The sequence below is a fragment of the Contarinia nasturtii genome, unplaced genomic scaffold (genome assembly GCF_009176525.2).
Source record: "Contarinia nasturtii isolate CC-2019 unplaced genomic scaffold, AAFC_CNas_1.1 Cnas_scaffold_695, whole genome shotgun sequence".
NCBI classification, from domain to species: Eukaryota; Metazoa; Arthropoda; class Insecta; order Diptera; family Cecidomyiidae; genus Contarinia; species Contarinia nasturtii.
The window spans coordinates 1,626,581-1,698,669 of record NW_022198046.1 but is presented as its reverse complement, the minus strand read 5'-3'; the positions used below and the strand labels follow the sequence as shown (position 1 = coordinate 1,698,669).

Here is a 72,089-nt window from a genome sequence, read left to right as displayed (position 1 = left end):
ACAAGTTATTATTAGCGAAACTATAAATTAAATGCTATATAACGAATTTAAATGGTTTTAGAATGACATGGTATTTCAACAAATTCGTGCATTGCAAATTCATGATACAGCTATAGCTCGACAAAAAGGTTTTCCACAGCGTGTTTGCTTCCAGGAATTTATGAGAAGGTAATTTTAATTTTTATCTATTTTACATTTTGTTTTCTCATAATTACATATACTATTAATCCTTTAACAATTCTTACGCTTCACAATAATATTTAGATACAAGTTCTTGGCATTTGAATTTGACGAAAATGTTGATATGACAAAAGATAACTGCAGATTGCTGTTGATTCGATTGAAAATGGAAGGCTGGGCGATTGGAAAGACAAAAGTTTTCTTGAAATACTATAACGTTGAATATCTATCACGGTGATAAGAATAACATTACATTCTCTAGTCCTAATTTCTCCATTATTCAATTGTACTTCAGTTAAATTTAATGGACAATCTAATCGTCATTTTACGTTGAGTTATTGAGTTTTTGGCATAAAGTTAGACAAACTAGTATTATTGTGTCACAATTTGTGTGGCTTGAAACTGCCGGTTTACTTGAAATGAAGATACATTCGGTCATTAAATATTTCTGAAACTTCAAGAAAAAAAAACTAATTTCAATTGAAAAATTATCTTCATTTATTGATGAATAATCTTTCAAAGTTTGATCTTTAAATGAATAACTCAAGTAATAATTGTTATTATAATAAAAAGGTTATACGAAACTCAAGTAAAAAAGATCATCAAGGTGCAATCAATGATGCGTGCATTTTTGGCAAAACGAAATGTGGCGAGCAAATTGAAGACATTCCGTCAAGAATCGAGTGAGTATTTAGGCTTGTTAATACGCACCCCACATATGAGACTTTATTTTTGGTATTTTCAGTTCAAAAAGAGGCAAAAGTTAGTGATCATCATTTATCCGACGCTGACGCAGCACTTGCTATACAAAAAGGTATTTCGGATTCTGAAAGTGATTCCAACTTTTAATCAAATATATCGGATATGGTGAAAGTGATGTGTCTATTTTAATCATATAACGCAATTATAGTGTACTGTTAAATAATAAATAACCCAATAAAAGCAGATTTTAAGCTGTATGTGACATATCTTCGCGCGTATTGCTTTAAACGGAAACCGTCTGAGAGGTTATTAGTATAGGGTTTTAATATGTTGATGATGCACCGTTTTTGAACACGCTTAATTGAATTATTCGTTTGTTGTGGTATCTAATGCGAAATCGATATAATCCATTTTTTCATGTTTTCGAAGCTTATCGAGGCTATAGAGTACGTCAGACATATGGTCCTCTATTGAATGCGCGCACCGGTAAAATCGATTTTGAAACATCCAAATTCATTCGACCTTTTGCAAAGCGTTGGAAAGTCAAATCAATATTCCAAATACTTTTACTTTATCGTTCGGCACGTTATCAGGATTTAGTAAATCTAACGCAACAGGTTCGATTTTTTTCTTTCAATCGTTAATGATCGAAAACTGATTATTTTATTTTATTTAGATTCATTTGTATAATCAAGCTGCTGTGGCAAACATAAGGCAATATAATGAATGCATGGAATTGGAAAAAGTTGACCCAAGAGAGTCAAATCCAGCTTTATTGGGAACAGTACGTCAACCTGTTCGAAAACTACCATTTCGCTTGGATGAGATACCATTTTATGATACAAATTACATGTGCGATCCGACAACCGGTCAATCATTAGATCTGGGCGATGAGTCAGACCAAGAAGATTGGGATGCTCCATTGCGGCGCACTGTTAACATCTCAAGTCATATTATCAATGCATCTAGTATATCACCTGGCCACAGTGCAAACAAATACCAAAGGTAAAACGTTAAAGGTTGCCGTTTTTTGTCTCTAATTTTGTATTATATTCATTCTGAAAATAGAATTATTCCCGGAGATGAAGTGTCTCGTCATTTTTCATCTCCCATGCGTCCAGCTGTATACAAAAGCCGTGCAACATCGCCAACTCCACGAAACCCAATCATACGTTATGAAGCCCCCGAACGTTCAGCAATTAATGCAGATTTGAGTGCCGTTAAAGGAAAATTGAATCCAGTCAAAGAATTACAATTGTTGGCCCGGCAGAATTCAGCAAATGATGAGGTATATAATTCAATTCATTTTATTGCTTTTTTCACAGATTTTCGATTAATTTATTTCCATAAAACATTTGTAAATGAGAAAAAAACTATTGAAAATATCTTCTATTTGTTCATTCAAAGAATAATGAGGACGCACCGCCGTTCAATTTCCAAGGGATGTTACGAAAAACACAACACCAACGCGCATCGATGAAACGAAATAAAGAGAATGGAAATGACGGCGACAATTCACCTACCAATGGAAATATTGTTTATTCATCCGCTTCGTCCGCAAAGGTAAACTTTGACTTTGATGAAAATGATAATATACCACCACCGGTGGCGCCACGTGTGAAAGCTCCAGTTCCATCCGAACGAAAATTATGTTTTGGTGAAAGCACTCTTCTCGGCGGCGACGATGCTCTTCATAACATTGGAACGTACGTTAGTGAAGAAATTCATCCTGGAATCATGCTTGAAGGATACGCGATCGAATTTTAAATTATTTTATCTTCTTCATGTCTTATACATGATAATTTATACCTATTGTTTATGTATTGTTTAAATAAATGTGCTATATTGAGTACACACACAAAAATACTACAATTTTAAGTTTTTTTTTTCTCAACTCGACTACCGTTTAATTATTACTACTATTATCGAAGAGTAAAACTGAAATATGAATTTAAATCCTAACAAAATGGACAACATTTTAGGTATCTAAATTAACATTTTGACATGGACGTATGACATTTGGCACGGTTTTAAGATAAAAGGATGAAATAGGAATCTATTGAATCGAAGGGTATGATTAGAGGGATTTGTTTTTATTGTAAAATCTATATTGGTTGATTGTTTTTATTTGCAAGTGCTAATCCATTCATCGTATATACATGTTTCGCATTTAACATGACAACACCATTGAAATTTACAGGCGCATTTCTCGACGCGATGTTCTTTGACTAAATTATAACCACGACCGCAGCACATTGACGAACAGCTTCCAACACCAGTTGAGTTGAGATTGCATCTGCGACCACTTGTTCCATGGATGTCAGCCAATGGATCACGATCACAAAATGTTGGCGAACGCTGGTAATAAAATAATGTATTTTCATTTGCTTTTTCACTGGAACGCATCGACGAGTGTTTATTGAAAATTTTTCGAGGGGATCGAATCGCATTTCGACTGCGATGTTTACCACCAAATCGATTTGATGGTATTAATGCCTCACCATTTCCCATATTCGATTGATTCACTAAAATTGCATTGCGAAACATGTGCTTCAACACTTTGCCAACTATTCGAAATTCAGGAGCTGACTTCCAACACGTTTTTAATTGACAAGATCCACTCAAGCCATGACACTTACACCGAATCTGCATATTATTCGCCACTGCCTAGAAATTTCCAAATGTGTTAGAAATGTGTTTACTAATAATCGAAATTTTGATTATATACCATGCGTCCAACGTGGTTATTATGTAAGTTGATTTTTGACTGAATGTCTCCGGCCTTTTCGAGTGAATCCAAAAATAATTCAGAAAATTCAATGCCAAAGTTCATATCAGCCTATATTATTTTTAAATGAAAGAAAAATGAGTTTAAAAGTTATGTTCACTAGAATAGTAACAAAAAAAAATTATATTATTATACCGAACACCCGCCCCATTTCCATTGATTGGACGCTTTCAATCTGAAAACAAATCACAGTACAAAACATGAGTTTATGATGAACTAAATTATTGGAATATTACCTAGGTGTGGGCGCTGCGTTAATAATACGGTTGTCAATTGTTTGAAAGAAATGCTGTTTATCCAGCTCCAAATATTTGCGTAACGATTTGGTAAGTCCTTTTCGATTAACGGACGGATCACATCCGCATGAAATTAATCGACCTTGGCTACAGCTTCTGGCGATGCTTTGTACAGTTCCAGCCGCTGAAATGGCGTATGCAAATGCACTCTCCTTGTAGCCTATTATTTTTTTTTGTTTTTGTTTAGGGGGAATGAAAGAAACAAACAAGCTTTCAATGAAAATAATGTCAATGAATGTAACGAAGACGTTCTGAGTGGAGAAGATAAATCTTCAACACGTCTTCATTGCCCTCTTCATGGGCATTGCATGTGAAAAGTGTGCGAAAAACCAAAAATGCAAAATAAGTCGAAATAAACAAGATGAAATGACAAAAAAAAAACGGTACATACACACAAACGATGATTTTTTTTCAATTGTTTATCGCTCTTGTTATGTGGCCTTTGTTCGACGTTGACACATCGGAATGTATTGTTTTTTTTTGCATTTACATTTTATTTGAATTTTCTGCTCTGCCTTTGACATTCAGCCCATTTCGATTTGAAAATGTGTGAAACTAGTAAACCGAAAAGAAATGGCTTCTTCCAATGAAATTGCACTCAAACCGCGACAACCGCAAACGATAATTTACATAATTGCAAAGCGCAATCAAAAAATGACATTTACGTGCGGTTTTGAACATAAAACTACTGAAGAAGATCTACGTAAATCCTTTCGTACCTTTAGAGCTACTGTGTTCGTTTAAAATGTAAATGAAATTTAAAAAATAATCTTTCCTTCATACTTTTCCATCCTAATGTGTCTGTATATTTCCGCTCTATCCAAAAATATCCTTTATTTTGACTTAAAAACACATTGCAGGCTTGCTTCTATATATTTCATTGATAGTTTCGTTATGTATTTATAAAAAAATAAAATAAAATTTACAATTAAATAAGTAAGGAATTTGCGGCCAAAGAAAAACAAAATCTGTTCCGCTAGCCTTATTCCATTTAATTCCTTGAAAATTATGTACATTTTATTGATATTTAAATGAAATGCGCTCAATTGAATTTATTGCCTGTGGCCAATAAGCAAAATCAAACCAAATTTATGCAAAACCCGTCACAGCCAGTTAAGCAATACAATGCAAGAACAGTGTATGCCATTCATTTGAATATTTATCGAATGCATTTCACCATAAATATTATCCAAAACCAATGGAATCGTAAGTAGCAGGCACGTTGCAATTCATTCGACAGATTGACATTTTGTCGTCGTATTTCAATGTGATTTCTTTCGGGTGCGGATGCAAATGTTTATATGTGTCTGAGAGATAGAGAGAGAAATCCAAGTCTTGGAGAGATTAGTGTATTCGTTTTGGCTTGCGCGCATTTATTTTGTCGATGCTGTAAATTTATGGATTTATCACTAGGCAAATATCGAACATTCAACATTGATGGTGCATACTGCATAATCGGCAAACATTTATATAACTTGTTAAACAAGTGAAGTACCTTTTTCCGATGCTTAAATCACTATGATTTTATTATGGGCCAAGAAAACGCGCATTTATCGCAAGGAAAATGGTGAAGGAGACGCTCTCATTCGAAGGCATAATATAACCACGTCATTGATTTCGATCAAAAGACGATTTAATGATATGAATTGGTTTTTCTTGAATATGTGCACAAGGAATTTTCCAATTCGCTTTGATGCGGTTCGCCGTTCACGGTTCGCTGTGCAGTGTTTCGATGAATTGTCATTGAAGTTTCTTCTTAGAAAACAACCAATAGCAATTTCGTAGTGTCACATTACTTTGCGGTCAACAACACATTTCGGCTTCATTTACTTTGTGAGAGGTTTTTTGCATTTGTGGCAATGCAATTTTCATAAAATTTAACTGAAATACATTTTGACAATAGATTCAGATATGTATCTCAACCGACTTTGATACGAGAGAGAAATCATTAAATCGGAAGTATGTTACGTATACTTTGTTTCCACTTTGTGGAATACTGTTTGGGAGTAGATTGAGCTTAATGCTATTACATATCAGTTAAGTAATGCCGATTTTTTGGATCCAATCCAAAAAATATTAAATACGATGTTTCAGTATGTAAAATGCCATTATCACTATAAGCATCAAGCAAAGTTTTCCAGGTGTTTTTTATGCATTTGCAGAGCCGGAGGAGCACTGAAGAGCAAAAAGTCAGTTGCGAAATATTGTTAAATTATTTAACATTTATTTATTTTTTTGCTTCTCTGACTAGAACTTATGCCATCGTCGTTAGTTCAGTCTCTTAGCTCATTTCGTCGTGTTTGTAAATAATGTAATAATTATGTATTTTTCGATACGATCAAATTTTATGAATGGAATGCATGACTAATTTGCTTTGAGTTTAAGTATAAAACGATTTTCATTTTTTTGTCGTTATTTTGTGGCGTGTGTGTCTTTTTTTTATATAAATTGAAATTTATATGCATGATTTGGTGCAATGTGCATTCAAAATCAGAAAGGTCAAACCTCCAACAAATCTTATGAGTTTAGCTCGCGCACTTTACGCCATTCAATACAAGTGTGACCAATTGCATTCGATCGACTTTTCTTTCACGTTTGTTCAGGAAAGTAATCAAATTTAAATTAAGTGATTAAATTCCAAGTGATTTCGTTTTTCTTTCACTTTTTCTATCCAATTATAACCACACACATACATACAACTACTATTAAAATCGATGATTTTTCAATTTTTCCGTTTGTTGTACCCAACGAACAAATAGTTTAACCAATCAACGTGGCTAACCTTTTTTGAATAGATTCGATGTGAATGGATTGCGTTTCTTTATATTTAGTGATGAACAATTCCAACGATGCCACTGAAACTGAAGATATCGAATTTGAGTTAGATGCATTCGTGTGGGGACGAATAGGTATACAAATGCATGCACATACCTGTAATTGACACTCACGCCTGGCCAAATCCAAACCGTCTAATGCAGCGATGGTAACATCATTTGCCTTATAGCACAAATCTAGCTGCTCACGTGTTAGACCCATAATTCGACAATTTGATCGAATATCCGATGAACTGTACATAATTCTGAATGTCGAGAAAATGAAGAACAAATAAACAAATTTGAATAAAAGGTTGAACAAACGATACAAAAATCGATGGGCGACAACCAATGTTTTGATGTAATTTCCTTTTACTTCTTTCTTTTTCAACAGACATAATTCTTTAATTAATACAAGCAATCAATTTGTTATGTAAATAACAACATCACTTGCTCAGGTCATAGACAGATACTTGGATGCATTCCACGCAACCAACATCAAACAAAATAAAAAGTATAATAATGCAACACTTCAACTGGATTCACGCATAATCCACTTGTAGGACCAAAAACGATACGCCCCGACTATATTTGCATATCAAACGATGATACTCGCCTGGTTTTTTTGCAATTAGGTGCAATATTCTTCCGTTTTAAGTGCGAGTTGGTGTGTGGAAGCATTCTCTTAAACAAAACCAAATTGAGAGTACTGCTTTTCACAAAGCGAGTGCAAAAATGTTCTGCTGGAATTTATTGCATACGTAACATGGAGATCTCTTTTTTTATCATTCTTGTCGCAATTTGACTTGTGAATATCCAATTTCCCACGTCCTATGATTCTTTTTCTTATTTGGATCATCGTCGGTCGTATGCGAACACACATAAAATCGAAAGAAAAAAAAATCCACCACAATGCAAAAAATGCATTATGATTATTTAGAATGTTCAAAGTTGTTGAAGTTATTTCTTCTTTTTTTTACTCAGTTGTTTTTTTTCTCTTTCAAATGTTCCATAAAATTCATGGAATTCAGCAGAATGTTCACAAATCGTTGCAATGCGATAATCTCTTGTGGAACAAAATACACACAAAAAATCAAGAACCAAAGCAAAGGGATCAAGCAAAATCTCAACTCATCTCTTGCAGTTAATTAGCTTTGTGACTTCAAAGATCTACAACGAATTCATCGCATGAAACTTTTTCAATAATTGTAACTTCGCTCGCTTGAAAATCGTGTAACTTCGCTTGCTCTTATGCCACCGTAAAAAAAAACAACGTTTCGACATCAAATTCAACACAGAATATACAACAACAACAAGAAAAAACTACTCTTTGTGTAAATTGTTTTATTTTATCAATTTAAATGTCTGGTAAATTAACAAAAAATTCTTTTACAAAAGTCTATAAGTCTAAGGCGAGTTTCATATCTTGCATTTTCCTTTCATCTTTCTCCCTCCAAGCATTCGTGCATTCTTCGATGAAGTTTCTTCTTTGTAATATTAAATTTTCAGTTCTTCGACTTTTCGAACTGCGATTCAATAAGATAAACGCTTCCATTTTACTTTTAATATTCATATTTGAGACCTGGCTCTCAAAAAAAAATACATCGGAATAGGTTTTGGAAAAAAAAATTCGGTTGCGCGATTTCAAGGGACGATGATCTCAATTCTTACACGAATGAAACTACTACTAAATCAGAAGCTATCGAGAATCAAGCGCCAGCGATTCAAACAATAAATTTTAAATTTTTGCAATATTGCAGAAAATGTCAGTTTCAAACCACAAATCGAAAGAATTTCGACGACAAATTTCGATGAGAACCAAGTTTTCACTAATTCTCACATGTTGTGTGATTCACAACTACCGCATTGACCTTTCGAAGAGACGAACTATTCGGAATCACAAATAATTTATTGATCATACCCAAATATCGGCTACTTTTTTTTTGTTAAATCGACTTCGTTTTTTATTAAAATCATACAAAAACATCAAACTTTTTACGTCATGATTCCGAATTTTGTCGGTCTCGCTCTTTACATAATGCAAAGCAGCATTTTCAATAAAAATAAAATTCAAATTTGTGCAATCGCAATGGAATTGAATGCTTCGATTTTAATTATCGGCATAATGTTTATTTACCTCAATTGATAAGTGTATTTCTTTTACTTATTGGACGATTTTTATTTATTCCCTTTTCTCAATTTTGGCAACACATGCTCTTACATTCTCACGATTGTTATCACTTAAAAACACAACCTAAATATTGATACTCGTATTCAATTTATTTGTAGATAATTTCATCTCTTCTATTGCATGTGATTCGGCTTCATTGAATGAGCTCCTCGTTTTTTTTTTATCATATATAAAATAGATTCCATTAATTAAATGTTTTCCAATTAGAATATTCATCGAATCGAAGTTTATCGTTGCAAATGTAGATAAGAATAAAAGAAGTGCGTGTTGCTTTTGGTTTCGAATGTAAAGTGTGTTGTTCCAATTAAGGCAGGATAAAACTTATTATGAAATAAAGGCTAAATGCAAATGAAATGCACTGATAACGAATTGATTTTTTCAACACAAAATTTAACACATTTTAAATGTACTGAAATATTTGCTTGTGTTCAATTTTGAATGTGTCTGTGTGTTTGTTGAAATGAACGAAAAGTAGAAATTTAAAACGTGTTTGAAGAAGAAATGTTTTGTTTCGATTACCTTTGAAATAGAACTAAAAGGAACGTAGCAATTACTGGTTCAGTCCACCGTGCCATATCTCAAGCTGCGCCAAATTATGTTATGCTCATTTTAAATATAATGACTCAATTTTCGAAAGCAAATGTAAAACTAATTTTAAATTCGGTCCTTTTATTTAGATATTCTTTAGATAAAGTTCACTTTCTTATTCATTTTATTTGATTATTTTTGGTTTATTCACACATAGAAAATTATAGAATCTCAACAAGAAATAAAAGGCAATTTATCATTGTTTATTTTATTTTTCTTATTTTGGCAATTATTCAGCACAGAAAATTTCCCACACTTCCTTTTATCGAATTTCTCATGATTCACAATGAATTCAAAGGAATTGCACAACGACTGAAACTTATCACAAAACAAACGAATTGAAAACAATGCGCGCTGGGTACGACGATGTCTACACACCAAATGGATGGTTTATTAGCTCTATTGTTGTTTATTGCTACGTTTTGGTTTTTGTTGGAAATTTCCCCGATCACATCATTTTCATTCATCAACCACGCGCGAGATTGATGCTGCTGTGTGTGATACATGTGCTGTGTGATGCGTTTTCTCTGGACTCTGTTCATTTATGTGCTACGAAAATATTGTAAACGAAAGCACCATAAGTTCGGCAGCCGATGGAAACAAGATGCACGTTAATTTTTGTGATTCGTTGATGCTTTGCATGGTTTTGTTATTGTTGTTTTTGTTTTTAGATATTTTCACGCGCATCAAGTCGATTCGGTAAGAATTTTTTTTTTTTTTTTTGGTTTGAAATTGCAAGCAGAACAATATAGAAACACACATTAAAGCATCATCACATTTATTGAATACATTCAATATACACCAATATATACAAAACTGCGGAATGCATTGATTCGATGTGTGGTATTCTTCTGTTGGTTGTGTATTTGTTTGTTGCCGACAGTTTTCGGTCGAATTAATAGCACGTTGTTCAGTTATTCTGTGTTTTGCAGTGAAAAACTTTTTTCACGTCTTGCCATACAACGAACGCCTTAAGATCAATAATCATCATCATCGCTTGTTCAAGTGTTTATGCGTTGTTAAATGTATTTGCGGTTTTGCCGCATCGCAGTATCGCGCAAAATAATAGAGGTAGAGTTCGCGGTCGGAACTGGTATTGAACGATAGTGAATTTTGGCCGCTGGGTGGGAATCTATTCAGAGCGCTTTGATTGGTAGTATATATACACTTTATTCATAATATCAACATTCTCACTTAAATCAACAATAATAAACTCGTTTTTGATTCGCTTCAGCAAAACAAGCTCACACACTCGCTTCCTTTTAACACTAATTTCAATTTAATATTTCGCTTGATATGCACCAACGATTCGATCTTGTTTTGTCAACAGTCGAAACACAACTGAATTGAATATTTTGATTCTACGATTGCACAAACATTTTGTTTTGTAGTCAAATTGCTATCACGTAAATTTCTGACATCACTGAATATTTTCTGTATCCTAACCGTCTCCATGTTTATGCTTACTCAATTTACCAATGGAAAAACTGTAATTTATTTCATCAACCAAAAAATAAACAGGATCTATCTGTAGCACTAACTTTTCCGCACTTTGGACCATATCCATATATGCATTCCATGCATCCAATACGATAATTAGGGAAATTCTCATTTTTGAACAAGAGTTCTATATCATAATCTCAAGGTAACTAGACAGTACATTTTAAATGTAGCTGAATCATGAAACGCAATGTTCTTTGGGCGATAACAATATTTTTACCGTATGTGTGTGCGGGAAAGCAACAAGGCAATATTACAATTTTATTTTTATACCTCCACTTAGTATCTCTTATACGTACTTAAAAACATGACATAGACAACTGACACTAGAATAACAACAAAAGTAACAACAATAAAAAAATGTGTATCATGACAAATGCACCCCTTTTATCTTGATGAAAACGAAATTTATTCAACGATTAAAATCAATGGGAATGCAGTGGTTGTTTTATGTACGGATGAGAATTATTATGACGCCGTTTTGGTAGCGTTCTTCTCTTTTAATTTGGGAAATAAAATTGAGAGTTCGTAAAAAATATACACAACTGTAATACAACATTTTTGTATGATGCAATTGTTAAACGAAAAAGTATGTCATATGTTCTATATGCGATCAGATGGAATAAGCCTGATTTATCCTTTGTAAATAGGGTGGACATTTTGGTTCAACACATGTGAAAAGGTATTATGCTCTACATTTACTGAGATTAAATTGTAATTACAAAGCACAAATGGCTAATAATATAAAATGCATATCAAGATTGAACAATGCGTTAAGGTAATCGTTCACAAGATTTATTTCAATTTCATACCATGTTTTTGTGAATTTTATGAACCCACGAATCCAATGTCAAATCGACGTACATTTGGAGTGATATGTCAATCGGAACTCACATAATCTTAATCAACAGTAACGCAATTTACTGAAATCAAATGCAATTCAGTGAATAAATTAGCATGGCTTCCCTTTAGGCGCAAAGTCTTATTTCGCAACACATGTACTAGTTACTTGATCTGATATCCAAATGTGAACCTGAATAAATCATTTAGAAACGCTCAAACTTTATTGCATGCATAAAATATTTAGAAAAAGGTCAAAAATGGCGTCATAATTAAATTATGCATTTATTTCCAATACGTTTTTTCTTCGTTTTAGTTAATAAGAAATTAGATGAATTAAAATGTTGCATTTTTTTGCTCCAAGCAAATGGACTTTGTAATACAAAGTTTGTATTTGTGGTTACAACTGAAAAATTGCATTGGACAGAATTTTTTATCTATTCATAACAATCAAATCAAACTAATGTTAAATGTAAGCCTTCGGGCCAAAAATGGAGTCGTTGAGTCGAATCATTTACAAGTGCATTTACTTTATTAAGATTTAGTTCTATTTACATTTCAATATGTCTAACTACTTAAAAGCAGTCATAACACATGACACAGTGTCATTATAACCACTGAGTCATGTAAATTTGAAAAAAATGTCAGTCAATCATCGTCAAAGGATTGAAATGGCACAGCAAAAAACAAGTAACAATATCAAACATTTAGTTGGTATGAACGAAGACTTTCGACCACATCCAGCTATGTTATTTCATAAGAAAATATTTCAGGTAAAATTTGATATATATTTGATACCATTAAAAAGAGATGAAGATTGAGAATCATCAATATCTGGTTCCCCTTAAGGCAAATATGTTCCATATTATGCTCCAAGCTCCGCCTATATTCTTTCCGCTATTTTTTTATATTAATTTGAAATATGAGTTGAAGTATTAACGCCCACCTACACACAACGCGTCGTGTAAACAACGCATGAGTTGACAATGTAACGATGCATGCACATAATATACACATCATTCTGTGTTTGGATGAATTCTTATCTGTGATTACATTCGGTAAAATAATAATTAGTCTTCATAATTAACAGTTAGTCATCGGTAGGTTTTTTTGGTTGAATTCAATTAAGAAATCCCCAAGTGAAATCAACACAACCGAAAATACTCATTGTGAGAAGACATTAAACCAATTTACACCTCTTTTGTTTCGATAAACTCGACAAAAGGTTTTCTCTGAATTTTTTTTTAGTCATAACAAAAAGGCGAACTGAGAAAATGTGCAAGTAATCATCTAATAATAGCTGTATTGGTCATGATCTTTCTACATTTTTTTTCATATTCTTTCATTGTAATGGATGTGCTGTCGCGCCATAATGTAGGTACATGAATGAGGTAACGTTTCCCTTTTATAAAAATGAAGAGGAAAAATGTTATCACCAAATCTAAATCTTGAAATAATAACAAAATTATGAGTTTTACATCCTGGCTAGACTCGCAAAATTGCGTTTAACACTTAATGAATGGGATAGAAAAAAGTAAAAATAAATCGGATCATGAATTACCAGAATTTAGTGTTAAATTAGGTACAAAATAAAGACTAAAAAAGTCGAATATGAGATCATTCATAAGCATTTTCAACATTTTATTTATTTTATGTGTTAATTTGTGTCATTCCGTTTGGAGATGGGTGCTGAGAGAGAGGAAGAAAGACACTGAATTATGAGCATGCACAAAACGTCGAACATTTTTCGTGTGAAAACAAAAGAATGATTCATACGATTGAATGAACAAAATTGGCATGCGATTCCATGAAAGAAATAAAGAGAGAACAAACAGTTACAGGAGTTATGGTCAATTTATTAAGCAATTTAGGTAAATAGATAATCTGGTATAGAGCATTCATTAGACAGACATTAGCCGACTTAAACCCAACTCGTGGTGTTATTATAATTATATACTTTTCGATGCTTGAGAATCTTTTCGTTGGATGTCTCATGCAAATGTTCACACAATAGACGATCACCAATGGATAAATTTCTTGTGAATTCAAGTTAATTCCATACCATCCAACTCATACAATGATATATATACGTATCATTTCTGCATGGAACATCATCTTCGATGTTCTCCAAATTATTTTGCTTGTGGTGAAAATTCCAATTTTAGGCACATTTAAAATGTTTCTATTCACAAGATCTCTGCTGTCTCTTTTTTCTTTCTGCATGCTGATCATCGTGACATGACGAATATATATTCGATCGTGCTGCTCAAGCATTTTGATAGTGTGCAAAATCTGAATATGCATACATATAATTTGTGTGTAGCATTGTGTGAGGTCTAACACTTTTTAAACTGTTTGCCGTAAATAAAAATCGGCGATCGATATTAAACTGTTTTACGAATGAATTCAAAATGCTGAACACACAAGAAAATGTGATTCACTGGAATCAGTAGAGTGTTATTGTGTCTATAGATCTCACAAATGATAGCCTATGAAATTGATTTCAAAATAAATGTTAATGTTTTCAATAATCTTTGCACAAATGTGCAGTCTATCAAAATAATAATTTCATAAATACAGAGTGGGTCAAAATTCCATACACCAAAAATTCTGGTCCAAGAGAGTGAAAAATAGAAATCATGTTTTAACTATTCTTGCAAAAACCGTTGATAATGTTGTTTCGTTCTGAAAAAAAAAAAAAAAAAAAAAAAAAAAATGTTCACAGAAGTGTGTAGACGTTTTCATTTTTCAACAGCTCCACATGCCACATCTCTATTGACTTGTATGCATCGTTGTGCACACTACATATGTGCTCTTGTTCATTTTCATCCTGTATTTGCTACACGCGTAGGCGCAATATTCAAAGAACATTCGTAAATAATAGTTTGGCACAGCAGGTGTTAATGAGCGAATCTTCATTTGAGTACACCGCAAAATCGGCAACTGAATTGCATTTTATAAATGTTACGTACAGATGCTGTATGAGGATGGGAAGAGAAAGATAGAATGTGCCTTTCTATTGGACAATTGGCAATTTTTGCATCCATGTAGGTCTCTCTCCTTTCAGAGCAAACATGAAATCAATTGTCTTTTTGCTCTTTTTTTCTCATTCTTTCTTCATTTCATTTTAATTCTACCTAGGTTTTTTTCTTTCTGAACAGAGTCTTTTCGGGCACATTCATTTCTATTATAAAAGTGTGGTAGAAATACAGTAGAATAGAAAAAAAAGGAAGAACACACATTTCGATTGAAATTCTTGTCCAAAACGAAATGAACCGATATCTTTTGATCTCGAATTGATTAATTGCTATTGTCGGTCAATTAAATGAGCGACGAGTTGTTCTCACCTCAACTAGCACCGCAGTGTCGGTGTTTTGTAAAGTCTTTTTTTCATTGATATATTGAATGTTGACTTTTGACTAGTTTTTCGCACATAATACAAGTAGTAAGTGAATATGAATGACACATTCGCAGAATTTACTTCAAAGAAGCAAATACTTTCAGTAGCAGTTCAAATTTGAAAAAATATATATCAGTCCAATCAGTTCTGTTTGTCTGATGTGATTCACTAATAAAGCGTTTTAATTGTTTTAAGAAACTCAACATCATAAAAAAAAGAGAATCACATAAAAAAGAAGCTAAAAACGAAACATTCTAATTTAATTAACCAATAAAAACGAATGTATGTGTCAAACTATTATCCAAATTTGTTAGGTAGCACTCGACCTGAAACGCTCGTAAAATTCATAGTGCGACAACAAATAAAATGGTCTGACACAAACACACACACACACACGACGCTTTTAATCGATGGAAACATGTTGCTTTTTTTTCTAACCAAAGAGAAAAATTCGAATGAATAAAGAAATCGATCGGTGTTGAGGCGGTTTTGGTCACATTCTTTTATTTCGTTCAGCACATTTTTAATGCTTTCAGCAGCAGATGTAAAAAAAAATTTGCGAATTAATGTCGTAGCCGCTTCTCTTTTGCTGTCATTTCGATGGATTTTAATTTTTTTGTGTTTGCATTTGCGTTTGCTTTATCAAGATGTAAAGAATCCGCAGTGGTCGCCCACCATGAAACTGTTAAGCCGAGAAAGAATTAAAATATATTTATACATATACATACACACGGAAAACGATCAAATTAATGCATTCTCATTAACTGCTTTCAAATGAACATTCACATAAACTATTTTTTGCCTCTTCTTCGCGCTTGCTCTCTACATCTTTTTCTCTTCGTTGCTGAATTCCTTTTCTGGCCTTTGTTTTTCACTTTTTATCTCATCATTTTGTGCAATTTTTTTTAAAACAGTTTCCTCTCGACTCCCTTTGCCAAATTGTGAGTTCATTTCACTCTCAAAGATTTTGTGGTCTTTGGTGTCTGAACTTATGAATTGGCTTGAATCTGGTGAGACCATTTTGTGTCAATGTTAAAAGTTTTAAATATTCGAACAGGTTGAGATCACTGCAAATACAAATTTCTTTCTTTGGCGGATTCGAATAATTTTTGTCCATTTCGGTTGTGTTTTTTTTTTCTTCTTTTAATTTCTTTATGATCACCAGTTGATGGCTCTTTTCACATTCCTTTGGCCATTAGAATTCGACTCTTGTGAATGTTTCACAAACGCCACAGTGATTGTGTGTGTTCTCTCACCTGCTTTAGCTCATTTTTCATACCACACGTAAATATTTAATTAGATGGTAGCTATGGTAGCCAGAATAAGAGAAATCATAATCAAAATGTTTGACCATCGAAAAAGATATATAAATAAAATATTTATTTTTATGATGAAAAATTAGTTTCAAAGATTCAAATCAACAGGAACTGACAGGTTTGGCTGTATTTTAATCGATTTATTCTCAGGTAAATGTTTTTGTATTAGGCAATTTTGAATTGGTTATCACTTCAGTCAGTTCCAGAAGATCGAATGAAATCATTTAATAAATTTATTTCGTTTCATAGCTTTGGTATTAATTTGAATAAATTATATCATATTCAACCAAAAAAAAATCGTGTTGATGACATACTGTTCTTGACATTCAATACTCGAAAGAAAAACACCACGTTTTTATGGATCGAAGGTAAAAACAAAAGGCATAAGCACAAAAACTGTGCCTGTTAAATACACAAACAGAGAACGAAACTAATTTTATGAGAATATCAAATGGTTAAATAGTCTTTTTTCTTGTCTTTTAAGATTGGCCCCATCTTTCACTGGTCGCTTTTACAGTTGACAAATTATTGTTCAACGTTTTTTGGCCAGTTTAAAGAAATTCTCGTATTTTTTACCAAATCAATTATTCCAGATATGATTATTTTTCATTTAATCTGTTTCTTAATTTCTCATAATATCCCGTCATTATAAAAAATAAAAGTTTTTTTTTGAATATCTCAACTATTATCAACTTGAAAAAAATTTCAATCAATTTATTTAAACAAAAACAAAGTAAGCCCATTTTTGTCTTTTTCTTTTGTTTAAATAAATACTCCTATTTTGTTCTTTTATCTTATCGTCGTTTGAATATACAAAGGTAAGTAAATGTCAACAGAAATCTAGACAGAAATGCATGCATAGTGAATGCAAATAGATTTGCCCTTTAAATCTGTTTCCAAGCTATTTTCATATATACGCATGATCAATGATCATACTGAGTTCAGTTAATTAACTTGAATTTTTCCAAATAATTAAATTGTAATATTTTGGTTTCTACACAATTATATTCTTCCACATATAACCAAACTTGAAAATCAACGTATTACAACACTCTTCCAAAATACCGCGAGCAATTGTCTGCGTTTTTTTCAACTTCCCAACACACGGTCAGAAACCGTCTACGGTATGTGCGTGTATACATATGTCGTATGCACGTGAGATAAACTCTTTTCGAGTTTCGTTATGGGCCGCATCTTATCAGTCTGTGTTGTGCGTTTCAAAAACTAAGCCCATACAATTTTCATACTCTTTTATTCCTTTAACGAATGTGTTTTTATTTGCGATAGTAATTTTTTTTTTAACGTTCGGTGTAATGATCACGATAAAGCGGTTGATTCTTGAATAAATGAGAGATTTCGTTTGGGATGAATGTTGTTATTTCATGATCACACATAGCAACGTAATTGGTGTGCATGTGTCGTGGTAAATAGTGTGAGTCAGCTAGAAAAAATGATCATTCTTTTGTGTGACTTACTAAGATTATCTTTGCTTATCGTTTCATAGTCGAAATCTCAATTGCTTTAGAAAACAGCCAAAACAAAATGCATCAATCGTCCGGTTAAATGCATTCGCTGTATTTGACGGTGAGGATTGAGGAGTGCGGGTGTTTTTTTGTTGTTGTATAAAAGTTAGAAAAAGGTAGCACAAAGAATCCTCGAAGAATTTTTAATCGGTTTTGAGTGACCAAGGCGACAACTTAACGAGGATTCTCTTCTTTGGTTTCGTCGATCGCGTTTTTTTGCGCCCTCAAAACGAGAAAAGAGAAAAGAATAACATACACCGAAGAAAAAACAACAGCACGACGAAAATGTTTATGGATTGTTTCGATTTAACCGCCGTCGCGCAACGTATTCGGTCTACCGGCCTCATTCCGCATATCGTTTTTTAAGTGAGTTGATCAGTTTTTACCATCAAAAAAAGATGTAAACGCATCGTACGGCGGTCGCTGAACGGTTTGTTTTCTTTTTTGTGTGTGCATTTTTTGATGGACAAACAATTTTTATCAACACAAGATTTCCAAATAACAACAGAACACAATCATTATTTAGTACATTGCAGCACCGAAAATATAAAAAAAAACGCTAAAAATACAATAATATTTTGTGGATAATTGACTGAAATACGCGCTCAGTTTGGTTGATGAAATAGTGATTCAATTAATGTGACGATTTTCGATAACAAAATATTGTCCTTCATTTTTTAAGAATCTGAAATATTTGTGAGATTCGTGTTTTTTTCGGGTTTTCTTTTGTTTGATGGACCTTTAAATCAAGAGAAAAAGAAATAAGTGAATTAATGATAGAAAATGAGGGATCAAGAAATCTTATAATAAATAAATTCATGAGCACCTTTAGCAAAAGAATCAAATGCATTTAGTCATTGAAAACGCTCTAAAAAACGATCGTGTTTTGTGTGTGACATTTTTGTGATTTTTTTGTTCGTTTTTTTTTTCTTCTTCAATTATTAAGTTTGTGAAAAAAAGAGCTGAGACCGAAAAAATTCAACAACGCTTTGCTATAGCTATATTTATCAAAATTATCATTCGTATTCGGATTGATGTTGTGTGCGTACGAGTGAAGCCAATATTATATGCGCTCAACTGCTATTTTAGGTAGCAGGCATTCTTTCATTTTCATTCGTGTATTACTTGTTGTTTGTTGCGAACAATATCAGAAAAAATAGCCATACATACACATATGCATTAGCTATGCATCCCGTAATACCCGTATCGATTGCGGCCGTTTGGTGTGTGCTGGTGTTTGCTATGCCGATCACTGCTGGTTTTGGATGGTAATATATTCTTTTATTTTATTGAAACCGTCATTCATGTTTCGTTTTGCATTTTTTTTTTCCTTCACAATTTGTAGGAATATATTTCAATTTCATTTGGCATTTGTTTTTCTTTAATTCACAACATTTCCAAATTGTTTATTTTGGCTGTATGGTTAAATATCGATGCGGAGTGTAGAAAACAAAAATATAAATCAGATCTAAAGACTTCTGTTATTGAAATAAAGTGCAATAAAATTCGAGAGGCGCTCAAAATAGACAATTCCAAGAATGTTCAATAAACCATTTCTTATCAGTTTTAAATAAATATTGGTTCAGTCACATATTCATACTCACACACTTGTTTCTCTTTGTTTAACACTTGAGGTGCAAGAATTACTGATACCGACACCAGATTTTAAGAAATATAAGATAGTGAACCTGTGAATTGCGTTAGCAACACAAATTCTGAGCAAAAGCCGTAGATATGTCAAACTTCTGCAAAGGAAATAGAATATTTGTATTCAAAGCGGGTTAATTTTTTATTTTATTTTTGTTTTTCTTTTAGTTTTTACGATTTACGCACCCATCGTCATTTTTTCCCATTTTTTTTGAAACCTTTTTCCTTTGGTTGTGTACCTTCTTTTTTATTCTTCGACACTTGTTTTCTGTTACTGTTTTCGTATTTGTTTTTTTTGTTTCTATTTAGCTCTTTAGTTTTGAATGAGTGCGTGTCTGTGTGTACGTTTGACGGATTGGCTCAATTTCATTTGAAGCTGTAAAAATTAACCATGATTTCGACGAAACATCATATTACGTGTTATTTTGAAAAAAATGGTCTGTTATTTTATATGCTTTTTATGGGCTTTTAATCGTTTATCAAATATCAAACATTGAAAGAAACATAGTGCAGGTCAACATCTATTTTACAACCAAACTCGGTTTATTTATGTTTTCTTTTAACAGCTGAAATTGAGTTATTATATAAAATTTAATTTTAACAAATTGAGAATACCAATGAAATAGTCATAAATTGAAACACTTTGCTACTGATACAGCAACAAAAAGAAAACCTTTGATAATAAAATGCAAGATTCAACTTGAAAAAATTGAAAGAGATTTTGATATTTGAAATGACCTTAAAAAAAATAACGATGCATCTATTTATCAGGGGCGAAGGCAGCAATTTTTTATTAGATCCATATTTGGTGTGTAAGAAGTCGCGCCGATTACGTGGCAAATATTATGAATTATGTAAAAATGAAACGTCTATGATGCGAGAGATTAGCCGAGGAATCAACATGGGATTTAGAGAGTGTGAGCATCAATTTAAACATAATCGTTGGAACTGTTCTTCAAATATGCGTAGCATGAGAAAAATGTTATTTAAAGGTGAGTAAGATTTAGTATTCTTAGTGGAAAACCTCTAAAAAAATTCGCCATTTATTGCGTGCAGAATGGGAGAGTAGACCATGTAACTTTTATCAAATACAGTTTCACACTTGGTTGTATCGTTATTGACCATTTTTGACTGTGATAAATACCAAGAGAATTGACTGTTACGAAATAGAATGGAAATGAAAATTGAACATGTGACAGACCTAAATGATCATCAATGAACTATTTGAAATCTTTACCATTGTTATAGAAATAAGAGAATGGCGTTTTTTTGCGTGTCAACTATTTAAACGGTGTTTTATCAAACGGATAAACAATACGAACGAAACAATAATCCAACATGGACTGCTCATTTTGTTTATGTGCGCATAACAACGTGTGTTTTTGCTGATCTTGTTAACTTTCTCATTGATTCAATTAGATAATAATATATAGGAAAAAAAACACCAAGTTGAAAATTGGCGTGTGTTGATGTTGTTGTTGCAGCTGCTGCTTCTTATGTCGCTAGTTTAAAACCACAAGCATTAAAACGTTTATTTAATTTCAATTGCATCGATTGTGGCTTGGCGACCACAATCATAAGATTCATATGGCTTTTACGGTTTTATAAACAATCGATTGCATTGCGGTAAGCGTATAATTCCATTTCAATTGATATTAAAATAAAAGAATTGAACATTTGCCATATATATGAAGGTGTGTGAAGAAAATAAAATAACGATAAAGTCAAGACGATTTGAACGGCGATTTAATTAGAAACTTAATTTATAAAAACGATTTTGATTTATGTGTGTGTGTGTCTTTTTATCTCAAAAAGATCATCATTCACGTGGTAAATAAGTTGATGATTTATTGTAAAATGCACGGTATTTGAATAATGTGCAATTGTTCAACGATTAATTACTGATTTTATATAAACTCAACATCCAATCGAAATGAAAGTGATTTTTCTTTGGAATCCTATGAAAAACGAATAGAAGGAATTTACCTTCCCAAAAGTTTTGCTGAAATCCAAATTTTTAAAGCCTTGTACAAAGTGGCTTGACATGAACATTTGCTTCACGTCAAGCGAAATGAAGATCTCTTGCAGTTCATCAGATATACATGCCAAAATAGATTAAAATGATGAATGCATCGTACGCAAATGATATGTACAGCATGCGCGACACGAAACTTCAAGCTCTCAATCAATCAATCGATCAAAATGATGAAGCGATTTTAAAGTTAAACATGATGGTGATTCGACACATTGCGGACATAATGTTTTCAGTGAAGCTCATCAAAAACATCGTTGTGCAATCAATAGAGTCAGTCAAACATAATATGTTGAACAAGCACAAATGTTGCATTTAAATCTCGCAATATTATTGTACGACACACGATGCGACATTTCGACCGACAGTGTATTTTGTACCATTGTCTCTAAACAATCCAATGATAATTTTCCGTCCTTCGATTAGAATTCACGACATATTCTATCACTGACATGATTAAAGAGAATTTTTTTTTACTCGTATTGTATCAGTTGTGCTTGCATTATCAAGCAAAGAATAAAAAAAAATCGATCGACAGCAAGCCAATGACAACGTTCTGAATGCGGATAATTGTGCGCTTTGCAAGGAATTCTGCAATTGCATAAATTGTGTTCTCCCTTTCATGCATTCAAATGTATTTTATATGGCTTCGTTATAAAATTTCCAACGAAGCGTACACTGTAGCGCGCGATAGCTACTGTCAATTGTCATGCCATTTCTCTTGAGCTGTCACCAGCAAGGTTTATGTTCACACAACAATCACCATGCGTCACACACAAACACACAAACATATAAGCCAGTTCTGTTCTCTATTTTTGAGAATTGGCAGTTGTATTGTGCCAGTGCACCGAAAAAATAATGAACAAGCCAAGACTAAACAATCACAATTACCTCACTAGCAGTTAAAATGAGAAGTACCACGATTGACATCATATGAGAAAAAAAAGAAGAAGAAGACCAGAACTTCAAAGAATCCAAGCAGCCAAACAAAGAACCGAGAAGCTCACATATGAAAATTCTATATCAATTGTATTCGGTCTGGGTATGGTCAATCTCTTTTATTCTGCATTTGACATGAAGCGTGCAATACAATTACATGGTCAACAAAAGCCACCATTTCAAAAGATGCAATTCGAGAGCGCATACATAATCACTATGTGATTTTTTTTTATCGCTCTCGCGCTTTAATTCTAGATAAATTTTCAACGAATTTTTGATTTGATTGCGCGCAAAAGCCAATGTGTCCTTTCAGCATAAATCCCTCTATAAATAAATAATTATGGTGTGTTCTGTCGACAATTGGAATATGTGAACGCATTGAAATACGCCATGTGTCTTGTTATATGGAAATTGGATGGACACAGAAGTTGAATGAAGAACAAAAACAACAGCCAACAAATGGCAAATATAAATCAGATAGGATGTGACAATGCACACAAGCGCATATCACATGAGATGCATGGAGGGGAAAAAGGGAGCCATCCAAAGCATCGAAAGAATCAATGTTCACAAACACTGAGCAAATGCACAGCACATTCTCTTGTGTTATTAATTCACATTCATGTAATAAATAAATGGAAAATTTATAATGACAGCCAGGTATTGACGATCGAATTCGAATTGTGGATCATTGTGTTCGTACGAAAAAAAAATAAAACGAAATAACACACAGCGAACAGAAGATCGAAAGACGAAAATTTGTGACACATACGCGATTCACATCGCCAGTCGCGTTTCCCATTTCATATTGTCAAGAGTAGCTGAGATCTTGATGCGTAAAAGCAGAGAAAATGCGATTTGAACAAGACGGCATCCGAACAGAACGAATTCTGAAGTTATTTTTTTTACAAAAGATGTAGTTGAATTCAACGTGAAACTTTTTGCATACAAAATCCAATTTAAGTGGTGGCTCCAACAGTTACAATATCAAAAACCAAATAAACTAAACATTAAATGGATTAAAATCTGATGCGAAACAATCATCAATTTAAAATTCGTATTGGCAGTTCGTTTCGTATTGTTGCATTTCAATACGAAGCAATCGCGAAACAACAAATAAACAGTTGACATTGAATTATATATATATATAAATGTATAAATGTGTGCAGAAGTACGAAGAGAACGCAGAAAATCGACAATCTGAATTCAATACAAAGGTAAATAAAGAAAATCAGAGAAACCAGAATCAAATCGAATGAATGTAAATGCGCGCATGATTGCATTTCATCTAGTAGCATTCGTATGGTATGTTTTGCTGTGGTTTTGTGTGTGTATGTTTAGTTGGTTGTTTGTTAGTTAAATGTTTTGTTGACTGTCAATCGGTTGATCATCAATTTGATTGGACACATGGACAAGTGTTTTCGAAATTCATCCATTGCTTTTATTGATTTGTATTCATATTCAGATTTATTTGATGCAATACAAAGCACTTGCAACAGAATTCAATCGAAATTCCTGAACTATACGGAAATGAACACGTAAACAACATACGAGTAAAATTGAATTGATGACAAGACGCCAATCAATTCGTTTACTCACAGAGGGAGAGAGACAAACACCGATCGTTGATGTTTGGCTGTCTTAAAGCTGTCTCGATGAGCCGGCAATAGAATCGATCATTTGGTTGCCATTGGTTTTGAATATGCTGTGAGTGATGGTGTTGAGTCAATGCAAAAAAAATGTCGTTCGCTGTTCATTCAAAAGTGGCATGAGTCCAACGAATCAATTTTCGTATGCCAATTACCGTAGTCGAGTGCACAAATTCGTTGACAAATTGACTCAATTGATTTGCCTGTTGCTTCTGCATCCAATGCTGACGGATTAACTGAAAGACTGATGACATGAAATATAAGTTTTCCACTTGTCAACGATATTTTGTTTGTGTTCGCTTGATTGTTGCATTGTGTACAGACATTGTGATTTTGGTAACTTATTGAATTATTTTATAATATAATGTATAACATTTTCTTACACATACATTTCACATTGAAGAGAAATCCATATTTAAAGAGACTTAAACGATACAATATGCAAATTTCGATCATTCAACGTATATCATCATAAATGGATGTGAAATAATGACAGTAATAGCTGTATAAGTATACACTGTTCTCATTATTATGCAAATTAAAATGGGAATTTATGCAAACTGTATGCCTTAAGAGAAAAACGACATAATTCTGATCGTTTTCTTGTACACACACACATTGTACGCATGTCTTATTTGTTTTTATTCTACTGCACAGTTGTTGTTGTTGTTGTTGTTTTGGTTGTTGCTGTTCGCTCTCTTCAGTTAAAAATAATAGCCTGTTAAAGGATGCAAAATGCCGTATATTAAAGATTTGTATGTGTGAATATGATTGATCGGTTTAGCTCATAAACCGTTTGAATAAAACGTGCCATCATCGTTTTAATAAATTTAATTAGAATAATTATGAAAACAAGCGTGTAAAAAACCATTCGACGTAGAATTACGGAAACTGTAAAACAAAGTGGCAGCAAAGCAAGTAGATCGACTCTCTTCGACTGCTTGTGATACATATTAAAAAAAAAATTAGCATAATTTGTGCGAACAATTTGTTTATCTATGCAAACCTCTTACAAATAAAGTTGTCAGATACACTCAACGCTGAGTGAAAAAAATCTGTTGATTGCTTAGTCGATATAGGCGCAATGGCAAACAAAAGATTCAAATATACGATGAGCATAATGTTACAGCGTAAATCGCCTTAATAAAACATTCATTCTGTAAATTTATTCCTTTTTTTTTATTTTATTGCATGGTTTTGTTTTGATGCTTCTATTTGGGAATTGGATTTATCGAAGATACAAGGGAAACTAGCTTTGTTAGTGCCATAACAGCAGCTGGCGTTGTGTTTACGGTTACTCGAGCTTGCACGATGGGTGATCTTATTGAATGCTCGTGTGATAAGAATCACATACTTCAATATGCCACACAAAAAAAATACGACAACAGCAATGGATATGATATTGATGTAGTAGATACCACACCATTGACCAGATTCACAAAGCACAAACGTCGTCGTCACAACTCATATCTACGCAATCGCAACATTTACCGTAATATAATATTACCGGAAGGTGACTGGCAATGGGGTGGCTGCATGGACAATGTCATGTTTGGATTTCGCAAATCAAAAGACTTTCTAGATACACGATATCAACGACTCAGCGATATTCGAACATTAGTCAAATTACATAATAACAATGTTGGACGATTGGTAATATTAAACCAAACTGCTAAGAAAGATCACATTTTATTATTATTTTTTTTTTTTTTTCATTTGCTCGTATTTTATAGGCCGTCAAAAGTTTGATGCGAATTGAATGGTATACCAATTAATGCTTATTTGTTTTTTTTGAGAGAAAAACAGTTTATTTTTCAAATTTTCAATACAGTAAATGTCACGGTCTGTCGGGTTCCTGTACGATGAAAACATGTTGGATGAAAATGGCACCATTTCGTGTGATCGGAGAGAAATTAAAGGAGAAATTTGATGGTGCTGCAAAGGTGATAGCTGGAAATGATGGACACAGTTTTATGACGGAGATTCAATCGATTAAGCAACCAACTCGCCATGATCTTATTTACACAGACGATTCACCTGATTTCTGCAAATTCAATCCGAAAACTGGTTCACTTGGAACATGTAAAATAATAATAATTACAAATAGTAATTTGATACAATTATTATTAATTTATTTACAACTATTTTAGTTGGACGTGAGTGCAACAAAACATCTGTTGGTCTTGATGGTTGTGATCTGCTTTGTTGTAATCGAGGATATGATTACAAAATAATACGCGAAAAAATCAATTGTCGCTGCATGTTTAAATGGTGTTGTGAGGTGAAAACTCAATATTTTTTTAAAGCTTCTTTAACAAGATTTTGTGTCGGAGACTTTGTATTTCTCTTCTTTTATTAATACCTGCATAATATAGGTTACCTGCAGCACTTGCATTGAGAGGCGTGAAGTTAACACGTGTAAATGACTTTGTCTAAAATGCAATTACATGACAACTATAAAATGGACAATTCATTGGAGCAAACATTTGAATTTATTATGTAAATAAATTTTCCTTCTCCGTTTAATTGTTTCTTTTTCTTTTTTCAAATATCTCAGCTGTTTTTTGTATTTGTTTTTGTACTGAAAATAATGTTATTTGCAAAAAATAATAATAGAATAATAAAAAATGAATTGCATGATCTCGAAAATGAAATTGTGTTTACCGTGCGCAAAAATGCGAAAGTGAGACATTGAATGGTGAACAACACTGATGAAAAGGTATAAAAAAGGAAATGTATTTATTTATTATGGCTGGAAGGCAAAAGACCACACTTCATCACAGAGAATACAAAATGTAAACGCGTTCCATTCTGCACACACGAAGAAATGCTATGAATCTTTCAATGTGAAATTAATAAAGCCACCCGAACCTTAGAATACCCCGATAAAACCGGTGCACACACACACACATACATTTAAAAATCGATGCACAATGCATCATCACAAGCCACAGCGCGATTTAATGATCATTACTTAAAGAACTGTTTAATAGTCACGAAACATCTTTATTTTCAGTGCGCACATTCATAACGCGAACGTTAAAAAAAAACGAACAACAATAACAAAAACAAAGGCAAAATCAAAATCATCGAAAAATAACAGAATTAAAAACGAAAAGCGTGCAGGAAAAAAACATACGGCTTCGTACACAAGATGAGAATGGACAGAAGAGAACACAACGCGCAGCGAACATGATTATCATCAAATTCGATGGACCTCCGGCAAAATACAAACGCTTTAACATATTTAATCGTTGTGTGTGCGTTGCATATGCTATAATATACTGTTTAATATGCCGCACATAATTCATTACCACCAAGAATGTGAGGCCTCATCGCCATTTAAGTTCGCATATTGGTTTTCTTTGCGTTTTTGTTTTCGCCAATCATATGGCCCAGAATTCGTATTTTTCTGCAATAAGTGTCGTAATATTTCTTTTATCTCATTCTCCCACAATAATAATAATAATAATAACTTTAACCGAGAAGGAAACACACACAACGTACTCTCTTTCTCTCATTTTTTCAATTCCGATCACCAAACAGATCGAAATAAATTTTGCTTTACTTATTAATTTTCTTTATGATGAAGACATTTATATATGTATTCCAGCTAGTGCAATTATTATGCAACAAATATAAGACATTTTCAGCATTTCAATTTGTATTAAATTGAAAAAAATGATAGATGAAATTGAACATTGATCAATTTTGACTTTCCTAGACATTTCTCATTCTACAGAAATGCAAAAGACGATGACACAAATTGAATTCTATGCGCATTTGGTTTTTATTTGCAATGTGGTAAAAAACTCAAATCAAATGTTATTTGTGGTACTATAACTAATTATAAAATTAATTCTTCGAAAATATTCCCTGCTAACAAACATTTCCGGAATATATCCAAATACCTGAAAGATGGTGAAAAAAAATGGAATGATTCAAACAATTTTCAAGCCAACATTTTTCTAAGTTCAAAATAGTTGTAGAAAAAAATGTTTATCGATTTGTTTCCAAAATTTTGAAAAACATGATGTAAATAATTTGTCAGTAGGGTAAATTTCTTGCCGCTTGATCTTTGTCGATTCTGTTATTTTGTTAATTTATATCGAAATTAATATGTAACAATTAAATAACACTAAAAAAGTGAGATTGGGAGCGCCTCATTTTTACAGCTCACAACTAATACATCTCAATTAGTTTGAGAACAAATTTTCGACTATATACAGCATCACATCAATCGATGAACAACACACACGAAGTGTTTAAAAGAAAGGGAAAGAGGGATAGAGAGAGAAAGAGGCGCAAAGAAAACGACCAAATAAATACAGAAGAAGAGAAAACACCTAATAATAATACCATAACAATGACCGCTCCTTAATTTTCATTTAGGTGATTCGATGTGTGGTGCAAGAGTGAATATACACGGCTATATTCGTAAATGGACTTTTTACCTTAGTTTTGTTGGTTGATTGGCTTTTATGTCGGGACTTTTATGTATATCAAGTGTAGTTCTTTCATTTAAAGTTAGCGCAGCATGTTTTTACACGTTTTTCTAAATTGCCTATAATCGATGAACGAAAGAGTGAGATCGAAAGAGAGAAAAGAACAACAAATATTTCCCAAATACAGATGGCTGAGGCGCGATACATTCATCGACCGTAATTTTGAACTGTTGATTTTCGGCACTTTTTGTGTATTGCAAACAAAATGCACTACTGTCGACAACAACGATGAACTCACCACACGTAACTGTAGAACTGAGATCATCAAGCCAAAAAGATTCAAAAACACTTCCATGCATCAAAACAGATACACAAATACACACACACTTACACGCACAACCCAAAGAGAATCAAGATAAAAAAAAGGAACATCTAATAAAATGAAACAGAAAAGGTTAAAACATTTATTGAATGAACCTGGGAACGAATTTTTGTATTGTCTCAGCATAGTCTCAATAAATATACAAAGATATACATAAGAAGATAATGGTCCATTCGGAAAATTTACGTACGTTACTATGAATATTATGCAGAACAAAAAAATTTCGGCGAATAATTTATTTCGAAGCGCTAACATATTTGCATATTGCTTTTTTTCTCTAATGTACGACAAACATAGTCTCTCTAATATAAGCAAACAAACGCCATGAAATCGGACAGATTTCTACAATCAGGTTGGTCTTAATATAAACAAGGTATAAACAACAATCGATTGACAGAAAATATTTGCACTCTCTCAAGATTACTTGAACCACTCTTGTCTATGTACATTGTACAATGTGATGCGGTATACTCTTTTCTCGCCAAACAAGAAATATTGAATGAAGTCATTTTGAGTGCAACAATGTTATATTTTATTCAATATTCATCATAATAATTGTATTTTCAAACGCAATCATTATCATAAGGCTTTTTCTTTAATTTGAAATATTCCAAAATGAAATTCATTGTACGAGGGTTGCTCCATAATTTTTTTTAAAAACATATATAACACAGTTGTTTTTTGTCGAAAATGGTTTTATTGTTTTTCAAAATATTCCCCGAGATGATCGATACACTTTTGCATTCGATGAAACCATTTGTCATAGCATTCGTGCCACTCCGAAACTGATATCTCCAAAACGTGTGTTTTGAACGCTTCAACTGCTTCTTCTGGTGTCGAAAATCGTTGACCACGTAGTTTTTTCTTCACGCTTGGGAACAAAAAAAAGTCATTGGGTGCCAGGTCAGGACTGTACGGTGGATGACCCATCAGTTCGATGTTTTGACCGGTCAAAAATCGAGTAGTTTGAAAAGATGTGTGAGAGCTCGCATTATCGTGATGAAGAATTATTTTGCGACGGTGGTTGTTTTTTCTTATTTCACCAAACACATCGGGCAAACAAATGGTGGTATACCAATCAGAATTGACGGTCTTACGATCCTCTAGTGGAACGGTTGCCACATGACCACTTCTCCCGAAAAAACCGGCGACCATTCGCTTCGAAGTGCTTCTTGCTCGAACAACTTTCGTTGGGTTATCTTCATTTTGGAAGACCCATACAGTCGACTGCTGTTTCGTTTCGGGCTCATAGGCATATATCCACGATTCGTCACCAGTGACGATTTTATTAACGTCTTTTGAAGCACCACGATTGAATTTCTTGAGCATTTCTTTACACCAACTCACACGAGCCATTTTTTGTTCATCGGTCAATTTATGTGGGATCCAACGAGAGCAAATCTTTTTTACGGCTAAATGTTCATGCAAAATTGTATGTATGCTGTGGGATGAAATGCCCAAAGATGCCTCAATCTCACGGTAGGTCACATGACGATCTTCCATAATCAGTTTTCTGACAGCATCGATGTTTTGTGGCACAACAGCCGATTTTGGACGACCTGTATGAAACTCGTCTTTGAGCGAACTACGACCGCAACGGAATTCTCGGTACCAGTTATAAATTGTCTGAAGGGTTGGTGCTTCATTGCCAAAGGCCAAATGAAGTCGATCGAAACACTGTTGTTGAGATAATTTACTTCGAAAATCGTAGTAAATCATTTTACGAAAATCTTCACGTGTAAAATTCATTTTTTTGTTGAGTCGCAGTTTACCAGTCACTGTAAACAATACAAATAGCGTTCGTACGACAAAAGGTTCAGGGCACGAATACATACCAAAACATCAAACTTTACGAATATGACAATGGTTTACATCGGGCAACACTATAAGTACCATTTTAAAAAAAATTATGGAGCAACCTACGTAAGGAATTCCAGTGCTTTTTTTATTCGAATGTGTATGTGGCTTGAATCGGTGTTAAAATAAAAAGGACCGAATTTTGTCTTTTTCTCATGGATATTCTGGAATCAGAAACGCAAGGACAATGCGTTCGTATGAAATGAGAAAATTAAAATGCCTTCCTTTATTTCTTTGCTGCTTCACATATACTATTCACGATGCACAGATTTCTTTTTTGTTACTCATCTCACACGGAAACCGCGCGACCAAAAAAGTATGTGAAGGTTTGTTACGTTTGGGTTCTTCTTTCCTCTTTGGCTTATGGCGTTTTAACTTTGATGTGATTCAGGCGAGTGGTAATTTATACATATTACAATAATTAATATTAGCCGTATCCATTAGTGTAAGTTTTCTTTTGATCTTTTCCTTTCTGTACCGGTACGGCCTGGGTGCGCTTTAAATTCGATTTTTTCTTCTTCACTTTCGACTTTTCCCTATTGTTGTTACTGTAGTAACGCATTGGTTCGGTTGTTGTTACTGGTGCTGCTGCTGCTGTTGGCGGTATGGTGTTTTATTTTCTTTCTTCTGCTTTTATATTATTATTATATTTCGTGAAAGATGCGCGAGCCAAAAAATAGGTATTTATGTCTTTCTTATGAACCGTTGGCAAGCATGCAGAGTAGAAGTGGCAGCAACAGGTAGAATCGAAATCGACTATGTGTTGTGGCATGTGCAGCAAATCGATGAACCAACCAACTGTGTGCGGTCCATACAGGAGAAAGGGGACACACATTTTTGGTAGATCTTTCCTCTCATTCTCTTTCTCATTCGTTTCTTTTTTCTTCGTTGGGCAATTTCATTTTTGACTCATCGTCACGCTGATCAAATGGCGTTGCATCGACCAAATATACGTTTTGTATTATTTAAACAAACTGACTTTAAAATGCAGTTCAGTATCTATTCAAGGCCATTTTCATTTAACATAAGATAGCTTCAATTAGACAACGTCACCTGATGCTCATATTATAATTTCATGACTTTGCTATTTCTACTTGATTACTTCCTCAAATTAATTGCCTTTTCGTATAATATGTGGAGTTTTTCACATTTTTTGTGTATTATACGCGTATAATCTGTATGATTGAAAATAAATTTGTTTAGAGCATAAATTCATGGATAATTTCAATCGAATCGACATTTCATTTTTTGAACATGTTTGTATTTTCTATTTTCTTTTAACGTAACGCCTCCTTTGTGTGAAAAGCAACAGCATCGAATCGGCGGCAACGTTGGTGTTCTTCACGCCTCGAATTCAATTTTTTAACTCAGAAAATTATAAATTTCGTGCTTCTCCCGTTTGCTGTTTTCTTGCATCAGCTTTATATCGATGCTATATTATTAGATATGTTCATGTTTTGTTCATATTTTTCCTCTTTTATTTGGAATAACACAATATTTTGTTATGTGGTAAAGCATTTTGAATGATGCCAAAATTGACCATAGGATCACATGAACATTTATTTAAATCAATTTACATCTAAAATCATTAAAAAATTTCGGTGCATATATTTTGACAACAGCCATTTTAAAGAGAAAACAAGTTTATCTACTGGTTGAAAAACATCGAAACTGTATGCGTGTGCACATTTGTGTAGTGTACGGAGAAAAAGAGTCTTACTAAGTACAAAGATGAACTTTTCCGCACGGTGTACTCTTCAATTTTGTGCGAGATGGGTAAAATCGGGTAAAATTATTTCGATTTGCTAGGGTTTTTGATGGACCCCCTTAGGTGTTTTCGTGCCCATGTATGTTTTGAGGTGTCTTAAAATGTTGACCCATTACAATACCGTCCCCCAAGATACACGAGGTAAGAGCGGAAATCTAAAATCAGATGAAACAATGAATGAATTCTGTGTTGAAAATGACTCGACTTGACTTGAGCCAATGACAGCACTAAAGAAATACCTATACAAAAATTCAGCGTAAAAATCAATCCTATCGATAGAATGTTAATGCACCATGACGTTTTCATATAATAATTTTCTTTTGTTCAATGTAAAAGAAGCCATTGCATCAAAGAGCTTCGCAATGCTTTCTCTGGTTTTCTTTTTCTTCTCTCTTTCGTTTGTTCGTGATTCATTTTTGCCGAATGTAATTCGGTTTGATATGAAAGTGAAAAGGAGCCAAAGAATCAAATAAAGATAATAAATTCTCACATTCGAAGTTCGAAGAAGACATTAGTATCACTTTTATATTTTGAATTAAATCCATTGAGTGATTCGCCATAAATTGATAATGAAATTTAATAAAAACTTTTTTTTTTCAATCATTTTTGTTGGTTCATCATATCTTGTTAAAATATGACATTCACTTTGATGCACTTAGTGATGTTTTTTTGGTTTAGTTGTTTTAATTATGGGCTGACTTTGCATTTCGATTCTCTTATAACTCGTAATTTTCTTAGTCAATAACTAAATTTAATACATCCATTCTGGTTGCATTTGTTAATCGATTAATTGATATTTCGCTACAGAATTAATGGATCTTCTCATGAGAAATTGAATCTTTTTTATCGCTTTATTTAGTGGTAGTCGTAAAAGAGTCTTCAAAAAAAATCAATAAACATGACAAGTCTAAGCAAAAAGAGATAAAAACTCATAATTCCACTTAATTGAGACTTATTTAATGAAATCAAACTGTAAAACTTCAATGATTAAATGAAGTCAAAGTTACATCTTTATGAACTTATTGCCACTGCAGGCCATTTACATGATTTGTAGCTTGAACTGGGAATTTTTTTAAGCATTATGTTTTTATGAAAATTAATATGATATCAACGTTTGTTCACAACTCAAATGACATAAAATTCCAATTCCTCATAGATCCCACCAATTTTATTTTGTTACCAATTAATGTAGATTTTTTTTGCTTCAAATCGTTGGGGCTCGTGTCTTTTATGCAGAGCAAACGTCTGAAAGAATAAAAACGCAAACCTGCAGGATTCGTGTTCCTGTACATTGTGCGATCTATTTGTCTCTCTTTCTTCAATTGATCAGCGTGTATCAAATTCCATCTGTTGCAATCGCTATCCGCTAACATACACAAAAGCCGAAATTCTTTAAATTGTAATTTCGAAAATGTTTCTCACGGTCACAATATAATATTGCCTGTGAATCGAAAGCCAAATTGTGTTGTTTTATGTTTAGTGTTCGTTTTCTTTCTGAAAGAGCGACCCAGATCGCGAAAAAAGCAAATACATTGCCAATGTTTTTGTGAAAACGTTTTTCAATATATAAAAAAACATGCTTCTGATTCGGTTTAACTCTGTTTATAAGTGACGTCCTTATGAATTGTGTGTCTCCATTCAAAAATACGGTTCATGAAAAATTGAACGAAAATATTCAACATTTCCAATGATTTCAATCAGTAATGAACAAAAAAACAAAAGTAATAACAAAACTTCAAATTTTGACAACAATCTCTTTTTATTCCGTTTAACAAATGTATGACTTCAAAAATCAATTGCAGTCTTCTCATTTCTATTTCATTTAATTAGATGAATATTTTCTGAAATAAATTCAATTTATCAGTGATTCCAATCGCTTCGCCAAAGCAAATACAGTTAGAGTAAATGAAATATCTTCTTTTTACGGTGTGTAAGATAAAGAGTAAAAAATTCTGTAGATTTTCTTCTGTCCACAACATCGCCTTTTAGAAAGGTGCATTGATAATAATTTATGCGCAAAAGTTGCAGTTTGAATAGGAATTTGCGATATATGTATTTGTTTATATTGTTTTAAGTGTAATCAGACGTTTTATCAATCGAATATATATGTTATCACTTTGAAAAAGGAGAAACAGCAATAAATGAAATTGGCAAACCGTTGTGACTGATAACCATACATGGAAAGAGCACATAAGCCAAAATTAGATTTGGACTTTTATGGTAGTCTTAATTCAGTGTAAAAATATTCTAGATTTCCTGTGCATGCCGTTTGTTCGTGTTAATAACTACAACTCGGATAGGTAGCTATGCTTACGAGATGTGTCTGAATAGCAAGAGCCAAAAAAAAAAGAAATCTGAAATGTGAAATACCTTTGTATTTGTATCGAATGTGTGGAAAAATGCATGTACAAAATTTTTCCATTGAGTAGTTTTGTAAATTTTCCCCATATCCTTGGCAAATACGCTAAATTAATCAAATTGTGGTATCAAAAGAGCAAATTGATGTTGTGTACAACTTTGCCGCAGAGCTGCCACAGAAATTTTACAACATTTAGAATTTTAATTGGATGCATTTTTTCCATCGTTATTTCATTGCATGCCAATGTTCTTCGAGTACGTTTCACGTACATTTCTGAGCAGCCAATTTCAAGCCACATCGAATACAAGCAGAAACAGAGCACAAAACAATAATTTTGATCATTCTCTCTTTGGTTTTATCGTTTTATCCCACTTTTTTTCTATTGAGAGAAAAAAATGTGAAAAATTTTATTTGTAAAAAATCCATATCACATTTTGTTGGTATTGCTTAAGCATTCACTACTGAAATGAACGGTAAAACGTTGAAATAGTAGTATATGTGTGTGTGTCTTTCCGTTACGGAAAATTTGGCATGATTCTCAATGAAACGCCAAATCTTAAATATTAAAATCGGATGACTTATCGTTCGCCCTTTTCTGATTCAATGCACAGAATGTGGATTGATTAAATCCTAATTAATTATGATTTTCTTTCAATTTAACAATTATGTCAACCGAGTCAAGATTAACTTACCTTTCCTTTAGTTTTTTCTTTCAGTTTTAGTTTAAAAAAAAAACGGCAAATTCATCATCAACAGCAGCAGCAACAGTATTGGATAGTAATCGTTTGATGATCGAAAAGGTAGTTGCGAATGTTGGTGTAGATAGCCGATTAAGTTCATTAATGGAATGTTTATGTTTTATTATGAGAACATCGAGACAAATTCCATGGGTTTTATTTCAAATAAAACCATCGTATTAAATTACATATCAGTGGAGTTTTCGTCCGAAATATTGAGGTTCAACGAAAATGAATTGACGTACAAAACCGAATTTATTTCAAACATATTTTCCTTACCTCATTCGTTTCATTGCCGTAAAAAAAAAACACCGTTGTTCAGCGATCCATCGGTTTTATGTTGGTCGATCACCATACCAAAACTCATTGATATATGTATATAGTTTGATATGTCGATGATATCGAATGGTGAATGTAATGTGCGCTCCTTGCATAAATTAATGGAAGAGGACAAGAGTCATGTTGTTATGTGTCGAAACCGATTACAAATTAAACGATTACAGTTTAATGTGAAATGATGTAGAGAAATTACCATTTTACAAAGTGCGTGCCCCGATCACCATCCATTCGTAAGGATTGGCTTAGTAAAAGATCTCGACGATACGAAAAGAGGCACAAAAAATGATCCAAATTAATCCAATTCTTGTAAGAGTCGGTGGTCGGTGGGAAAGAGCGAAAGGAGACAAGTGATTCGAGCGGAATCAATTCATTTTATCGATGAGTGGCATTACGATCCCCTCCAAAAAAAAACAGTCGTTCGATCAAGAAAAGCATTATCCAGATATGCAAAAAAAAAAAAACACCGAAAAAACTCAAAATGAAATAACCTTTCAAATTTCAACACAGAAAATCAGCATATTAAGTCAAAGAGGGATATAGAATGGAAAAAGAGAGACAAAATCATAGCCTAGTGTGTTTTTTATTCATTTAAATATAAATTGCTATAACATGAATGGGAAAATATTTATCAATTGAAAGCAACCGAAGCAAAAACGCAGCACATGATATAATCGAAACAGAGAGAAATCCATTTGTACAGAAGGCGCACATTTAACTGAAAAAAGTGAATAAATTCTCTATAGTGATTCAATTAGTGAATCGCTAATTGATATAAAGGTAAAATTCTTGTTTGGAATTTATTTCTGGTATTTTTTGTCTGTTTGTTCGTTCGTTCATTCGTTCGTTCGTTTCAATTGTGAGTGAAGTTGGTGTGTTTTGTGCTGAGCATATTTTGCACATTGATTTTGCCTCTTGCCTGATTCTTTGGGTACATATTTTTGCCGGTTTTTTAAAATCCTCATTAAAGTCAAGAATTTGTGTAGCATTTTTTGTTGATAAAAGCAACGAGCAAAAGAGATAGAACGGGATCAATTAAATTTCAACACATGAAGTAGAAGCAACAAGCATTTCAAACAAAACAACACACTTAATACGCGACGCTTAGTCCCACAGGGGATCGATGAATCATCGTAAAGTTTTCTTTTGTTATAGATTACCTCAACAACAAAAAAAGATGACCGTGTTTACTTTACCTTTGATCGTCGCATTGATAAATGTCACCGTGGTTTATATAAATCTGTTTAAAAGAATATTCTTAAATCTATCATCAAATCAAAATGATCGTTATATAGTTTTTTCTTCAATGAACAGAATTTTTATTTTTTTTTTTCTTCGTTTCCTTTCCTCATGAATGCTTAGCAAAAAAAAAATTTTTACATCTTTTTTTGCAAATATTATAAAATATTCCGTAAAAAAGAGAATATAAAGACTTCGTTAGATATAAATTACTTAATTTAAATTAAACATTTAAACGGTTTCTAATCTATCGAAATTTTTCATATAGTCCATACGATTTAATTATTATAAAGTTATTATCATGTTATTAATATTTTTACAGTTCACTGTTGGTTACAAACATTTGAATGCACATTTTCACATCCAAATTTTGGACTTTGTTTGTCTTACATTAAGCGATAAATACATTGATATATATTTTAAATTAACTCAAGAAGCGCGCCGACGTGAGAGCCTTCAGAAGAGTCTGAAGTACGCAATTTTTTTTTTATTCTTACTTAACCTTTAAAATGTATTTTTTTATGTACAAATATCAACAATTTTTTTGTGTTTCTTTTAACTTTGCTTAGAATCTAGTATATATTGTGATTTATGCGCGACCAAAACCAATCGAAAGCATTCATTTATCTTTCTTTCATTTTAAGGTCTCTTCTTTTGAGAATTTTCACTTGGAGTTTAATTTTCGTCGCATTTGAGAACATTATGAAAATCGGACCCAGTCTGATACCAACAATTCCATATAAATATTACGTATATAGTTTTTGTTAAGAAACTAAATTATGAAAGTTTAAACCATGCATTATACACACATAATTTAATTGTTGCTTCATCTGTTTTCAATCGATATAAATGTTATGGATGCGTATAACTCCATGTAGAACTGAAGTATCTTTTTAATTGTATAGTGACATGAAAAATCCGCGCCGCTTAAGTAGAACGTAAATGGACTGTAGTAAATTTACATGAAAAGAAATGTAATAAAACTATGTACAAAAAAATCAGTCTTCGTTATTTTCGCTATTCATCTTTTTGTTTTTTTTTCGTGAAAAAAAAGTAAAATTCCAAAATTTCAATAAAAATGGAATTGTTGTATGGATTTCGCTTTACTTCTTTTACGACATAAAAGCACTGGGTGTTTAATACTGTCACTTTTGTTTTATACAGACAAAATCTTATATATTTTTTTTCGCAAACCTTATTGTTTCTACGTTCAGACTAATTTCGAATACGGCACCTACTTTTACGAAATGCGTGCACGTGTCGCAATGTGCATAAAACTAGACTTACAACTTAAAGTACGCACTATGTAACTAGTAACTATAATTTTTGAATACACCTACGATACAGCAATTTGATGTTTATAGACACGTATGAATTGTTTTTTTCGTTCGGCATAATTTACATTTCACTTCACAACACCAATGAAATGTGCACGAACAACGTTCAACAACAATAACCTCTTGCGTTCGATAGCCACGGCCGCAACACATCAAATCACATCCATCTACGCCAATTGATGTGTCATTACATTGTCGTCCGCTTGTTCCTTGAATGCCGAGACGTGCATTTTTGGTACAAAAACCAGGCGATGGTTCCATATAAACCAAGTCTTTTGTGCCAGGTGGTTTGTGATCGGGATTGTATGGCTTCAGTTGGATGTGATATCTATTGAACGAATGACATAAGTAGAAAATTGAAATAATAACGTTAATTACATCAACACAAACATGAATAATTCATATATTTTTTTGACATATGGTCCATTATGGATACTAAATTAACGATGTAAACATGACTCAATGTTGTATAAACACATATGAAAATAAATGTTCACACGTCTGATTACTACATTCACACATTTGAGTGCAATTATGAATCGTTTCTTTGATCGAAAAATGTTATGAAATTTACCTATTATTTTTCCGTCGATGATGATCTCGTCGAATTGAATTTGATGATATGCTGTTCGGACTTGATGCAATATTGTTTGACTGAAGACTGTTGGTACTAATGTGTTGAATGGCATTTTCGCTGGTTCCATGTGCACTGTTACTGACCATAACCCGTGATGCACCATCAAATCGATCTTTCAGATTGTCACCAACCAATCGGAAATTCGGCAAACGCATCCAACATGTTTTCACTGTACAAGAGCCACTCATTCCATGGCATTTACTGTATTAAATAATTTGAAAGGAGAAAAACATTTAGTTTATGAAATAAATATGAAATTGTACAATATTAACTTACCATTCTTGGCGCATCTCAGTTTGGACATGCTGTGAAGAAAATGAAATGAAAAAAAAAAAACAATTCAGATTTAATAAATCAATTTCAAAGAGGTTTTATTACAAGGATGATACTGCTGAAAAAAATTTACACTCTTTGTTCATAAAAAAAAGAGACAAAAAAGTGTATGCAAAAACTTGACTTTGTTTATCCTTTTCATGTTCATAAAATCAATACATATATAATTTCCAACAGCACGAAATGTCTTCATTTCGTTGAAATCATATTATTTTCATGTTCCACACAACATATGCGCAAATACGAGCAAAGAAGTAACGACAAAAACAGAAAGATGATGAGTTCATTATAAAAGGGGTTTGCTGTTGCATTCTAGACTTAGTCATGAATCGCATGGATTGTACAATGCCGCACATAGACAATCTTCATCTCATTCACTCCAATCATAAATGGTATCATCTCATTCGAAATTATTTAGATGATTTGCGGTTTTATCGGTACATACACGAGCACTGCAATGCTCGTCCATTCAATGTGATTCTTTTCTGAGTCGAAAATATAAATTGATCAAGCGCATAATGTGAGTTTATTAAGCTATAATTCATTATCATTTAAACCATTCATCTTGCTTTCATTGCTTTATGTGAAGTGAACTGTGTGTGCTGTGTGTTTTCTCTTTGGTTGATTTTTATCCATTTTATAATGGTCGTGTTTCGGTATCACGGTTAGTGTGGAAGAGGTTTGCGTTTGACTTACGCATACATCTTCAATATGTGCAAAACACTCTGATTTGAAAATGGTTCACAGTGAATCGCAAAAAAACTTTTTTGATCAGCGAGCAACATTCTTCGGCGAGCACACATCTCAAATTCACAATAACGTTACAATTTACAAATATATTTGATGTATTGAATATTTGCATTTGTACATTATATGAAAGTGGTGGTTGTGTGGATGTGCGCGTGAGCTTGACGACCACAAATACATCAGCAGGGGGTTTTTAAGTATAATAATTTATTCAATATGTAAATGAATGTTGTAAACGCGCGCAATCATATGTTTTTGTTTATCGTACCAATCGCGCAGTTGTTGCTTGTCATTTGGCAGCGATTGTGTGCGTTTGCATATATACACTAAAATGTAATCATAAATAATTCCTAATAGAATTGAGGCATACGACAAAAATTCAGATCATTGATCTTCTCGTATTTGCGTTTTGTTTTTATTCAACTCAATCGTCGATATCATGCGATGAGCACATTTTTTTTCTTCTCCGTCACAACTCCGGCAATGATAAGTTTTTTTTTCTTCTTCATTTCATCAGAGGATGAGATTAACTAATAGACACGGATGCATTCCGATCTAGCGCTCACGTTGTACGAAAGAAAGTTGCCTGACTGATCATTCCATTAAAATGAAATTAAATTATTATCACGCATTCAAAGTCATATGTATATATTACTCTATTTCTATGGAGTGTGCTGTGTGAGAAGCATCATCGCTTTATGAACAGAATGAAAAAATGTGTGTGCCTGTGTATGTATGTGCTTGCGTTTCTTTTTTGCTTCAATACTACAACGGGTGATGGTCTGTCGCGCCATTCATTATCCACGGAACATGGATTTTTTGTAACAGTCGAAATAAAAGAGAATGAACGAGGAAAACTGGATTTGTAATCAATATTTCGTATCTTTATAGGTATTTAATGCTGTTCCAGCTACTTCATCTGCACATACCGTTCTTTCTTTCCTTTTTCTCTATCTCTGTTCGGTATAATGGAGCGGAGACAACATAATTTAGCTTGGATTTTGGTTCTTTCTTGCTTCATTTCTGCTGTTCGGATATCATCACAAAGGGTGAAGAGAGATGTAAAAGAAAGCAGTCATAAAAATTAAGTAGTTTTTGAACCGAATCAATCGAATTATCACAATGTGTGGAAAAAGAGAACGAGACAAAATCCGTCACACTAACACACACAAAAAAATTCAATTGATACGTACACCAATATTGAATTTTCAAATGTGATAAGTAAATTTGGAATGGACTTTTGGTTGATAACATTTTATTTGATATTATTTTCTTCAACAATATTGGTGAGCATAGATATTTTTAGCTCAAAATAAGTCAGCGACCAATTGAACATTTATATTTTGACAAGCTTTTACTAAATCTGCATTTTTTTTACGTGAGTATTTTAGCAGCTGTCAACGCAACGATTTAATCGACGAGTAAAGTATAAGTAAAATTAAAATGACCAGAAAAATCCGTGACAAGAATTTAAAAAAAAGATATGACCAACGAATGAGTAAAAAAAAACGTGAATCACAACGCGCAAATTAAATGAATAAATGTGCCGATTTAAACGACTTGGGTGGTTTTACACGCAGCAACCGCGAGATCAACTACTCAAAATTAATTCCACCTCCAGCTTAATAGATAAGCGAAAAAAGACACAGAGAAAAATTGCCTATGAAAAAAGTTACTAATTCAAAACACTTAAAGACTCCGAATTATGTGCGCATGTGCGTTTGCATGCGAGATGAAACAAAAATATAAAAAAAAGAATTAACAGAGCAATGTTATTATCAAATCATAAAAATGCATAACAACTGACCAACAACCGTCCATAAAGTCAATTAAGGAATATCGATAAAACATAATCGTGAATTGATCATGGATTGCATTAAAAAACTAGTCACATTAATTATTCGGATTTTGTTGTTGGCCATTTTTACGACATAATTTTTTTTTTTTGTTTCTGTTGTGCTCTCGTGATCCAATCTATGCACTCTCTTTATCCCCGGTTAAGGTGAATGAGCAATAACATGATCGCAAAATGAATAATCATAGCAGCGAAATCGATAATTTTTCCTCGTCCATTGCATGAACGATGAGTGCTGAACACGATTTTAGATTGAGGCGTTTTGCTGTAAACCGTTCGACTTTACTTTAATTACCAACGATGCATGTACAAATGCTGAGATAGAAAAGAAGAAAAAAACGCCACAACATACTCGTTTGTACTTGCTTGTTATGAACATGAATGGATGTAATTACATTTTGTTAGTGAAAATATAGACATACTGCAAACAAATTAGTCTGAGTTTAGGTTTTGAAAATTGAACAAAAGTGTTTATCTTTTAATCAGCTGATTTCGTTTCGAATAAGGATTTTTCTACTTACAATTCGGCCGGCTTCGTTGTTATGTAGATTCATCTTTTCGCGAAGTGTGCGGCCACGCTCACCAGTGTCAACAAATTCACGCGAGAATTTAAAACCAAATCCAATGTTGTCCTTTTTTATGAAATTGAAAACAAAATAGAGACATTAATTTTTATTACAATTTCATTCTCGGACATTCATATCAATATTATGTTAATTTTTTTAATTTATTAGTAAAGTAGAATGTTATCGAATTTCAACTTACACTACATCCTCCCCATTCCCAGTCACGAACACCGACAACTGGTGTACCCATGTTGTTCATTTGCGGCGAACGCGATTGATGACTGTAGTCACAAGTGCAAGATTCAATCGAACCTTCACTACAAGCCCGAGCGATCGAGTGCGTAACGGCCGCACTTGTTATAGCATAAATAAAAGCCGTTTCACGACAACCTGTAGAATAAAAAATATTAAAACATATATAGACGTTATTTTGATTATCATCAAGTCATTTTCTTATGAAAAATCTGTCATTACTTTAGTTGTTAAAATGAGTTAATTTAATTAAACCATATTTAGCATCACTATACATATGAATGAATTTTTTCAATACGAAATCACATGAATGAATTTTCGTACGTTTTTTTTCTCTCTCACTTTTTTGTGCGATTTTTTTTTTTCACATTTTTTGAAACTGAATGAATTTTAGTGAATTTCAAAACGTAACAGTCACGAAGCGTCAAAAAAATTGTGTGATGTTATGAGTTTGACTCTCATGATGAAATCACGATGCCTTTTGATATTATACTTTACTCCGTTTATCCAAAATTGTTGTGGTCACTTGGAACAGAGAAATGAACATGAATGCGGAATCTTTGAGTTGTCAGTTGAACAATTTCGGCATAATTAAACGTACACAATTCTATCAGATGTTGAGTAAGCATCAGAACTTAGTGACAGGACAAAGAATACTCTCCGCACTTGAGAATGTTAATGATAAAGATTGCAAAATGTACACACAGTACGTGCTTTTATTTTCTAACGTCGACTCAACAACCTCTTTCTTCTTCACAATGAACAACAATTTAAATACAATGGATGCATCCAAATAAGGAGAACAAATTAATGTTGAAATGTGAAAAAATGTTGTGCATTCGCATTTCTTTCGTTAAACTGATTGCAATCAATATATAAAAAAAGCATCTGAATTCATTCATCTGCGAAAAAGGTTAAGATGCACATTTAACAATTAGACATATTTTTCAAGAATGTGTAACTCACAAAATTTCGTGCAGCAATGACGAATTTATTAATGAGCGCGTGAAATGTATCCAGAATAAAGTGTGTAAAATGTCATACAAGTAATTATTTGTTTCGCCATTTTTGTTGTTGTTGTGAAATGTTGACCGTAACGTGTGTCGGCGTTAATGCGAAATTTTTGAAGTTCAAACACGTTCCCATTCCGAATTAAATTATTCGGAATTATTTGATTGTGGCAATTTTCAAAAGTGAACGACGCAGTTTTTGTGTTTAGCTGTTTTTTTTTTACTTCGGTCGCCGTCAATGCAAAAATTATAAGTTTGCGTGTGAATCGGTGATTCAAAAAAGACCTTGAACACAAAATAATTATAAAATTCCCTTTTTTGCCGTCTTCTTTAAGTAATTTTTATTTTATTGTGATTTGATTGAATTGACTCGCTTAGAAGATAACAAAAACACAACAAAATAAATTTAAGTGAACTCATTTTTCACTAAGGTCGCTGATGTCGATTTGTTGTCATCGTTCTCATCGTCAAAATGATTTTATTTCTTTGCGGTGTAGCGCAAGTATTCAGTGAAGAAAAGGTAAGACTCTATATGAGCTGAATACCTTTTTCTTGGTAATAAATTGATGTGTTAGCCACATTCCAAATATGACGACTCATCGTTGATGACATGAGCAAATCAGTATCGAGCATCAAAACCATGATTATTTTTTTATACATTTTTATATTCAAGCTATTCAAATTATTTCATGTACAAAACAATTCAGTTAGACAACGAACAGTTAAAGTCATGATATAAAAATCTTAAAACACAATCGACAGGCATTCATTTACGAACCATCGTACAAATGCATTCAAGCAAATCAAATGGATTGGAACCTTCCATTTTTCTCATACACTTCACTGATGAAGTTTGAAAGAATGAAGGAGAGAAAAAAACTATATAATGCGATAACTGCAACTAATTAAATGCACTAATACAGGTTGAATGCTCAGCAAAAATGCACAATCATTCAGCATTTTGTGTCTCGAAAATGTGCTAATTGAATTGAATCTCGTTTACAAATTGAATTTCGTTGTTGTGGTTTCAATCTTCGTTTTTTTTTTTTCATTTTCGATTGTCGATGGCACAATGAAAAATGAATGCATTGCATTGTGCAAATGGGAACGCGTATAGACAACTGTGTGGCCAACTGAATGCACTTCTACTTCTATGACTGAATCGATATGTTCGTCGTTAAGAAGCAACCAACTTTGGTGGTATTTTATAGTCAACGTAAAGAGTTGAATTTACAATTATCTCTTTCTTTGATTGTAACTTTCTCGATGCTTGTGTTTTGTAGAAAAATCACTTGTGACAACACGCACATACACTAACAACAGTGATTTGTTGGAATTTCTCTGCTCTGCAGTTCTTGATCCATACGTCGGTTATTACAAAAATGCAAGGAGCTCTATTGTATGCAATAGGAAACAAAAGACGTACAGACATTTCTCGAAAAAATTATGTGAAATCATTCGAAACTTTTCAATATGATCGAAATATTTACTTTTCACTGCAAATGAAAGATAATAATGACCACATGACTACCGTCTTCGGGTTCACATAACTTTTACTTCTGATCAATTTAACAATGAATACAAGCGCTTGACAAATGAAGAAAAAAGAGGGAATAAATCATGTTACACTTATTATGTAAAAACAAAAGCGCCACAGAGACATTGTATTTTTTTTCATACATGCGAACAATAGAAACCAGCCCATATGTTATCGCACCATTGAATGAAACACCAAGAATTGTCAGCATCCTTTTTGGCACTTCCCTTTTTCACTTATATTTGTTTCAATTGTGCGTATACTTAGTCGAAACATTTTATGGCTCAACGGCAATATATTCATAAATTAACAAATTCGATTCATCGTTGACACACATTCTAACCAACTTTTTCTCATCGTTTACTCATCGGAACTCAGTATGGTGACGGATTTTTTGCGCATGAATGAAACTAACCGTAAACATTTGTTCAAATCCAAAAAAAACCAATACCATTTCAAAATTGGTCATAATAAAGTTATATATTTTAAAACATTTTCTTTCCATTGTGCTCATTATCTCAAGCCAGTAAGTTCCACTCTTTTTTCTCTATTTTTTCCGTTTCTTCTTTTCGGTTCGGTTCTTCTTTGTACAAGAAGACGTTGCTCCTTTGTTTTATAAGACATCTACACTTGAGTTTTCTCTGTTTGACTGTAGTGGAGATGTATTCCCGTACCTCATACCCCCAAAAAAAATATTTCACCGAATTCAATTTTTAACGCGTCGCATGACATGAAATCTTCAGACAACATGAACTAATACTTTAAACTCGAAATCCACATGAAAAAAAACTAAACATCTGGTTGATGATTGTGTTTTGGTTTCAGATGATTTCTTTAGTTCAAAATTCACACTTGAACGATTAGCTGATAATCAGTGAGCATCAAATATATCGAATTTTTATTCAATTTTTTTGTGCTGTTGATCGTTATTGTTTTTTTCTTCATGCGCCATCAACAAATCAATTATGTCATTATTTTGAGCGCCGATGTTCGTTCGTTGATACAACTAACCAAAATCATTTTTTTCTCGCTAAAGTAATATAGCGATATCGCTGTTCGTAGCGTTCGAACAAAGAATTGCATTGAATTTATCTCGATAAAGTTTTGTTAAATGTAGTATTGGTTTTTACCATTTATCTTGTGTATGTGTGTATTTGGTTGGTGTTTTTGCATGTTCAGAACCGTAAAAAGAGAGATAGAACGAAAGAGGAAGAGAAAGAGAGAACAAACCTGTGTGTCGACAGTTATTGTTGTCGAACGCAGCAGGATATCAACCACACAGACTATAAGATAATGTGTGTTCGAATATTATTGTTATTATTGTACACATTATTATCATTTAAGTGCAGTAAGAGCCAATTTAATATGTACAATTTACATGTGAATCGAACACATATTCACAAATACAAATACAGTCGCGACACGATGAACGCGCTGACCGAAGCGAAAAATCAAGAATCATATGTGAATGAATATGTTTGCAATATTGAGAGAACATTAATAATAAAAACATTGCATTTGTGTGATATAAATGTTTTCATTGAATTTTCAATTCGTTTTTTGTTTTCTTTACGCTCAAAACATTGTTGGTTATCGAGATGAGAACCGGAGCGAAGCGCATCGACAACCGCTCACGAATTATGAATACGAATGGATGCAAAAGATGAAGTGTGTTTTTCAATGTAAATTTTTCATATTTTGGCGCATTCACAAAAATTATTGGACAGCATCTCGTTTTGCGCTGGAAGAATTGGATTACAGATTAACATTATACTGAAATGAACATTTATAAGAAGTACAAATAGATTTTTTTTTAAAACACGAAATAAAAATGATTGTCTCTCTGCATTAAACGCTATTAATAATAATCAGTTTTTTTGTTGTTGTTTCGTTTTTATTATTCGCCGGTTGGATGTTGTCTTCTTATATTGTGCGCGTTCAACAGACGCGAAAGATCTACGGTACATGTGTCGATGTGAATTGTTGCACCAAACAACCGATAAAATGTGTATTTATGTCGTTGTGCTAAAACATTTCAATCGATTTATTGAAATCATGTTGGGAGAATCAAGCTCATATTCTCTGTCTCTTTTTGTCAGTGGTTTTGCTTGCTGCTGAGAGAAAATTATTCGTGTGGCTTCAATTTTCAGCTAAATGTTAAATTTAAAGTTATTGCTTTGGAAACATGCTTTGCTTACCCACATGTGTAATTGAGACGACTGAAGATGGTCATGTGTTGCGGGTACGAATCAATGGAGAGGAAAATCTCGAACACGCTCATATTGTAACGCAAAAATCGATATATTATTGATCAGCGCAAATATTTCAAATAAATTGACTTGTTGATACATTTCTTCGATTTTTTAAATGCTAAGCAATGCAAACAGTGTTATGCTACAGCAACAACGGTAAATTGAACGGTGTTCGATCTTTTTCTCTCGGATTATGATTTACAATATGAATGTGATTATGATCCAAATACCAATAAATTCAAGAACATGCAATTCATGTGACCCAACATATTCAATCTAATGCTGCATACAATCCAGTTGAATTTATTGCATAACATCCGACATCATATTTATGACATCAGTTGACTTATTTTCTTGATGATACTTAAATTCCAGCATTTGAATTTTGGGCAAATGATTTCACGTGAAACATCATAAATACTGAGGTACGTCGTGTGACTCAGGGATGCAAACAATCTGATTCACACACTCTATATTGATATATGTATACATAATGTTATTTTATTTGAACAATGACTTGTTAACACATTTTTGATGAATTTCCTTCAATTTTTTCTTCATGTAAACAATAAAAAAATGAATTGATAAGGCATTTTTAAGCTAAAATTCTAAATAACGATCGCACTGATTGTTGACACACCGATAACAAAGTCAGAGACACAGAATGGGTGCGGAACTACAAATTACTCATATTTCAGTGACTAATTTTATTTGTTCAAATTATCGCAATGTAAATTCTCATCATATTGCGATTGGGAGTTGTTTTATGGAACAAACAAAATATCTATGACAATACAAAATCCATCGAAATGAGAACTTTTTTTTGCGTTCTATTTAAGTTTTGTTTGACTCATTTTTTTTTTAGACTTAATTGTTCGATTGTCTGAGTTGGAAACAACAATGGTTCGCGTTTCAAATGTTGTCAATTCATAAGAAAAAAGTTAAATGAAATATGAACTGAGTCAACTGACATCATTCCAAACAATTTTTTTTCACAAGATTTAACAAATGAATAGATGTGGGTGTGCACCAAAATGATCAGTTTGTTTGGCCAAAAACAATTATAAATTTTGAAAATTAACCACACGGATTTCCGTTTGCAAATAGAATGGAGAAACAGAATTTTGGGGGCGTTCTAGCATATCACATATTATAGCACAAGTAAATTGCCGAAAAAAATTATTTTCCCCGCTTGAAATGAACCGGTTGAAACTGGATGATGGGAATCATAAACTCATCAAGACGAATCTCATCGGAAGTGTTTTATTTTTCGAACAATAGATTTTTTGATTGCCTTTGCATTGTTTCATTTCAAAGAGATTGTTGTGTTTTTCTTCATCTTATTTTCTCTTTCCATCATTTTACTACAGGTTGCAATAATGCCAAATTTTTACTATGCTAATGGAAATAATAGAAATGTTTGATGTTTCGAGGCAGCAATAGAAAACAAAAAGCCAAGAGATAAGAATGTTATTATTTTCAATTAGTCACATGAAATGATCATATGAAGATAGAGACGGATACATGCAGGATTATTCGTGTTTTAGTGTTTGTGTATAATGTCAATATGTTTTGCAACTGTTGGATATTGAGATTTTGCGAACATTTACTTACTCTCGGCGTATCAATGCGCATCTAAAAAACAATCTCTTTCTTTTTTTTTAAAGCCAAAGTAAATTCAAATCCGTTGGTTTCTCTTTTGTTATAAAGAAAATGAGAAACTCGAAAATGTTTTTAAATAATATGCATAGAGATTGTATATTAGTGTTATATTGTTTTTGCACAAGAGAAGAGATTTTCAACGTAATAGAAGCTATTGTGTATGGGCAACAACATTTAACGTTAGTGTAATATTTTTGTATTAATGCACACGCCGTTCTATTGAAAATTGAAAATGAACGTCTCCGAGAAATCGGCAACAACAAAATTCCTTACGAGGTAACATTCTGAAGAAGCTTGGCATATTAGTTACGCTTACGATCGTATCTCTCTCAGGAGAGTGAAACGCGCTTGGAATTGAATATGACAACCGAAACAGCACCTATACACACGCATACACACAAAAGAAAAAAAATAACAGACACAAGAAAATATCTATCTTCAATCATTTTGGTTCTTAACGGCTATTGTGTTAATCCCATTCATTGGATTTTTAGTGGTACTGATCACTGATCACTACCGAAGCAACATGGCATAACAAAAATTGCCAATATTGGAAACATGAATGTATGGCAATAAATCTGAGAGATTTTTATAATTTTTAGCAGACAATATTTTCTCGATGTCGATGAATGAAAGTTTTGAGAGATGGAAGGAGTGAAAACCATTCATTTTGTCAGTCTAAAGTGTATGTGTCATGCTATAAACAACAAAAATCCATATTTACATGTCAATTTTTCGTACTTATTGAAAGGACTCTTTCTCTCTCTCTCTCGCTCTCTCCCTCTCTTTCATCGCATTGAAGGTATAACAATAGATTTTGGTTTTTGATGGACAATTGTATTGTTTATTGTTGCCTTTTTTGCAATTTCAAGACGTATAATATACAACCGAAGCAGAGACAGGGAAGGCGAGTTTGTTTTTGTTCACTAAAGTGCCAAATTAGTTTTATATATGACTGTTCAAGTTCATTCATTGTTGCTAGATTTTTCATTTTGGCGCTTATTTATATTTTACGATTTAAAGATATTTTTCAATTTTAAAACTCGGAAGATCAGAGAGGGCAATTCAATGCAACAAAACGTATTAAATTCCACAAAACGATAGATGAACGAAAGATAATAATCCAGTTCATTACAATGGAATAAAAACAACATACAAACAAATTACATGCGCGCACAGAAACATATTCCTGCCCAAAAAGATGAGTACCAGTGACGTGGATATGTGATGATTAAATGAACACTTGGTGCTTGTGTGTCCGATGCTCGTTTCATAAATCGCTTTCCGTTTGCTCTAATAGAAACGTTTACCGATTTTTGTATGCTTTATCGCTTTGTAACTGATGAAAAAAAAGAATCATCAAAAATGAAGATAGTGAGAGAAATGGGAAAAAGATTTGTACCTCACAAGAGTACTAAGATACAATGGGTTGTTTTTAATAGATTACATACACGTTTATGTTGTCGGGTGCTCTAACAATTTGATGATTTCATTAGGAGTATTTAACAAAAGCCTAGCCATTGTGCATTCTCCATGTTTAAATTTATTTAAAGGTGCTCTGCAAAGGTGTAGGTAAAAACATTTTTTTGGCAACTCTTGTCTCTTCCTTTTCTTTCTTGTGCATTTTCCTCTTGTTCATTTCATAATAAGAATTGATGAACGAACATGGCAATGACAACACCAAATCATTGCTAAACACATAATAACATCAAAGGAAATGAAGATTTGACATGGATATATACAAAAGTCTCAATACGTCTCTGTGCGTTGACTGACACTTGGATCACCAAATTTAAACGTGTTTCTTTTCTTGTTCTTTCAGTTCCGAAACTCAACGAATTCACGTATTAAATAGGTAGAAGCAAGCAAAAAGGAGCGAAACAGGCCAATTGGCAATAAATTCATATTCAAGAATGAATGGACTGTCAAAAAAACCACCATCGATGCAATGCTTTGTTAAAAAAAACGATCCACTTTAATTATTTTCAAATGGACTGCATGGAAATCCATTTACAATAATGAGAAAATATCGAGGAATGCAAATGATTTGCAATTCTATAACGATTGGCTTGAATGCAAGAGCTTGCACCAAATGCTTAAAATAGATGCGACTATTTTTTTCTGAATGAAACTCATTGAAATGTGCATAATGCTCTATATGGCGTTGCGCCCTATTCATCTGTCAATGGTATTTTCCAAAAAAACATACACGCACAGTATAAAATGGTGCGCACGCCGAAAATAGTAATTACATTGTATTTGAAAAATAAAACGATGAAGTATGTAAATTGACGTTGTCTTTGATTTTGTGCAATTGATTTAATGGCGTTTTTATGTGTGCATTAGCTTCGCTGCATTTGTTCACTGTGGAACGCATTTCAAAATGAGTTAATTGCCATAAAATTTATTTCAAAAAAGATTATTTTTTTTTGCATCGATCAAGCATTCACTTTCGGCTTTATATAAATTATTCCGTTTCTCTCGCAGCCTGTTTTTATTTCATTTACTTTTGATTTCACAAAAGCACTGCACACCAGATGGAATCATAATGCTGGCTTTTGAACGAGTAAAATGTGTTTCGTCATGAAATAATGCGTCGTCTCGTGTTTGTGTGCAATTATTTTACGTGAAGATGATTTATATGAATGTATAAAGAGCGAACACATAATCATTATGAATTTTGTGTTTTTGTTGTTGGTTTTTTTTTTGGACTAAAATAAAAATTCCATGCACCATTATCGCCATTAGCTTTTTGTATGCATTCGGTACAGATCTATTGTTAACTGAAATGAACGCATCAAATTTGACACATTTTATTAATTGCGGGTAATTAATATTATTTTTTTAAATCGAATGTGTGAAACGATTCCAATGGAAGCGATCATCTGAAAAGATTTATAGGCAGTGTAATATGCCACAACGAATCAACTTTGACGACTTAATTCATTCAATCAAGGGAACAAAGGACAATGATGCTAATGATCAAATGGAACATGAAATAAAACTAGTTTTAAAAGAAAACATATTTTCAGAGAAAAAAAAACACAAATTGAAGTAGAATGAACAAAGATAATAAAATGTGATGCGTACCTCGATCAACGATTTTTCCAAATAGATTTTTGCCGCGGAGGAAGTTTTTCGTCGAACAATTCCATCTTCGATTGCGAAATTGGTGTTGACATTCTGAAATGGCAAGATTTGCACCTTTGACTAGTGCCGCCAACACACCAGGATTCTCACGTACGAGTCGTCGTTGTTTACGCCGTAGCGTTGTGTGAATTGCCGGATCCATATAAACGATGCTCGATGTTAACGGTGATATATTATTTGGTTCACCAACTTTTGCTATGCCCCTGTAAGAATATGAAATAGAAAAACAGAAAAATAAATATTGAATATCATCACAATATCAAATGAATGATTTGAATTTTTTTTAAATTCTCATTTTAACTAGGAATTTAATAAGCTATCTCAACCATTGGGAATCATTTGAAAACAAGAAACAAATACTGTCACACTACCTGAGTGAATGAAAGGTAAACAAAACTTAAAAAATCTCTCTCACCAAAACTGTTTATTTACATTTATTTTCTAAAAAATGTTGCTGTTTTCTTTATGGATTTTATCAAAATGATACACTTAATGGCGCAAAGTACTGAAAGACCAATGTTTGTTTGTTTTTAAAACGAAAATTGAGCATTAAAAAAGGCAAGAAGTTTGCCACTTGAGAGTAAGTCATCTGTTAAAATATCATCGATGCGCTTCGTACCGAGAGCACACATGTCTCTGCATGAACTGTGCCTATCAACTAGCACACGTTTATTATGCTCATTTTACCAGGAAATGGGCTTTTTTATACATAAAAGGACTGCTATCAATATCGTTGAAATGCAGTTTCAATATTCACCTTAACTGACTCAAGTCAGTGCAATCAATTATTTGAATAAGCTTGGGTTGACAGTTGGTTTTTTGTCCACATTTTTAAAACATGTGTATATTTTGGTGTTTTGTTTCTGTTTGCCTTTTTTCTCTCTCGACTCAACCACTTTACGTTGACTTTCAATGTGGCGTATATGTTGGAATAATCAGATGTGTCAATATTTACTGTTAGAATTAACCTCTTCTCATCCATATTTTCAACATACTGCTTCAAGTTTGCGTTTTTATTTCTATCTATCTTCGGAGGGTTCAGGTGCTTTTTTTTGGCTTGTTTAATAACATCTGGTTTGGCTGAAACAAACTTGAGTTGTGTGTGAATGCATAACCTGTATGCATTGACAAACAAAAATCGTTTCGACCTTTCAATTGTGTGAAATTGGCCGCATAATCAGAAACAGAACAGAACCAACACCAGAGAAGAAAATAAAAACAATCACGGCATTTTTTCAGTGAAGCGGCGCTGAAAGTGCGTTTGGTAATCCAATCGGCTTTGTCGGTAGGAACAGCCATCCATCCGATCAATGAATCACTTCTCATCTTTTTTTTTTATTGTTGTTCACGTTCGGCGAAACTTTTAAAACGCTTTGATCACGGCTGTACATTTGTTTATCCACAGTTTAAACGTTCTCACACATGTTTTCATTTGAATTGGCTTGGTCGTGACTTTTGTTCATCGGTTTTTGTTCCGTGTTTTCAACTTCAATTTTAAAAGCGTAAATAAATTACGTAAATATTGAATTTACCAAAACATTTAATTACTTAATTGCAATCAAATATCAAACATAGACAGAATCCCAGCGGAACAATAATAATTAATAAAATAAATAAATTAAAGGAAACGAAACTATTTTCTGGATAACATTGGGAACTTTTTAGTTTGTTCAATCGAGATTCATTCGCGACTTGGTTTGATGATATCGGTTTGGAAGACTGAAGAGAGAGAGAGGGAAGAGAGAGAGAGAGTACTAATAGAGAAGATAAACTGTTTGGATAATTTAATGCCTTTTATCTGAAAGACAAATATTATGTTAGAGTCAAAGCAAATGTGATGGCTGGTTGTGGTGAGAATGTTTGTCGATGCGGTGAAACAATGAAGAAAATATTCATTGAATGCGCATCGCCATTGGCTTATGAATGACAAATAAATGTAGCGTGTGAACGAATCAAACCATTGCTCGTTCTGCTGACTGAATTCTTTTTAATGATATTAGCTGCTGGTGGCTTGGTTCCATTTTCTTTTTTTTTTTCATTCTTTTTTTTATTAATATTTATTTTTAATGATCCGCAAACGCATTAAAAAAATAAGATTAGGGTTCGTCGTCTCTTCAAGTCTTTTGCGTGTATTTCTTCAAATTATCACCGGAAAATATTCAATATACTCTCTATCCTGCGGCTCGCCCATTATTTACTCTGAGCCCATTTAATATGTTATAAAAAAAAATGTTTTCGTCAGCTATGAAGTGTACTTATGCGAGAGATTTCAATTGAATAACCCAATTAAAAACGGTTACGCGAATGAAAAGAGATATGTGCATTGTTGTGTGCGCACAAGTTGCCAGTATTTTTTACCGGATTTTATTGATGTATGTCAATTGTTGACGAGTCGGTATTTGTTGCATGTGTGTGGCATTTGCATTAAAATTCATTTACTTGACTCAGATAACACTGTATAAATGTACTACAATTTAATTCACATGATATTTCTCGCGTTTCACTCGCTACAACAACTTTCTGAAAGAGTTTTCACGGTGCGTAACAAAGTCGACGATAGCGTGTGTGCATACAACTCATCGCCTCAATATGAACATTGACACATGTGACAAAATGCGGTTAATACATTCGCCGTATCGATTTTATGATTTGTGTTGTAAACACGGCTGTTGTTAAACAATTCTACGCAATTGTTGCATTGATCGAAAGTCTCTCTCGAACTTCGCCTCATTCGTCAATATGATAATAATCGTTGAGATAAAAGACATTGAAGCGACGACCAAGACAGATGAAAATAAAAAGAAATACTTGAGCAAATGAACGCAACGCTAAGGAAAAGAGTAAAGTGAAAGACAAAACAAAAACAAAAACACATGCACACAAGACAATTCAGAAAATGTCCATCACCTCGCGGATATATTGTATTTCGATGCGCCGGTAATTTTATGCACATATATTTCAATGGCGAATTATTGTGTAAACTAATAAATAAAATTACTGAATAAAACGCGAACAGAGTTTGTGCAGACTCACATATGTTTAGTGACCGTTGTACGGTACATGGAGTTAAGTTTTTTTTATTTTTCTTCGTACTTTGGCTGTGGTGGTCATAATAATGAATGCCTTGATTCGTTGACACGATTGTAAACGTGCTTGCACTTTTCGCAACATTCACGCACATACAACAAAAGATAACCCGTCGTAGACAGCAGGAGTTCCCAATCATTTCGTAGCGAATTAATTATACAATAGCCATTGCGTCGCAAATAATATTGAAGCAATTGATAATGAAGAGGACTGGACACTCTATTTTCAATTCATTAAAATATGTCAAATATATAAAAATCAAAAATATACATTTTAACGGAAAAAAGAAGTTCTTCTACAAAGCTGGTGTTGGTATTGAATATCTTTTTTTGGAATCGAATTAAATGCTAAAAAAAACTCTTCATATAACTCAGTTTTCAGTGGAATGCAAGCTCATTACCTTTAAGGTTTGAACTAAAACATTGTTTAAAAAAATATTTAAAATTAATGAAACAAAAAAATCAACGGAATTGTGTCTGTGAATGATTTTGATGGCAAAAACCGTGCAGAAAAACCACCATACAAAGAAACACTGACCACAAATCGTTTTTTGTTTTGTTTCCATTTGATATTTTATTTCGAATCTTTGATTTTGCTCCCTCTCAAACGCGGTAGATAAAGAAGCAGAATCGAAAACAAACCTGAATATATATATATAAAAAAAAAGCAAAATATTTCCATTACATTATTATTATCGGTAGATTCAACCGAGTCGATGAGACCGAATAGTGTGATTTGACCAATGATTGGAACTAAGAGACGGGTATCCCAAGTGCTACTGATACAGAATATGCCGAAATAATGCGCTGATGTTTTTTTTTTTACTTTCCTCTGTCGGTGCCGTAAATTCTTTGTGTTTTTTGTGTAAAAAAAATCTTTAAATTGGTTAAGTGATAAAAACTAAAGCGAACGTAAGAAAATGCATAACATTGCCAGTTTTTTCGTTGTTGCTACGGTTCGATTTGGCATGAAAAAAAATGACAAGATACCGTACAACAATGAGAAAAAAAATTGATTTTGATGAATAGCGTCTCCTTATTGACGACGATGACGACAGACAAACGTAACAAAAACTCGACTGTCAGAGTTGCTGAAATTAAATTAAAATTCATGCTCATCGCGCAACAAAACACAAGAAATGCGACCGCATTCGCTGTCTTTAAGCATGAGCATTCCAAAATAACACATATCGTTCGCATGTTGGTGTAAATTCTAAAATTACACTTCGAATGAGCTATTTTGATCGGTTAAAACACGCGCATCACGGTGAGAATTTTGCTGATCTGAAATCCAACAAGGCCAATGCGACAAGGATTCGTGTTTTCAACACTGATCAATGAATACCTTGTGGAACGGAATATATTTTTCAAGCAAAAACGTTTTTTTTTTCAGCCAATTGGTACAATAAAAAAAACCTACATTTGAACAATGAATTGCGTTCCGTCGAATTCCACCAGTCCTTAAAGTCGTCATACCAGTTCGTAAGCATTGTTCTTGTGAACGTGATCGCGTTGAGTTTCGCCATTAAAAAAAAAACATTCTGAATTAAACGTATCGAAAAAGGGTTTTGTTCATAAAGTTTCTAACAGTTTCCACTGAAAGCGTTAAGTACTTCTATTTTTTACGACTTGGTTCTTTATGCTATAAAACAAAACAATGAAATCGAATGTAATTTTATAGGGAAGAGTTATCTTTGGGGCTTTTTAACATGTAACATGTTCCATCGTATCGAAACGACAATTTCAAAATAAAGAAGAAAAAAAATGAATTCCAGTTTACCAACTCATGTACAAATTGAAACATTAAATTCCGAAAATGGTATTTTCATATGGTCACTTGATGCTGGTTTCTGATATCGGCCACAACCGTACGCAACATCGTACAATGATTCCGAAGAGCAATTAGAACAATGTGCGTGAGCTCAGTAGCTTCTGAACCAAGTCGTTGAAGACAAATATATTAAGTTATGATAAATTTCTGAAAGCAAAAGCGGGCCAAATACAGACGATAAAATTAAAGAAGCGAATTATTTTTACGGTATGAGTGTGCGGAACGAGAGACAATGTGAAACACACAATTGATGGCCCAAATTTCAGTATAAAAATATGCGCCGTAAAGAACAAGAGACTTGCGGCGGAATGAAAGCGATTTATTGTGATATCGTTCGCGTTACCGAAACAAACCGAAAACAAAACTGAACACAAAAATAACAAAGAAAAACCCCATAAATGTTTGTATACACATATAACACATAAAATGTAAAACCACTGACAAAAAAACGCATGTACGAGCATAAATGATTTCGATCAGCATCACGTACAATTGGATCATCGTTTTCGGTTGTTGTCGTTGTTGTTGTTTTTTTTTCTTCTCTGATGACTTTTTTTCTGTTATATTTTGGACTTGCTGTACGTAATGTTAGGTCTGGTTTTTCTTCTCGGAGACACTCATGCAAGCTTGTGACGGGCAATGGTCATTAAAATTTTGTGACGCGCGCACATTCATTTCCTTTTCATTTAAAAGTACGTTTCCACAGCATTTACCAGTACATGTTAAATTTTATGTGATAAAAATGTGTGCGATCCGAGTGCAATGATAACCATTGTAAAATATGCGCATGCACAAGACACCAAACAAAAGATACTTTGAATGACCGTATGACTAATCGTTTTTAAAGGTGATATTTAATAATTGTATTTGCAAAAAACAAAAATTCATGCAACCACGGAATAATAATAGGTTCATTATCTCAAATTGACTCGTTCCATCTGAAAGTATTTTTCTGTGTGATACACAAAAAGCACCGATTTCATGATTGTTTGCATACATTTTCAAGCAGTTCATTTGTGACTTAATCTTGAACTTAATTCTGGGACATTTTTCAAATTGAAAATACTATAAATATAGAAAGACAGAAATAAGTTGAATTCCATTTAAAATTATCATAAAATAAAGGAAAATTAATATGAAATAAAAAAAAGTAATCAAACAATTTTCTTAATTGAGCATCGTTCGAATAAAAGAAGAAGAAGAAAAAACAGTGGCGTTAAACCGTTAAATCGTTGGAGAAATTACAAAATTGAATAAATTAGCACGAGTGATTAGCTTTTACGTAGTCAATCAATAAATTTAAATCACGATTTTATGGTATTTGATTCAATCGATCATATGTTTGATTGAGCGTGCGAGTACAACGACGTGATGTTCAACGATCAATTAATGACATGTTGTTGTCCACTTTTTACTTCATTTCATTTGTGTGTGTGTTTTTTTATTATGATAAAAATGCGAAGCAATGATTTTTATTACGCTACGGACACGTCCACATGGCCATAAGACGATGCAACCTTGCACAACATTGGAATTCAAAAATGACGAACCAAAGAGTGGCTAGAGAAAACACAACTCAAAATACATCTTGTAAGAGATCGACAATACAACAAAAAAGCAGCCAATCGTTCGAATATCGGTAAAAATTAAGTTGATTGATTTTATGTTTCTGTCTTGAAATGTTTTCATTTGGTCAATCGTTTTTGTCATCGGCAACATAAAATTCTTCGCTAATTAATTGAATAAGTTAATATTAATTGACGATGGTTTTTCTTTCATTGTCAATAAGATGTCGTTGATTGTTTTATCGGTATTGATATAAAGTATATATACCGAGTTTTATATTTTGTTTTGTTTTGAACAACAAAACGATTCGGTGACTACCTGCCAATGCAGCATTCGGCTCCTTTTCTCTTTCGGTCAATATTCGCATCACACATGCAGCAAAGTAGATCAATATGAATTCCGAAGTGTATTATGTACAAAGTGTCAATGCGACGGTGAATACCACAGTCAAATAAAGCAAATCGTATCACCTACATCACGCCAATCTATTTTGTTATTCACTTTATTTATATCCATTTTTTTAGTTAATATTATAATATTTTATAGCATTCACTTGCAAGTAAAAATTATGCATTTTACATCACTTGATAAATGAACGATTTTGAAACGCAAAAGGATGATGCGAATGATATTTTGGATTGAAATGAAATGACAAAATGCTTGATAATCATAACATGACTATAGCTTGACTACTTTCCGTATGCAATTTATTTTCTTTCACTTAAAGATATGACAAATTGATGACCAGAAGTTTTTTGCCACAATACACTGTGTGTCATTGTCACTGTTCGACACCTTATTCATTCATCAAAAAACATGGATCATTCAAATGAAATAACGACACCATTCAAATCAAATGAAAAATAAATTCTTTATAAATTGAATAAAAGAAATAAAAGAAGAAAAAAAAACGTGTGGATTGATTAGTTAAAAGCAGCATAAAGAAGGATTTGTATCAGATACATCGATATATAGAGAAAATTGTCAAATATCCAGAGTAATAATTCATCAACGTCAATTTGTGGTCTTATCGAAATGACCAATCTCGAATGGAATGAATGGAAAAGTATTTTTCCTTTGTCAGAGCAGATATGCGGTAAACTTACTACAGAGTGCATGTGTAATAAATGTTGAAGCCAAGTTGAATTTCTCTATTGTCACACGATGAAGGAGTGGTGCATTTAACTTTTTCAATGGAATGAAAGATAGTAGAGAAATTCGAATGGATTGTTTGATTACCACTTATAGAGACTTTCCATATTATGTTCGCTTTCTCGTTGTTTATGGTGCTAGCTCCAGATTTCACGTTTAAAAATTAATGATCCACGCTGATCGAATTAGACAAAGCAGCAATAGCACAAATAAATTGTGTTGAGCGCCGTACTCAATATGTGGCGCGCGAGCACACGCTCACTCCCTATTCAAACTACAATAATTGGTTAATTAGATTGATTCAATTTTCTGTTTCTTCCCGGGTTTTACCTTTTCATTTGCATGTGGCATGCTTCGTTTGTGTGTGGCTGGCCATTTGAATATATATTCAATGTTGTTTTACTTGAGCAAATGGATTTTCTATGTTCCGATTTCAATTAAATGATGATTTTTATCAATTAGCAATTAGAAAATCAGACTATAAAGTGCATTGCATCACAGACTCAAACTCTTAATATTAGAGAGTTTAGCCGATTTAAACAATCAAATGAAGTAAACATTATAAGATAACGAAAAAGAATTGGTGTTGTTGCTGCTTTTTCTTCGTTCAACTTTCCTAAAAAGCCTATCATCAAATTAGACGTAATTGAGAGAATGCGTGTGTGGGAATTGTATAATGAGAAGGAAGCGAGACTTGTGGCGCTATATGAATGTATCATTTCATCTAGAATTTAATCCCGAATTTTTTGTTGGTATCTTTTTTTCTTCAATTTTCTCGAAACCAATTCATTTACATACGTTAAACAATCGTCTGTGTTTTTTTTTTCTCTTCATTTTCTCATAGTATGTTTACAACTGAACACGAGTTTCTTGTGGCTCACTTTTTTCTGTTGACATGCATGTAAATTTTTTTTTTTTGTTACTCTTCGTCAATTACTACACTCTTTCCGTATTTGCTTTCTTTTTTCTCACCAGTTGTAAGTTTCTGTATATATTTCTAAAGTGAATGGTGCATAACACATGTAAATGTGTCATTTAGTCCGCCGACATTTCGACTTCGTAGTATATTTTAAAAACAAACTTAAGTGGCCTGGCGCTGATATTAGACATGTGCGTACACGCAAAGCGACGGCGTGCACAACATACACATCTGTTTCTGTTGTGCCGCCAACGGCACCCGAATATATTGAATTTTAATTGAGTCGGATATTGATACGATGTGCTGGAAAAGTGGTTCGAATTCATGGAATTTTTTTTTCCATTGAGATGAAAGACCACAGCCGGGTGTGTTGTTGTTGTTGGCGCTAGCAAGTGAACATTTTTCTTTATAAACTTTGATGAAGATGTTTTAAGATTTGATACTTATTTCTTTTAAGTGTTAAATGAAAATTTCAAGGCAAATTGACAATAATTTTCTTGTTTTATGACATGGTTGTTGATGCACCCCATAATTAGATCGAAATGGGTGCAAAAATATAGACTTTATTAACTGTCAAAATTTGAATCGGAAGCAAGAATCAGTGATACTTTTCAAGCGTTGAGATTAAACATGTTTCGATCAAATTTCTTTTCTTTTTTACATAAAACCAAGTGTTTCAATTGATTTCACAAGTACCAAAATGCGTTTCAATCATCAATAACGTATTTTTGTTATTTTCGATTTTTTTCTCATATTCTGAATCTGATTTTCATTTTCTATCTCCCTCTTTTTCTCTCATAAAAATGCAAGTGTTTGCACATTAGATCGATTTGTTGGTTTTTTTACGACGATATGATTAAAAACTTATTAACAGTCCGTTAATGTTTCACATAATTAAAATAATTGTCTTTGAAATAGGAGAAATTGCACGAAACGCACGTTATAAGCCAAACACACATACATTTCGATCAAGTAGTAAATTGAGCAATTAAGTCAATTTGTTTTTATTATCGATTTGATTATAATCATATTTATAATTTCATATCAATTTGCTTTAGCAAACAAGTATGAGGTGCAATTGTTTTCATACATGACTCAATATTGACGAAAAAAGAACATCATCATCACTCGATCGAGTCTCTGAACATTTGTAATCGACGTAATCGTTTTACGTTGATCAAAGTCATAAAGTAATTAGCATGAAACTATAAACGGTAACTAAATCAAATCGATTACGGCAAAACAAACTGGATGTCAACGAAAGACAACATGACAGAACAGCACCGGCACCGGCCTGTTTACATTTAACTTGCCAATTTGTCTACGTGCTTTGAATAGTATTTGTTTTTCTCTGTTGTTAAATCTTGTTGAAAATCGAATAAAAATTGTGATTTCTCGTGGCGAATTCACAGCATGTGTCGTATTCATAATTGAATAATTTTCGCATAGAAAATCCGATTACCGCATAATTAATTTGTTGGCTCGTATGACAGATTATGCTAAATGTCTCTAGTATCAAATGCATCGCATTTGTCAACCTACACGAAATGTTTTTTTTTTTTCATTTGTAGCTGCTGTTTTTTTATTAATCAAAAACGTGCGATCTCAAAATCACAGAATCTTTTCTGACCCACGCGCAAACATTGCAAAACTGTTTAGGATGTTTCATGGTGGGTGTTGCTGGGAAATCGTAAATTATTCCACAAATATGCACAAGTACATTTGTTCTTTCGATGCATTGTGAATTTAGCTCGACTTTTTTTTCAGTATCTGTATTCATAATCGAATAATGGATGATTCCATTTGTACAATTTGTATAATCTCCTTTTCCATTCCCATTCTTTTGGACCGCGTACACAATATACGAAGAAAAAAAATTACTCAGCAAATCCATCAATCTTGTCATAATCCCATTTGATTAACTCGGTTGAGAGCTACCGCGCCATGCTACCGAACATGTTAATTTCATTCTCTATTTATTATGCTAATGCCCATTCAAAATAAATATTTTGTGATGATGTGCTTGTTCTGGATTCATCAATATTCCATTTTCAAAAAAAAAAAAATTGACGACGATTATCTAAACCCTGTATGAACATGATTTTTTTTCTCTTGCTCCCAAAAACATGTGTTATTCTGTCTTTAAAAAAATTTATTCATTTTTTTTTGGCTTGTGCCACATTTCGACTACAAATTGGTTCAATTTTTATCTGCATAAATTGTTTTTCCCCATTTTTCCTATTAGCATTTTGATATATGGTTTTTTTTGGTGTTGTTATTTTGGTTAGGCACTTTTTTGTTATGTTAATTTCGTGTGCATGTTTCGATCTCACTTACACAACGATTTGGCATATATTTTCTTTATGTGAACAGAGATGATCATAAGAAAAGTCAATATTTATAAAAGAAGAGAATAAATGAAGATGAAAAAAAAAACAAGTCGATGGTGAAAGAGATATGTGATCAATGAATTATTAATTAAAGTGTCTGCTTTTTATCACTTTTAATGATGGAAATTGTTCAAGGCAAAAAGTGAAAAATTAAATTCCAAAAACTTACCACCACATTGAACCTCTACCGCGACCGCCTTGTTTTTGTTTATTATCAAGTGCTGTGCAAGTGCAGCAACACATAGTCGCTACAAGTATCGTCAGTAAATAACTAGATAAATCCATTGTATCTGTTTTTGTAGGTTTTTGTCTCTCTCGTTAAAAGTACAGTTCAAATTCACTTTCTTTTTGTGTTTTTGTTTTTTTTGCAACCAAATATAATCACTATGTCCGTTAATCAAAATTAAATGTGTAAATCGACATCGCAATCACTTCAGGACGCGCACATTGAACAAATGTGTAAGTTGACCGTCGCGCAATTTTCACACTGAATTATTTATTGTAATATATATATCGTTTATTCAGAAATTAGAATGAGCGACTTCAAATTTTTTTTTTCTGTATTTGATTCACAATCACGAACGAAGTGTACACATTACTTGTCGCATATTACAAGTTCGCACATTATTTTCAGTCAGGGTTGAGAGCATTTACTTTGAATGGCAAAAAAAAATGTAAAGTAAATATAAGATTTAAACAAACGAAGAAAAAACACTAAAGCCAATTACACATTTACTAAATATACATTTTTATCAGAGTCGGCGAAATCTCGTCTTATCTCTTGATTCAGGTTATCCAAATGCACACGTACTGATATAGACAAAAAAAAAACGAAAGATCAGAGTGTAAAAAAAAACAACAATATACAGCGTGTTATTTGTTACTCGTCTCAAAGCTAATGCTTAACTGACATCGTGTGTTGCACATCAGTATCACCTCTTAGGATGGCATGACCAATGCGAACGAATACGAGAAACAACGGCGACGCACACACAAGAGGGCATGTATTTGTGTTTTTAGTTCCTTCTCTTGCTTCTATCTGCTCTCTTGATGTATAGGAATTGTTGTTGCTATGCTTTTTTCTTCTTTTCTTTTGTGCCGCGTAGAGAGATGTAGGTATAGTAGATCGGTAACGAAGCTATTGCTGCTATCGCACACATGATGCACACACAACGACAACTCATGTGGTGAATGAAGAGATGAAAAAGTTGTATTGTACTATGAATGCGTGACAAGGAGAAATGAAATATGATTCACTATCAAATCAACTTTAATCCTTCGTTATAAAATACGGTTTCATGGCAATGATGAAATATCATCTAAAAATGTTTTTGTCCGTTTCGAGTAATTTCATTTGATTATTGTGGTTTAGCGTTTCTCTTGCATCGCTGTAGATATTCGAGCTTCGATTATAAATGATAAGCGCACTCATTGAATTGCATTCAATGATCATTGCAATGATGATTGTAACTTCTTCATACGGCTTTTACCTTACCAACAAAACACATACGAATGTATGCGTAATAGCATAACGTAAGATCGTTTTCGATACGATTCTCTTTAGTTGCCGCACAAACCGTCCAAATGAGGAGGGGCTTATGGTTCTCTTTCTCATTTTGGTTTGCCAACGATCGCTCTGTTCTTATATTCGCCGCTTGCTCTGTACGTATGCGCTAGCAAACAATGAAGACCCGCATACAAATCAACGAACAGAGAAACGAAGGAAAACAATTGGTTGGGAGGGTCTTAACTACATGCATGTCGGATTTGGAAATAGTTTTAATGCTTAAGTAAACTTTATTTCGACGTTATTTTACTAAATTGAATTAATTGGAGTTTTGTTTTTGAATATTTTAACTGAAAAATCATTGAATTTTTCAAAATTAACTTGAGTTAACTTAAATTAAGTAACATTTTCCATACAAATTGTAACGATTTGTTTTGTCAGTATGTATAACATTGATTAAAGTTAGCTCTTTGAGATGTAGAAACTTATGCTTTCGTTTGATCTTAATAATGTCATGGAAAATAGCATGATTTCATAAATACCCCGAGAGAAAAAAAAAACAGCAAGAGATGAATGAAACAAACATAACCTCGGACCGAGGTATGAGTACTTTTTTAACAGAAATATTTCACATGTCCACAGTTATTTGCGATACTGTTTTCATTACATTTAAACAAGCGGAATTCAAAACGAAGCAAAAAGAAAATGACGAACAATGAAAAATGGAGAAAAAAAGAAGTTTTATATCTCACATGAGAAACTCGATCAACCGTGAGAATCTTACGACACACAACCAACTAAAATACCAATCGAAAATCGTTGAAATGAAAATGTAAACGGGAAAAAGATATAATATAAAGTCTCCGAGCAGAATTGGCTATTCAGTTTGGCATAAAGCGAACAAGAAAAGAGAAACACTTTTAATCTTTGAGTAAAAGGATTTTCGGTCTTGTTTCGATTTGAGATGCAGAAAATTGATTAAAATGTCAATGAACCAAATGTGAATTTTATAGAAATGATCGAGATTCCATCCTTTAATTAAAGATTGTCATAAGAGAGAGAGAGAGAGAGAGAGAGAGAGAGAGAGAGAGAGAGAGAAGCTCGAGGCACGTGATGCATTTGAATTCCAAATGCCGATTAAGTTAATTGATTTATGGATCAAATACGATTTGGACTTTCTGTTTCCTCAAAATTGAAATAGTTGTTAATGTTTTTATTTTTTTTTATTTTTATTTAATTCTAATATTGCAATCGATTTTTATGCGATGAATGTAATGACTTTTATATTTATGGTCGCACTGTGTTCCGTAAACGTCTTTATATTTGTTATGCGATAGATTTTATTAATTAAATTAGTAACTTAGCAAATTTTACATTTGAATGCGATTAAGTCCATCTGCGTCATCTATGGTTCCGAAAAAACCAATTCACCACAGAAACGCGGCAGTATTTTCATCATTTCAAATTGGATTTTATTTGTTTTTAAATGATAAAACTTGTTAGCAGTAGAATATTCAAATTTTTCTTTAGATCAATTTCAATAAAAATTCAATTTTCGATCTTTTTTTGGAGATCATCAGTGTTATTCATATTCACGGTACCTCGAAAATTGATTCCTCAGAACTACATTTTAATTAAATGATCACGTTAATTCGAACATTTAAAAGTGTACGAGTAAAGAACCGTTTTTAAAATTATCAAATCACATCTTGAATCAAGGTTCTTGATCAAGCCTTTGTTGACCATTTGTAGATGACATATTTTCGCAGATTTTTTTTATTCGATTGCGAAATAGTAAACGAGAATTACGACTAAAGCAAAAAGTATATTTTTGAAAAGTGAAGTCGTTGTCACCGGTTGTCACTGTCTTGACCTCATGTTTCGATCAAAACTAAGAATAATTATGTAAACACTGGTACTGCTATCAAAACATAAATGTGAGGTACAAAGTAAAAGAACCAGCTCTGCTATTCAAAATAAAGTTAAGTTCATCAAAAAAGAAGATGCTAACATCCATTCTACTGTTAAAAACACTCAAAATGAAAACATTTTTATTTATGGTTGGTTGTTCTTTGCATTTCAAGTATTTCAAGAGCTTCGTCCGTCTAATTTCACTTCATTCACTATAACATTTCTGTAAGCACTTTGAACGTTTCGGTTCGGAGTTAATTAACCGTGAACACGCGCATGCTACTACCGCACACAAACAAAACACACAACTCTATTAAACAGTTGCTGTAGCGTAATACCATATTCAGAATATAAACACGAAACGCGTTAGACTGTATCAAGAAATAATTTAATCGGATGAAATTTGACATATTTAAAAGCGTTTTAATATTGACATTGTGCGTTGAATGAAATCAAGAATATACAAAGTATGTAAATCCACTATTCGTTTCCAATAAACTAGTGAACAAAAAATATTACGAGATTTTTTTATTGATTCATGAAAAATGTCTTCATGAAACTTGTTCTTTTGAAGTGACAGTTCTTTTTCTTCGTTTCACTCTCTTTCTCCCTATCTCTGAAAAATGCCATGGGAATTTCGTATGCATATAGATTCACTTACGTTCTTACCCAGCAGAGAAGAAATGGTAACTATAAAGTGAACAAGGATGAACAATTTTGAATGATTTTATGATTCAATTTTATTTGAATTTCCTTTCACTCATTTCCGACTGAAATAATTCATTGCGGCCAAGCAATTCAGCACATACTTGAACATTTTCAAGTACGTAATAAATAATTTGTAAAAAAAACATTTAGAAATTCTCTGCAACAATCATAAATTAACAGCTTCAGTAATTGAAAACACTACGAAATGACCAAAAACAAAAAAACGATCCAAAGATATCAAAAAAGATCAAGAGTACCAAATCGAACCCATGTATATTGATTTTATATGGTCGCAGTGGTTTAGAAGTAACCAGATGCAAAGTCGATTCGGAATATATGGAATTGTCCAATATTTTTGAACTATATGCTTGAGACGGTATTTCGAATACTTTTCTCTGGACGTCATCTAACATTATTGTTATTCCAGTGGTGTGAGTATATTCGAGAAGGAAACGAAAATAGAAATTTATACACATAAAAAAATCAAATACCGTTGCACCCGGTTGAAGGCTGAAAGATCCTGTTAAAGATAAAATTTTATACACGAGTACTGCTTAGTTCATATAATCACGAGTATGCGATCTACGACCATTTAAATGCACATTGCAAGCGTATAAAATTGGTTGAAGATTGCATCTGCCATCGACTAAATGAAAAACTGATCAATGAAATTGAGAATGATTCTTTATTGCTCAAATATTTGAATGAATGTCGAAACATTTGCTCATAATTGTGTGTCGATGGAACCAGATTTTTCAACGTTACATTCACTGCATTCAAAGATTGTACATCTTATTTTGTTTACTAATTCACCGTTTCAATTCTTTATTTAAGTTTTTTTTGTCCCTTGACAAAACCGAAATCTTTGTATATATGTATTAAGCGTGGCAAAGTGTGTCTATGTGTTTGGATGGTTGGGCCAACTTTGCTATTTTCTGTATTTTTCATCGACACAAAGATTATATGATCCACTAAAATAAGACTGTATGTAAGAATTCTTAGCCGTTCGATTTTCATTGATTTGTACGTAGATGTACATGTTTGGTTCCCACACCTCACACCAATAATTATTTTTTCAGGGTGGCGGCGTCATAATGAAATGTTCGTATGTTTACATTGATAAAAAGGGTTGAGTTAATTGTTGTGTGAAGCTACTAATTATTTTGAGTATAACAATTTTACAATAATATAGACATTCGTACTAACGGAAGTATGTTAATAAACGAATTAAGTCATAAATTTATGGTTTTTCATTTTCTTGTATTTTCCATATTCATTTTTCGTATCTATTTATGAGTGATTTTATTCATTTTCGAAAGTGTGTGTGTGTTTTTTTCATTTCTTACCATCGCCATTGAATGAGGGTGGCTTTTAGCTGGCATTTTCTTTGCTTGCACATTCATATCTAACCCACAAATAGTTTAACACAAAAAGGCCGATGCGTGTTCGTTATCATCATCATGCCTATCCACCTGTATAACTTTGTGTGTGTTATTTTTGCTCATTGTTTCATGTTCCACTGTTTTTCACATCTTCTTTTCCATTTTCTCCTTTTGCTCTTTTGTTTTCTAATTTCTATAGAGTTGTCATTTTTGTGTGAGTTTGTACAGACAAACTGATGGTCTTTTTCACTGGAAATATATTTGTTACGCTAAAGGCATCATCGTATCTCGCCGGAACGCTATACAATGTTGGTCCGACAAAAATAGAAAGAAAAACAAATGCCGCGCACAACTGCAATGATCGAGGTGCAACGAAAATATTTTGTTGACTTCTTAAGTAGTTGAAAACAAGAATAAAAGACATGAGATAGAAAAAAGGCTATTGTTTTTATATGTTATCACTGGTAATAAATAAAAAATGACCACCCTCATGACTAACACCAAATACATTTGTTAACGCGTGCAACAGCTGAACTTTCTCTCCCATAAGGAATGCGAGGGAAATTTTTTTTGGGTCACTTAAAACAAGATGTTTCCTATGAAATATAAAAACCGGTCGTTGATAAGAAGCGACTTGTACATTTTGTTCCTCATGGAAATTCTTTCACGATTGAATTTTGTTTCTTGCCAGTAAACATTTCAATGAAATATTTTCCATCCATATAGAGGTGTATAGATAATGTTGGTATGTTTACTGGTTCTGAATTAAATACAAGACATCTACGTCATTAAGCTTTCACGTGGATTCTAATCGTTCGAACGTTTCAAGTGGAATGAATATACAATTAAAAATAAACTGGTCTGGCGCTACGAAAATAGGAAGCAATCATTATGATTGAATCGTTTGTATGGAATACAAGAAACCAGTGCGATTATATTGGAATCATTTCATCATCTAGACCTCCGACGATAGAAATGCAAATAAGGTGATAATTACTAAAATGAGTAGACATTATTTCCGTATTCAATGAATGCGAATGCAATGGTCAATGTATCGATACAGGATCCTGTAATGAATTCAATTGGCTTGTTGATTATGAATTGAGCATTTCAAAATCCAATTGTTTTAAACAGTCATACATTTTTGTTTTAGTTTTTTAAGTTTGGCGTAATTTATAGACTTGACTGAAAAGATGAAATCAATTCGCTCGCTCATAGTCGTGAATGTGGAATTTTCTTTTTCCAATTGATTTTGCCGCGAAAGATAGAGAGAATAAGAACATACGATACGGACGAATAAATTCACAAAAAAAAACGTCTAAAATCCTACCTCACACATTTCTGTGAAAGGAAAAGAAGATATATCCATTAATTTCTTTTAAGATAATTATAGAGTATTTGTGTGTTGCGGCGACTAGCACAAGTGTTGGCCTGTGTGAATGTTTCCCTTTTACACTATAATTTTGTCGAGAGAATTTGATGCATCAGAAGCCGAACAGAGTGAAATGAAACACATCAAAAAAAAAAAAAACCATAACAGATTTGTGCTGAATTTGATCGTTTGGTAATATGACTGAGTCAAAAAGCGTTACATACCAAATCACGCACGGGTGTAGCATCAAACAAATTGAGTCGTTCGCTTTCAATTTTGTTCCATGTCAATATTTATTGCAATAAAAAAGCGATGCGATCGAAATGGTCTGTCCAATGGAAGATATTGAAAGCAATTTACACTAATGGTGAATGAAATCACACCTAGCGCCATCAATACATCTTAATTATATTTTTGAAATGATTTTTTTTCCGTTCTCGTTTGTATTCCATTCTAATGGAATTTTCTGTTTTTCTGTTTTTCCGTTCGAAACGAAATAAGGAGCATTTCAACCAAAGCATTTGTGAATTGCTGATGCAATTCGCACTCTTGAAAGAGCCTTATTTGCCGGCCACACATTATAATCAAATCAATAAAAAGTTTGCAGGACAGAGACAAATGAAAATGAAGATGTTAAATGTTTATTACAAAAATGAATGAATGAATGAAACTCGACAACAATAAAACAAAAACAAAAAATAATAGTGCATTGTAGGAGGGAATTTTTTTCTTCTTCACTTTACTTTGTCTGAACCGCTTTGCCGTTTCATTTGGTTGCGTTATAGTTTGTGTAATCTTTTGCCGCAAACCATGTTGAAATGTGAACGTGCATTTTTCGATGGTGTGTGAATGGAAATGAATCAATAGCGAGGATGGTGATTTCTTTTCTCTTTTTTTTTCAGATGGAACACACATTCTCAATTGCATCAGTGTGGCGCGATATCGTGGTGCGCTTCTTTTCATATATGTAGTCATTGATGAGAGATCGAGATGCATTCACCTGTGATCAAATCAGTGTTTTATACTTCTTGTTTATTCTATTTATGATTGATATTTTTCTTCTTCTTGTCTTACAGTCCGCTGTTCACTTCAATCTTGACTCCTTCTGTTCGCCGGGTATCTTTTGCTTAAGTTCACTGTTCGCTTTTAGCTTTTTCGGCATTTCGTTTCTCGGTCGCCGCTGATTCAGTCAGATTCATTTGATATAGCCAAATATTTGCTCACAATAAAAATTCAATGGTGGTGTTAATTTATTCAACATTCTTCAAACCTTTTTTTTCATTTCTCTCTGTTTTCTCACTCTGTCTCCTTCTCTATCTGTTAGGGTGGATCGATTTCTTATTTTCATATGAACTAAACAACCTTGGGTATTTAGGGTGTAGACCATGACGAAAGAAGAC

The 72,089-nt window shown here is 33.0% G+C and overlaps 4 protein-coding genes across 6 annotated transcripts in view; 2 read left to right on the top strand and 2 right to left on the bottom strand.

The window, feature by feature from the left end:
• The window catches only part of LOC116341086 (neither inactivation nor afterpotential protein C), a 7,583-nt gene extending 4,829 nt beyond the window's left edge, over window positions 1-2,754 (top strand). For all 3 annotated transcript variants that reach the window (XM_031767950.1, XM_031767949.1, XM_031767951.1), the window contains exons 15-22: window positions 62-168; window positions 265-414; window positions 754-863; window positions 926-994; window positions 1,312-1,499; window positions 1,559-1,887; window positions 1,951-2,170; window positions 2,290-2,754. In XM_031767950.1, the coding sequence (XP_031623810.1) occupies window positions 62-168; window positions 265-414; window positions 754-863; window positions 926-994; window positions 1,312-1,499; window positions 1,559-1,887; window positions 1,951-2,170; window positions 2,290-2,649 (1,533 nt within the window). In that variant the 3' untranslated portion in view covers window positions 2,650-2,754. The remainder of the gene's footprint in view (window positions 1-61; window positions 169-264; window positions 415-753; window positions 864-925; window positions 995-1,311; window positions 1,500-1,558; window positions 1,888-1,950; window positions 2,171-2,289) is intronic.
• A 124-nt stretch (window positions 2,755-2,878) lies between these two features.
• Window positions 2,879-10,670, bottom strand: LOC116340783 (protein Wnt-10a). Its single transcript, XM_031767442.1, has 7 exons — window positions 9,490-10,670; window positions 6,898-7,045; window positions 6,749-6,827; window positions 3,907-4,126; window positions 3,806-3,845; window positions 3,611-3,721; window positions 2,879-3,549 (listed from the first exon to the last, which is right to left on the bottom strand). Exons 1-7 carry the CDS (start codon window positions 9,543-9,545, stop codon window positions 3,007-3,009), a joined length of 1,197 nt encoding a protein of 398 aa, XP_031623302.1. The 5' UTR covers window positions 9,546-10,670; the 3' UTR covers window positions 2,879-3,006.
• An 8,541-nt stretch (window positions 10,671-19,211) lies between these two features.
• LOC116340784 (protein Wnt-1-like) lies at window positions 19,212-26,884 on the top strand. The gene is made up of 7 exons (XM_031767443.1): window positions 19,212-19,405; window positions 20,556-20,776; window positions 25,642-26,057; window positions 26,138-26,166; window positions 26,236-26,486; window positions 26,555-26,685; window positions 26,780-26,884. Exons 1-7 carry the CDS (start codon window positions 19,323-19,325, stop codon window positions 26,828-26,830), a joined length of 1,182 nt encoding a protein of 393 aa, XP_031623303.1. The 5' UTR covers window positions 19,212-19,322; the 3' UTR covers window positions 26,831-26,884.
• Window positions 26,885-37,800: 10,916 nt separating this feature from the next.
• Window positions 37,801-64,694, bottom strand: LOC116340781 (protein wingless). The gene is made up of 7 exons (XM_031767441.1): window positions 63,979-64,694; window positions 52,806-53,068; window positions 43,202-43,392; window positions 42,958-43,068; window positions 39,778-39,806; window positions 39,439-39,702; window positions 37,801-39,192 (listed from the first exon to the last, which is right to left on the bottom strand). Exons 1-7 carry the CDS (start codon window positions 64,092-64,094, stop codon window positions 38,886-38,888), a joined length of 1,281 nt encoding a protein of 426 aa, XP_031623301.1. The 5' UTR covers window positions 64,095-64,694; the 3' UTR covers window positions 37,801-38,885.
• Window positions 64,695-72,089: the final 7,395 nt, after the last annotated feature.

What these genes read in the sequence shown, in the direction of transcription:
- LOC116340784 (XM_031767443.1), top strand. Translation starts at nt 19,323, where the DNA reads ATGCATCCCGTAATACCCGTATCGATTGCGGCCGTTTGGTGTGTGCTG. An exon ending in AGTTTGATGCGAATTGAATG is followed by an intron (nt 26,167 to 26,235) that starts GTATACCAATTA and finishes TTTTCAATACAG; the next exon opens with TAAATGTCACGGTCTGTCGG. An exon ending in AACTGGTTCACTTGGAACAT is followed by an intron (nt 26,487 to 26,554) that starts GTAAAATAATAA and finishes CAACTATTTTAG; the next exon opens with TTGGACGTGAGTGCAACAAA.
- LOC116340783 (XM_031767442.1), bottom strand. Translation starts at nt 9,545, where the DNA reads ATGGCACGGTGGACTGAACCAGTAATTGCTACGTTCCTTTTAGTTCTA. An exon ending in CTTTTAGTTCTATTTCAAAG is followed by an intron (nt 7,046 to 9,489) that starts GTAATCGAAACA and finishes CTCGACATTCAG; the next exon opens with AATTATGTACAGTTCATCGG. An exon ending in ATAACCACGTTGGACGCATG is followed by an intron (nt 3,550 to 3,610) that starts GTATATAATCAA and finishes GGAAATTTCTAG; the next exon opens with GCAGTGGCGAATAATATGCA.
- LOC116340781 (XM_031767441.1), bottom strand. Translation starts at nt 64,094, where the DNA reads ATGGATTTATCTAGTTATTTACTGACGATACTTGTAGCGACTATGTGT. An exon ending in GGTAGAGGTTCAATGTGGTG is followed by an intron (nt 53,069 to 63,978) that starts GTAAGTTTTTGG and finishes ATATTCTTACAG; the next exon opens with GGGCATAGCAAAAGTTGGTG. An exon ending in TGGAAAAATCGTTGATCGAG is followed by an intron (nt 43,393 to 52,805) that starts GTACGCATCACA and finishes TTTATTCTACAG; the next exon opens with GTTGTCGTGAAACGGCTTTT.